The sequence below is a fragment of the Mytilus californianus genome, unplaced genomic scaffold, assembly GCF_021869535.1.
Source record: "Mytilus californianus isolate M0D057914Y unplaced genomic scaffold, xbMytCali1.0.p SCAF_23, whole genome shotgun sequence".
In the NCBI taxonomy this organism is placed as follows: domain Eukaryota; kingdom Metazoa; phylum Mollusca; class Bivalvia; order Mytilida; family Mytilidae; genus Mytilus; species Mytilus californianus.
In genome coordinates this window covers 6530304-6602392 of record NW_026262672.1, presented here as the reverse complement: position 1 = coordinate 6602392, position 72089 = coordinate 6530304, and the positions used below count along the sequence as shown (strand labels likewise).

Sequence of the window (72089 nt, the reverse complement as noted above, 5' to 3'; positions counted from 1 at the left end):
CATGTCAGGTATAATTCCAAGCAGTATAACATTTCTAATTTTAAAACGCTCCTCTCGTGGTAAATTCAAAATAACTGCATACATTACTCCAACTGAGTACTGGACATGTTCATATGGTTGGAACCAGTCTAAATTCAACATTATTCCATAATTTTGTTTGTTTTTCAAGAAATTGTTTTTCTCTGCACTCTGAAACTCCCTCCATATATTTCCATCAAATACATCAGCCAAAAATCCAGGTTCCTGTCTTCTTGATCGCCAAATCTCACATTTCTCTTCAAAATCTGGTCTTTGTACAAAACTAGACAAGGTCAAAGCAATTGATTTGTAACAATAAGTTTTAAATGGGTACAACTTTTTTGTTCCTTGTAATTGAACAACTTTAAGAAGAGGTTCACCACACGGCCTTCTTCTACCAACCTGTGTATGATTTGGAAAAATTACATTATTGCATTTTTTTGATTGTTGTTGACCCTCTACTATTATAATACAATCTTCATACTTGTATAATTTATAACATTTTTTACAAACAACAAATTTTGTAAAATTATCTTTTTGAAATCCAACATATTTGTACAACTTATAAGTTGTAGCTGGAAAAGCTGACGCAAGTCCAGCAAGGGCAATAACTTCTGCTGATAGAGCATTAAAAAAATCAGATAAAAACAATAACAAATTTTGGACTGCAATATCAGGAATAACATGAGAAGATTGCCAAGTACAGATAAAAATGCACAGACAAACAAATAAATAAAAAGTTGTTTTTTTCAAATTGTCATCATTTATAGCATCATGTGAAAAATTATTTAAATAATGAGTGTCATTAGCTGATTCATCCTGCCCATTGAAGTCTGCATCAATGTCAGCTAATGTTAGATTGTGCCAAAATTCTTCATCTTCATCTTCAGATTGTTCATCTCCAGGATTCAAACCAGAATTCAACTTTTGATGTATTTTTTTTTCTGATCACTGACACCAAGGGTGATTTATGTATTTCTGCAGTACTTGAATTTGTAGATAAAACTACATCCTCCTCAACCTCACATTCTTGAGGATCACTAGTTTTACATCTCCAATTTCCATGCCTAAAATATTTGGTTTTATGATTTTCGAAGTGCCTATTTCCAAACCACTGATTGCAGCCTGGGCATTCTTTTTTTCCTCTTTTTTGTTTGAAGGCGATATGCGCACTTGAAGTAGTGGGTTCTGCTCCTCTTTTAGACATTGATCCTAAACAGATAAAATTTAATTTAATAAAGCATACATTATATTTTGGCTAATATTAAAGGTCAGTTACAAAGAAAAAAAATGCAATTATTTCATTATTTGTCTTCATGATTTTTTTCTCATGTACGTTTTGGAGGTAGAATATGAAATTTAAAGAAATAGTAAATTCTTGTTTTATGCTTTAATACATTCATGTTTGAAAGCTGTAAGTGTAATGCACAATGGCTGTAAGGTTCCTGTCATATAAAAAATAAATCTATAGCAGAGTGTATAGCTAAATAAAACATTTTCATTCAATCTATAACAAATGCCCCTTAACAAATTATTCCTTTCTACCTTTTCATATATATATGGAATCTTTTGAAATTCAACATTATTATTATTCTTGTTTAATTATCATAGACATAAGGAGAATAAACTGCTTCACTGAGTGCAGCTGGATATGACCGCAGAGGTCCAATCCTGAACAGTTAGGGCAAAAATGGACACTGAATATTGATACAGGTCTGAATTTGGATTGTAAAATAAATATTTGACACATTATAGATTTCTGAATAAATGTAGTCAAAGAACTTGAAATTGCAGGTTACATATGATTTGAATTTATATTCAATTGAAGATTTCTTTTGCATTTGTGCAATACGCTGTGCTGTTGCGTAATACTTAGTAAATCTGTTTTCAGACTATATGTACAACGAATTAGCAAAATAAATAGTGACGCCCAATTTTTCTTTGAAATAATATAAGAAGAAATTTTCTTTTTAATTTCTTAAATTTTGAGGAAAATGTTTTTGGGGCAATTACCCCCAAAATGAATTCTAACCTTCTACTTGTGGTATTGGACCTTGTGGTACAATTTTAGAGCAATCAAAATACTTATACTACACAATTCATTGTCCTGAAAATAGAAAAATGCTTGTTTTGGGCCCCTCTTTGTCCCCTTATTCCTAAACAGTCGGAACCATAACCCCCATTTACATTCCCAACCTTCCTTTTCTGGTACTAGTATTGAACCTTTTGGTTAAATTTCAGAGAGATCCTTACACTTAAACTAACAATATTACTAACTAGCAATATACAACCAAAAATTTTGTTTGTGGTCGTATAAAAATGGGCTATTCCTAAAATAATAGGTATCATCTTCCAAGGCTAATTTTTTAAATATTTAAACAAAAAGGATGTATTCTCCATAAATGCTGTATTTAACTCTGATCTCATTTATAGTAATCAGTTAAAACTCATGATAGATAAATATTGCTTTATTAATTTTTCATTTATTCATAAACATATCTGCTGATCTGCAAAGTAAAGATTCATGAGACCCAATGAACATGCATTTTATTTGTCTGTTACCTAAATCAACAAATATTCATCTTATTCATGTTATTTCTAACTCCTGTGCACTGGTCAATGGATTTATAATCATGACAACAAATAAAAGTCTCAGAAGCAGTTAAAATAAGGTTGGAATTTATTGAATGGATTGATTAAGAACAAATAATTTTGTTGCAATCTGACATCTTTTAAAGTCTTGAAACAGAGCTTCCTGTGTATAAAGGTCAACAAATTATGTCATTAATTACTTTTCGGTTGGTATTCTTTGATAATGGTTATACAATATAATTAACCATGCAAATAAACTACAATTTGTATTTATTTTTAATTAAACTAAGGAATTTAGTAACCTTTAATCATATTCACCTTTTGTTTGAGGAGAATTTAACATAAATGTCAATAAATACTTTTCTGTTGGTATTCTTTGATAATGTAGTTGTTATTGAGGTTGTTGTTGCAAATTTGGGTTTGAAATAAATAAAAAAAAACAATTAGTTTCTAGTAAGTATAAAAAAGGTTGCTACCACTAAACAAAATTAAAAAATCGTTAATCCAGAAAAAAAACTCCCCCCTCCTACTCAAAAGTCGAGTGGCTGGTGACGGGTTGCCATCTTAATTAGAATGGCTGTATTAACCTGCAAAATAAAAAATAAAATGCTCTGCAGGGTCAGCTAGATACAACAGCAGAGGTTGAATCCAGTTGGGGACAGTATGGACACAACATTCAAGCTTGATACAGGCTACAGCTCTAAATTTGGACATTGATTGTGATAAAATATGACACAAAATGAATAAAAGAAGTTAAAATTTTGAAATTTGGCATTTACCTATTATGGTCCAATATCCAAAATCTAAATACATGCTTGGATTAATATTCTGATCAGCATTTCAAATTTTTGATGAAATCAAACAAAATTTAATATTGAACCTCTTGAAATCTTAATGTGAACCAACTCGATTAAACAGGCCCAAAATCTAAATACACAGTTAGATTCAGCATATCAAATTACCAAATACATTCATTTTTTTTTCTTAAAAAATTTTGACCCAAATTTTGACCAACTTAAAATATGGGACAAAAATAAAAAAATCTAAATGCATTTTTAGATTCAGCATATCAAAGAAAATCTTCTTTTTTTTTTAAATCAAACTTAGTTTAAATTATTCCCCATTGAAACTAATTAAAAGATTTGTTTTCATTTTCAATTTAAGATTTCCAAACACTAATACACAAGTTATTGTCCAAAAAATTGGTAAAAGTCTCAAAAGGCTGGGTTGTTTTAGTGAATATAAAAAAGAAGATGTGGTATGATTGACAATGAGACAACTCTTCACAAGAGACCAAATGACACAGAAATTAACAACTATATGTCACAGTATGGCCTTCAACAATGAGCAAAGCCCATACCGTCAGCTATAAAAGGTCCCGATATGACAAATGTAAAACAATTCAAACAAGAAAACTAACGGCCTAATTTATGAACAAAAAAATGAACAAAACAAGAATGTGTCCATAGTACACGGATGCCCCACTCGCACTATCATTTTCTATGTTCAGTGGACCAAGAAACTGGGGTCAAAACTCTAATTTGGCATTAAAATTAGAAAGATTATATCATAGGGAACATGTGAACTAAGTTTCAAGTTGATTGGACTTCAACTTCATTAAAAACTACCTTGACCAAAAGATTTAACCTGGAGCGGGACAGACGGATGGACAAACGAACGGTACAACCAACGGACGGATGGACAAACGAAAGGACACACAAACCAGAAAACATAATGCCCCTCTACTATCTTAGGTGGGGCATAAAAACAAATATGTAACACATCAACAAACGAAAACCACTTAATTACAGGCTCCTGACTTGGGACAGGCACATACATACAGAATGTTAGCGGGATCCCAACCCTCCCCTAACCTGGGACAGTGGTGTAACAGTACAACATAAGAACGAACTATAAAATTGAGTTGAAAAAGGCTTAACTCATCAGATGGATACAAATAGAAATACATCTTACAAAAACACAGAGTGGACGTGGCCGGGTACTTGAAAGCTAGTTCAAAGCCACTAACCAGGGGCGTTTCCAGGATATTTGAAAGAGGGGGTGTAGAATACAATCCATTTCCGAGCGGAGCGAGGTGAAAATTATTTTGGACCTTTTTTTGGCCAAAAAACATAAAATAATTGTGAAATGCATTAATGTAACGGTTCCTGACTTGGAGCATGTATATTTTATAGTTAAAGTGTCAGGGTTTGATATTTTTTATGCCGAATTCTCTCCATTAATTGTCTATGGTATATTAAAATGATTGGATGGATCTTAACAGCAGTAGACCAATAACAAGAAATTCCAAATTCTAGGGTATAGGGCATTACTTTACATTTCAATGGTCCTAGGCCAGGATTTTATGAACGGGAGGCGTAATTCCGGATGCCCTGGTATAGGGTCCATGGGGAAGGTCAGAAGCTCCTGGATTTCAACAATTCAGCATCATATTATGAAGTATTATAACAGACTCCATGATAGACAAATTGGTGAAAATAGTCTGCCTTCGGATCATTCAAATTATGTATTGATTAACATGTGGATATCAAATCTTTGGAAGAAGTTGTAAATTCAGTTAAAAGGTTATATGAAATGGGCATGAAAAATGAAAAATAAATCTTTAACGATAGCTTTTTCTGAACTTTTGATATATATATATATATAGCCATACCCGTTTTGTTAAAATATACCTTTTCACTGTTTTGGTCTTTTGGAAAATGTTGTTTGTGCTGTATTTAGACCCCTTTACCAAGAAATTTGTTTTGCATGCACACGTATAAAAATTGCGATTTTCATCCAACGCAATCATAGGTTTGAACGTTGTTTTCAATTTAGTAGATATAAAAAGATGTGGTATGAGTGCCAATGAGACAACTCTCCATCCAAGTCACAATGTATAAAAGTAAACCATTATAGGTCAAAGTACGGTCTTCAACACGGAGCCTTGGCTAACACCGAACAGCAAGCTATAAAAGGGCCCCAAAAATTACTAGTGTAAAACCATTCAAACATGAAAACCAACGGTCTAATCTATATAAGAAACGAGAAACACTTATGAACCACATCAACAAACGACAACTACTGAACATCAGATTCCTGACTTAGGACAGGTACAAACAGTTGCAGCGGGTTTAAACGTTTTAATGGTACCAAACATTCACCCTTATCTGAAACAATAGTGTAACATTGTATTTATAATACCCTGTTCTAGATAGTCAAATCTGACCCCTTCCAATGCAAGGCGAAAAAAACATAACCCCATTTCAGACAATTTAGCTGAAAGTGCAACCCCGTTTGTCGGAACATACCCGGTATCATATATATAGCGAGTATCCCCCGGGTAGATGTAGAATGACCGTTGGGGAAGTGTCACACAAAACAACCATTTCATGTATAGATTTACTTACCGCTTTGGTTGTTTAAAAAAGGTGTCCAAGTCCCCCATCGGATGGGGGAATCAGTATAAAAAGAAATCAGAGTATGTGTTTAATTAATGAATATGATAAATTGCCATATTCAATACAATATAAGCAGATAACGAGTTTTTTTTTTTTTTTTTTTTTTTTGAAAAGGGTACGCCCATTACGCCCTTACCTGGACCCGCCCCTGCTAACAACTAATAAAACTAGAGGCTCTTAAGAGCCTGTGTCGCTCACCTGTATTTACTGATGCTTTGGAAATCATGTAAAATAAGGTTAAAATCATAATTAATAGTATTAGATATTAGATATTATAATGATATCTAAGATAATAACAAAAAACTGCAAAATTTTTGTAAAATTACTAACTCAGGGGCAGCAACCCAACAACGGGTTGTCGGATTCGTCTGAAAATTTCAGGGCAGATAAATCTAAGTCTGATGACCATTTTTGCCACCTGTCAGATTTGCTCTAAATGCTTTAGTTTCAGAGATATAAACCAAAAACTGCATTTTACCCCTATGTTCTATTTTTAACCAAGTCAGCCATGATGGTTGGTTGGCTGGGTCATCGGACAAATTTTTTAAACTAGATACCCTTATAATGATTATGGCCAAGTATGGTTAAATTTGTCTCAGTAGTTTCAGAAAATGAAGATTTTTGTAAAAGATTACAAAAATTTACGAAAAATTGTTAAAAATTAACTATTAAGGGCAATAACTCCTAAAGGGGTCTGATTACTGACAATTTTGCTCATGACAACTTATTTGTAGATCTTACTTTGCTGAACATTATTGCTGTTTACAGTTTATCTCTATCTATGATAATATTCAAGATAATAACCAAAAACTGCAAAATTTCCTTAAATTTACCAATTCAGGGGCAGCAACCCAACAACAGGTTGTCAGATTTGTCTGAAAATTTTCGGGGCAGATAGATCTTGACCTGATAATCAGTTTTACCCTATGTCAGATTTACTCTAAATTCTTTGGTTTCAGAGATATAAGCCAAAATCTACATTTTACCCCTATGTTCTATTTTTAGCCATGGCGGCCATCTTGGTTGGTTGGCGGGGTCATCGGACACATTTTTTAAACTAGATACCCTAATGATGATTGTGGCCAAGTTTGGTTAAATTTGGCCCAGTGGTTTCAGAGGAGAAGATTTTTGTAAAAAGCTAACGATGACGGAGACGACGCCGACGGACGCCAAGTGATGAGAAAAGCTCACTTGGTCCTTCGGGCCAGGTGAGCGAAAAATCATGCAACTAAGACTAAATTATCAATCAGTACACATCCAACATCCAATGGATTTAGTGTAAAGACGTCATAAACAGTCAGAGAAAAACATGACCTTGTGCAATGCCAAGATACAGGTATCGACAGATTGTAGATCCGTGAATGTGTACATGTAAATTATATATGTTGTAATGTTTATGCCCTTTGGGCTCCATAATTGGAAAACAAATCTTGTACTTCTTCTATACTCGTTATTGTCTAGAAATGAAATGTCATTGGATGCATGACGGTGAAGATGCCAAGCCATTATATGAATTATATGAATGCAAATGATTTGTAGTCATATAAAAAAAAGTCAGGGTAGAGGTTGAAGATAGGTTTGGAGAATACTAAATTTACATTATTTACTTTATAAAACAGATTTTTTTTTAAATTGCACATGAGCTTCTATGGTTAAATGTTATATCATGGAAGTAATATTGTTCAATATTACTTCCATGGTTATATCAACTTGAAGGATAAAGCATTTCTCTCAAAATATAAAAATTATGTAACCAAAATGTGTGTGGGAAATGAATGCAGTTCTCATTGTTATATAGGACAAACACCTGTTTTCATCCAAAAATAATGATATCAGATTGCACCACTTTATTTATGTTAATTAATCCATTCAACATATTACAACTTCTTATCAGACCCCCTACTAGTTTGAAAGCTGGATGAGGATCTCTTATCTGTAACCAAGTTAATCAGTCACCATTGACCACAAGAAAAATTGATGTTTACATCTTAAGTTAAATACACATTAGGTGTGTGGGAAGGAAAGAAATGGCCCTGTTTCCAAAATCTAAGTCTGTAATTAAAAACAAAAATCAGCAGAGAAAAAAGAAATGTTAACTTGATCTGTAACTCATCTTCTTCTTTTGGATATCCACCCTATTTGCAGGGTCTCAGCATTTAAAATATGCTCCATTTTTTTAACTGTGTTTACCAAAACAAATTATTCATGTTAGGTAAAATTTTATTTGACAAGTTTAGACAAAACAAAAGTAAAAACAAGAACTTTACTCAGTCTGAGATGAACTTTGAATATTTGTATTTACTTTCCAATGGATAAAAATTAAGTTATTTATTTTATTAGCATTATGTCATTTATGATGTCAGGTTTAAGAACTTTCAGTCAGCATAGAGTTATAAGTAAAAAATATGATTTTGCATGGTTGCATATATAATAATGTTTAAAAATATCATGTGCAGGGGCGGATCCAGTCATTTTCAAAAAGGGGGGGGGGGGTTTCCAACCATATGTGCCCATTCAAATGCATTGATCGTCCCAAAAAAGGGGGGTTCCAACCCCCTCCCCCTGGATCTGCCACTGATGGTTAACTCACAAATCAAAAGCCAGCTCAATATCTGAAGGTGTGTAGAAAAAAATCTGTATAGCTGTTATTTTCAGGAATTTTCTAGAGATCAGGGGGGGGGGGGGGGGGGGGGGGGACAGAATAAAATGTAAACTTGATCTGTAACTCATTTGAGTAACTCAATTACCAAAAATTCGTAAGGATTCCCCAGAACCCAGTGTCTCACCTTCTTTTGCTGTTAGTTGCAGGCTAAACAAAAATGGGGAAAAACTTTTTTTTTCTCTAGATACTATCTTTTGATTGTAAGAAGCTTCTGTCCAAGTTTGTTTTTTTTTGGACATTTTGAAAGAGCAATTTTGTCCACAATTTTAATCAAAACAATTAATTTTACAATGGCTATAGGCTTGTAACAGTATGAATTCGAAGAAGCCAAAAAACAACATTAAAATATATTTGAAGGCCCCTTGAAGGTTTTGTAGGACTATAAGAGCCATCTTGCATGTAAAAACCCCATGGACATTTTGAAAAGTTGGCAGGTATGTAAAATATGGATAAACAGGATTTTTTTTTTACAAAATTTACTTCTGGATACTATCTTATTATCATAAACAAGCTTCTGTCCAAGTTTGGTAGAAATCCAGGATAGTTTAAGAAAGTTGTTTTAAATTTTAAAAGACCTCTAATATATAATAATAATAATAATAATAATAATAATCTGTCCATCCAGGATAGTTTAAGAAAGTTATTAAATTTTCAAAAATTTTAACCACAGAGTGAATATTTGTGGCTGTTGCCGCCGACAACAACACTGCTGCCGACGAAATGTTAAATAAAGGATCGCTATGTCTTGCTTTTGTGACAAAAGTCGCTGGCTCGACAAAAATCAGCCAAATCTCTGATTTTTTAAAGAAATAAGTATGTGCAATGGTTTGTTGTGGAATGACATACAGGGCCATACAAATAAAAAATTTGTAAGGGTTCCATGGAACCCAGTGTCATGCCTACTTTTGCTGTTAGTCGCAGGCTCAACAAAAATGGGGGAAAAATTTACTTCTGGGTACTATCTTATGATCATAAACAGGCTTCTGTTTAAATTTGGTAGAAATCAAGGATAGTTTTAAAGAAAGTTATTAAAATTTAAAAACTTTAACCACAGAGTGAATGTAATGTTATATATTAATTAACTGACAGAAAACTAAGTCCATTTAAAAGTAAAACAATCTTATAATCATAAACAAGCTTCTGTTCAAGTTTGGTAGAAATCCAGGATAGTTTAAGAAAGTTATCAAAATTTCAAAAACTTTAACCACAGATTGAATATTTGTGGACGCTGCTGCTGGCTGAGACCACAACAATAGACTATAGGATCGCTGTGTCTCGCTTTTACGACAAAAGTTGCAGGCTCGACAAAAATCACTAAGCCCCCTTTTTTTCTTTCTAAAAATATTAAAGATAAGTCAGCTCATTAAATAAGATGCATATTTGTTGATGCATTTGTCTGCTTGGCTCTTTTAAAAAATCTTACATGGAATAAATAGTAAAATGGAATACAAATATACAACAACATTTTCATGTATTGAAAGGACAAGGTTCACTTATGGCACAATTTTATCCCTTCGTAAACCTTCTCCTTTCATAACTCATAAATAAGTACACGTTTCTTAGTAGGTCCTATAATGAATGTATACTTACAGTGTTTTGATAAGCTATTCTATACTGCTACATTATACATGTACATGTATACTTTTATCACAATCAACTTTTAGTCATGTCTAAGTGAGTGACTGGAAAGAAAAATATACATAGGATCCTTTATTTTGATAAATAAAAAAAAAGTGATTTAATTCAATTCAATTAATTATAAGAACTATCATTATGGTGATAATTAAAAAAATATAGGAAACTGCATGCATAAGGGAGCTACCATTTGATTTTTATGGGAGGGGCTTAAGGATGAAAAATTTTGTCCTGCATCTTTTTAGTTGAAATCTCTGTCCTGCCTTTTTTTTTTTTCACTCTATTCCCCGTTATGCCCTTTTTTTATTAGTTTATCCTGACTTTTTTTTTTTTATCCTAGCCCCCCCCCCCCCTCTATAAATCCAATGGTACATTGTAGCTACCTTAAGTTGACTGACAAAAATCAGCTTTAGTATATATGTTGTGTACAAATTGTAATGTTGTACAGTAATTTGTACACAGCTAGTATATTTGTGAAAGTTCTCAGTATTTTGTGAATGTTTTTACATAATTAGATAAAATAAGCACACTCGATCACTGTGTCTTTGGTTAAGCTTTATATCACTTAACTACATGCTACAGTCTAGATAATAGATTGATTGATTGTTGGTTGCTTAACGTCCAGTGGCAAATATTTCATGCATATTCAGGACGAGAACAAGTTCACAATAAATACAATAGGTAGGTTCTGTAATAGATTAAGGGATTAAGGTCGGAGAAATTTAGACTGCCACGGGAAATGAGGGTATATTGGATAGGGACAGAAATTTAGCCTTGCAACAGGTCACCTACGGACCCTTCAAAGAGTTGTTGCAAGGGTTCTTAACGTGCAAAGAGCGTGGCACTCTCTTTACACGAGGCATCGGATTTAACGTCCCCATTCTGACCGGACGTGGCTGCAAATTTGTACATCCCGCACAGCCAAACGGACGCCCCACTTTAGCACGGGTTTTACTGCCGGTCGGAGGAAGACCAATGGTGACCATACTTCTATTCCCCAGTCACCCTTGGGGTTCTAGATAATAGACACAAAGCTTATATTAAAACACTAAAATATATTTTGTGGACAATACAATTTGGTATAAGTTAAAAAATAAATATATAATCTAAATTTATCAGATGTCCTTTATATGAATTTGGTAGTTTTATGACAGAGAACAGTGCTTAATGTTAGGTTGAAGAATATAAATTTTGTGAGTAAAACATCAAACTGGATAATTATTGAAGACAAATTTGTAACACCTGGTAAAAGAAGGTGTATAATTTTAATAGATAACTTGTAATAAAGTATTGTCTATTGTACAAAAACCCTGCACAATTTATAAATGGTAGAAGGTGTACAGTAAATAAATATAAATTTTACATTTAATGAGTTACCATGGCAACAAGCCTTGACGAAATCATTTTACTTTATAAAATGTCTTGATTTTCCATTGTGTAAGTCAATTTTCTAGTGTATTCTAGATTGGAAAAAAATGAGCAAACCCAAGAAACAACCTTATTTTTGATGAGATTACGTCAAAAGTTATATTAAAGCTTCTCATAAATTATTTTGTTAATTCTTGGCTGTGCACAGTGTTTCCACAATGGAATTTTTGATGGAAACTGCATAAATTCTGTATTTTCCAATGTTTTCATGAAAACAGTACATATTATGACATAATTGTGACCTCATCAGATAGAAAATAAATATATTCTTATAAGTGACAACTCTATGACAGTGGCCTAGTGTTGAGTTTCAAATTTTCACCATTGCTACTTTCAATTTATAGCTATAAATATAAGATGTTGCATCTTTAAATTATCCTAAAGAATAAACAATGAATCCCATTTCAAATCATGCATATTCAAGGGGCCTGATGGGTTATTTTCGTTCTTCGTGATCGGCGCATTTTCGCTATCGTGATCTGTTTTTCTACAGATTTTTTTTTTTTTTTTTATATATTTCGTGGTCCGTGATCATGGAAATTTATTTTCTGTGAATCGTGATTGACAAGAAATCAACTCGTGAATCGTGATGAGACCCCCCCCCCCCCCCCCCCCATCAGGCCCCTCATATTCCTGAGTCCAGATAAATGTTAATCTAAATTCCTGTAAAACCCAAGAGTGAACAAAGACCTGTGTGGTATCCAGTATTCTGAGAGTATATATATTGCATGGCAATTCAATAGTCCCGTAGTGATTGAAAAATTCATGGTTTCAGAACAAAATTTAAATTTGATTGGTAACTTGTCATGTACATGTTAAAACCATATACAGTCAAACCTTGTGTCAAAGTCAAGGGACCAGACAATAGTATTCCAATTATGCAGGTTCAACTCATCCAATGTTGAGTGTTGTCATAAATTTAGAATGAATGAAATATGGCATGACATTGCATAAACTAGATATTTTGAACAGTGTGCCTTTTTTAAATGAAACTTTATGGGTGTGTATTCTGAATCTTCATATGTTTTGGTTATTCGTTAAATTTTAACACTCAAGGACAGGTTACAATACAATTCACAAATAAAATCAATACACAAATATTTACAAAGGTCAGTCCTATAAAACAGGGACGAAAGATACCAGAGGGACAGTTAAACTCAAAGATCGAAAACAAACTGACAACGCCATGGCCAAAAATAAAAAGACAAATAGACAAATAATAGTACAGATGACACAACATAGAAAACTAAAGACTAAGCAACACGAACCCCACCAAAAACTGGGGGTGATCTCAGGTGTTCCAGAAGGGTAAGCAGATCCTGCTCCACAAGTGGCACCCGTCGTGTTGCTTATGTTATTACAAACCCGGTAAATAGTCTAATTCGGTAGGTCACATTCGTGAAAAGGGAAGGGTATTATAGTTACGACATAAGGAACATATCCGATAGCATCTGTGAAACGGTTATAAATTATGAAATCACTCGCAAGTTCAGAAAAATTACTGATGATTGAGAGTCATCCTCTTTGCATTCAATTATTATGTACCAATTATAAAAACAGTGTCTTCAAACATGACAAAAAATGTGAGGAAAACTGATTTCTTGCATAATTTTCCAAGGATTACAACGTTTTAACTCTTAACAAAAATTTCAGACTAATACAAAATTCTAACTTAATCTGTAACTTCTGTCATGGTTAAAAACTAATTACTATATATATATATACCAAATATCAAATCAATATACCAGTGGCTGATCCAGAAATTTTCATAAGTGGGGGGGCCCACTGACTGCCTAAGAGGGGGCCCGCTCCAGTCATGCTTCATTAATTCCCTATATAATCAACCAATTTTTTCCCACAAAAGGGGAGGGGGGCCCAATCCGCCTCTGTATACATTGTATCTTCAAGCAAGACAAAATAAATGGAGAATGTGTCCTTGGGACACAGATGATGCCCCTTCTTGCATATATATATAAGGCTATTATTAAAGGGGCAAAACTCAAGAATGGTAAAAGTGCAGACACCACTGAATTTGAACTTCCACAAAACACAGATCAAGTTCAAAGTTTCATAACATTAGGTTAAGACAAAATAAAGTTATAGAACAGAAACCTATTTTAGGATGTATTGGTTTACGAACGGACGGACAGGTGTAAAACTGAATGCCCATTTCCCTAGCCAAGAGGGGGGGGGGGGGGGGTGATGACAGAATGCAAACCTACAATCTGTTTGACTTTCCTGGTTGTGGGCCGGAATTATTTTTGAATAAGGGTTCAATTCTGACGTCTCCAAGAAGGCCCTTCAGCACTTCATATATATATATATACATGTATATGCATGTGTGAGCCAAAATTTGTTCCCGTGAAAAAAGTTCCAGTGGAACTTATATCACAGGAAATATGTTCTGGGAGAACTTTTTTCACAGGTAATTTCTATATAATTTGTTCCATCTCTATAAAATAAGTTCCACACTTTACCTGGTGAAATAAGTACCAGGTTGGTGAAATTTGTTCCTTACCTGGTGAAATAAGTTCTTAGTTTGTGAGATTTGTTCCTCACCTGTGAAATAAGTTCCTTGTCTGTGAAATATGTTCCACTGGTTGAACAAGTTATCCTATATACTGAGCATTTGTCATCAGTGAGTTTAAAGTTATCATTCAAGTGCATTATAAAAGTGTAAACCATCAAGTTTGGATCCTATGGAGTATAGCAAATGTTTAATTATATACTCTGTAAAAAATATCTTGATACTTTTGAACCAGATTAGATTAGAACAAGAAAAATCATTCAGAAAAAAGTATAGTTTAAGAGGAACATATGTACTAATTTGAAAAGGACAAAGTGACTTGATCATTTATAAATATCAAAAGACATGTAGAAAAAAAAGACACACTCTTTTGAAACTCACTCACAGTGCCATGTCCTAAGTATATGTATGACTAGAACACGGGGCCATGACAGTTAACAGGAACCAAGGAGGAATACCGCATAAAACATAAATACAAATTATGATACATTACCATCGCTTTTATTTCTTATCTTCATCCTATAGTTACAGTCATGCCTTCAATTGCAAATGTATCCCATGCAAGTACACTCAGTACAGCATTTAGCTTGCATTATAATTTAAGTTTAACAAGAAAATGTTTCGGTGTGCAATAATGATTAAGCGGAACTTATTCATTAGTTTCTATGAAATATTAATATGTTCGTTTAAAACTAATGTCACAGGAACTTTTTTAAAACTTTTGATATGAATTGAAACAAAATTCATGGAGCTATGATTTTTGTTCCGGAACTTATATCACATTTGGCCAAAAAATTAGTTCCGGAACAAATTTTACAGTGCTGGAACATAATTTCTGTGATATAAATTCCGGTGGAACATATTTCCTATGAAATTTGTTCCAGAGGAACAAATGTCACACCGGAACAAATTTTTTGTTACACATGTATATACAATTCAGTCAGGGGTAAAACTTATACAATTAAATTTTATTTCTTTAAAGAGGTAAGCATTTTAAAACACTTAAATAAGTCAATTTGTAAGATTTACATTTTTTATTTTAATATTCGCGATCTCCCCTTAATCTTCTGGAAAAAAATAAATCATTCAAGTAATTTTTGTTACAACCCCTAAAATTCTCAAGTTTTGGATTATAAAAACAAAACTTTTATTTTGCCTGGTTTGCTAACACTTTTTAAATAGAGTTCAACCTTTCATCTCATGATTTCAACAAAGAAACTATAATTGCACAAAGATGTTGAGTAACTGAGCAAGGCCTTCAAAATTACAACCTGGAGGCTTGTTAATAAGCAGTATTTGAAGAGAACAGACAAATCCATGAAAATATACTAATACATGTACATGTATGTTTTTGATTAATAAAGACAACGTACTGCAAAAGAAAAACAATTAAACACTCTATTAGATCAAAGCTTCATTAGCAGTCAAACGAATTTCAAGGAAAGAAAGAAGTATGCCTTTTTGACTTGTATAAGTCAAACAAATCTGAAAAAGTCTAACATTGTCTAAGGGATATTACTAAACCATTAAGATAATTTACCTCTACCAGTAAATAAAATACATTTAAATATTAGAAAAAAAACCTGACTGCAATTTGATTGATCTTTGCAAGTTATATTAATTTCATGAAGCTACATATATGTATTACAATGTAATTGCTCTTAATTCAAAATTTGTCTGAAAGAGCTTTTAGAGATTCACCTAATTTTTTACAAAATAAATCAAAAGGTTTTTGAAGGTACTGGTATACTCAACATGCTCAACATAACATTTGAAATTATGACTATTTTAATCTAATCTGTAGGGCTATTTATATAGGAAAAAGGGCTATTTAATGCAAAAATATAGGGATTGTAGCCAATAGGACATTTTTTTAAAATAAGGATTTTATTATAGCTTTAGAAGTCCTGCACTATTGACATGAATAACTGAGATTGAGCATCTGATTTTAAAACAAATTTTCTTTTTTTAAATTGTTTAAATGAAGTCAGTTTTCTAAAGTTGTTCTTCTACTGTTCAGTGCATGTGTGACTTAATATGCATGTGCTAGCAGATATTATATATTGTTGTTTGACTCCAATGATTGTAATTGTGAATGATTTTTACTAATCACACCAACGTTGCTGATTTGATCTATTCTACATTAATTTTGTGAAGGTGTTTGTCAATAATAGTGTGGCCATGAATGCAGCTGAACATTTTCTGGTTTGACAGTTCATAAGGAATCAAGGATACATGACTCCTCCCTCTGGGCATCAAAATTGCAGCTATAGCAAAAAAGTATAATTTACTAAGCTTTAAATTTGTAAATTAAATTTCACATTTAGCTTTCATTGGATACATATTTTGATTATATCTATACAGCCCTCCCTATTATTAAGATTAACTACATGTATCAGTGGACCATACATGATATTTAAGAGATTGAATTTTAGTTCCTATACCATAATTCGAGAATTTCTCTCTAAAACACAGTTGTAAAAAAAATTTGTACCTGAATATTATTTGCATCACTGTCTTGATATGTCGTCTGGAAGCTTCGCTAGTCTCTCAAGTTCTGAAGATGATGATATTCCTCAAAGTAAAATCATTAATACCAGTACTGCCAGTTTCCATCTCCAAATGGAGAACTCAGACTCCGGGTCTGATGAAGGTTCTAAAACAGTGGAAGATACATCTATACAGGAAAAAGGTCCTTCTGAAAGTCCTCTCCGTAAGAAGCAAAGGAATGCTCTGTTGGCGCCTCTGGATTTGTCGACCCCTTCAGTACAGTTTATGCCTGGAGCATGTGGTGGACCAGCAGATATCGACACACCAACTTCAGTTATTCGAAGAAGAACTTCAACACCTATCTCATTTAACACCAGCACTGCACACAATTATGTCAACATGGAGTCAGTAAATGAGGTAACATTATGTTAAATTAGTTGTCACTATCTTGGATAATTCTGACTTCTGTATACAATGTGTGTAACTCACTAACTGTTCATTATACTTCATAATGTATTGTATATATCAGTCACTGACACTAAGTTGAGTATAAGTTTTAACTTGCAATTTAGTCATTAATTTGAGAAAAATCTATCCAGGGGCATACTGATGTGTGAATGAGTCCAGGTAACTCGATCACCTTGATTTGTGTATGAAAGATAATTAGGTCTTTCCACCTTTCCGTGGAAAGACCTATTGGTTTTCTTCTGATTATTTTTTTTTTCTTCCGCCTAATTTTTTTCTTGCGGTGTATTTTTGTTTCAAAAGATGTCGCTTAGTTTTTTGGTATATGATATCATACAGTCTATACGCTTTTGAAACTGACCCTGCTTAACCGAACACTTTTCTTTGTAAGAGTTATCTCCCCAAACACTGTTTTTCTTGTTATGAGATCTCCTCCGCAACCGTAAAAGAAAGCGACAAATTTATTTTTCCAAATTGCTCGTTATATCCTCAGGATGTTAGGTTTTATTTAGACCGAAGCTTTACGAAGACTCCATATGAGAGTTATTTCCCCTTTTGTATTTGATATATGTGAAATGTATTTGTAACTGGAAAACCATAAGTGATAGAGGCCTAGGGTCTTTTGATTTGAGGTCCTTGGTCCATAAAAATGAAAATGAGGTCAAGGTCAAAGGTCAAGGTCATGTTAAAAATTTTGATTTTGGCTTGTTATCACTAATTTTCAGAAATCTTATAAGATATCGACAAATTTTTTTACAGAATTGTTAGTTGCGACATGTCGTAACACGTAAATTTGAGTTGAAAGGGTACAGAGACATTTAATGGGAGTTTTCTCCCATATAATATTCAAAATTACACGTATGGTGATATAACTCATTCATCATATATATTTGAGACCTAGGGTCTTTTTATTTGAAGCCCTTGTTTCATGACCTTGAAATTTGGGTCAGGTCAAAGGTTGATTCGACGTTCTATATTTTGACCTTTGCTTTTACCTCATATATATACATGATAAAGCCATGGGACTTTTTGCATTAGGTTGCAAGCCATTTGACCTTGAAAAAGCCAACCGGAAGTGACCTTTTGTAAACCGGAAGTAGCTATTTATTGTACTAAATTAATGTAAAAGTATATAGAACTATATATTTTTGGAATCAGTGTCAAGTAAACTTTCAAATAATACCGGAAGTGACATTTTTCAATCCGGAAGTAAAAAATTATCTCCCTTATTTATATTTTTTTTGTAAAGAAACCATATATTTTTGGAATCAGCGTACATTAAGCTATCATTTGACGCTTGAATTGACATTTAAAATCTAATTTTAATATTTTTCATATCAAAATAGATCCTTACTGGAGGAAAGACCTTCAATTGTTCTCTGAACAATTGGTTTTTAATTATTATAATATCTGTTTATATCTGGTCATGTACATGTCCCGCGGTTTTTTGTAATGTTGTTATAATAACAGTGTAAGTTAAGACCAAAAAGTAGACAAGGAAAACACTTTATTATATTTACTTGTCAATTTCTGAAGATACTATTTTCTGTCATTTATTTTATAATTCACACCCATTTAACAATTATAATAGTGTATAGTATATGCACCATCTCAATCTATCAAATAGGATACATTATCTTATTGGGCTGAATAATAATATTTTAATGGTATTTAGTTTGACTTCGCACCTTTTCGGTTGCCTCGAGGTTTTTCCATATAGCACTGTTCAAATCGTCATTGCGGGATTTTCAAATCCGCAAAGAAGAAATTTTCAACAACACTGTCAACACGACAACAGTCACTTCAAGTTCATCATGAGACTGATTTTCGATTTGGTGACCGTATTACTTATAATTCTCTAGACATAACACAATCATTTATCTTTTGAATCTCATTCTGACATTCATGCCCAATTTTCTTCCCAAAACCCAGTCCAAATAATATTATGACGTCTTGAAAGGCTATTATACTTTTTGCTTTGACGCCTTACAGCGGTCGTTGTAAGTCGTCAAAGAAAAAAAGTAAAATACACTTTCAAGAGGTCATAATAAGTTGGACTACCCAAAATCTATCAAAGGAGGCCGGCTAGGGGGCACTTAATTGTTTTGAAATACCTGGGAACACGTTACAGTATATTTTGTCAATAATGACAATATATATGTTCCTGGAAATACGGAAACAATGTCACTGACCACACTAACAATTGGTGTCTTTTTTATGTGATGGTGTAAAAGTGGGGAGGTCGTGCAAACCCACTCGTTTTCTGTGGGAAACAGGTCTGGAGCAAATACATGTTGGAGTAAGTCTGTAAACAACTATAGAAACAATCAGCTACAGTACATTGCATTAATGATTAAAGACTTTAAAGTCTGAAGATGTATGCGGATGCTGATATTGGAATATTAGCCACTTAGGCACTTGGTCAAATTGGCACCCAAAATAAATGCTCACAAACATCTTTTTAATTAAACCTGCCACATTCTTTATGAACGTGTCCCAAGTTAGAAACATGTAGTTCAGTAGTTGTACATGTATAGTTGGTTCATGACTGTTATATTTGTTTTCGTAAATTGTTTTGCTATTGACTATGCTGTTATTGTTCTCAATTGAATTGTTTCACATTTTTCAAGTTTGGGCCTTTTATAGTTACAGCCGACCATAGAGCATGTTTTTTGTCTCAACTTGACGGAGTCAAAAAGCGAGACATAGGTATGCTGTTTCAGGTGTCAGCGGCGTCAACAATGTATTAGTTTGTGATTAGGTGTAGTTTATGGTGAACCACAAGTGATACATTTGTAGGTCAATCATATTTGGTATACAGTTGTATCAGCATTAGCACATCTCATTTCCATGGAGATTATTTGGCCCTGCCCCCTCAGTCATGGTCTATTGACTTTGAAACTTTTGCTTTTTTTACATGTATTAGTTTGTGATAAGGTCAGTTTAGGGGGAACCATTAGTGGTAGGCCAATGTTAATTGGTATTCAGTTGTGTAAACATTAGCACATCTCATTTCCATGGAGAATATTTGGCCCCATCCACTCAGTCATGGTCTATTGACCTCGAAACTTTTGCTTAGTTTACATGTATTAGTTTGTGATTAGATCAGTTTAAGATGAACTGCTTATGTTAAGTCAATGATAATTCACAGGTATGCAAATTTATTGGCATTTGCAAGTATCGTTTCCATGGAGATTATTTAGCCCCATCCCCTCTTCATGGTTCATTGACTTTGAAACTTTAGCATACAATGTATATAGTTTACAAGTTAATGTTTGTGGTTAGGTTTAGGTTTAAAGGGAATGACTTACATGACTTATAATAAGTCAATGCTATTTGGTATGCAGTTGTGTTAGCATTGGCACATCTCATTTACATGGAGATTTTTTAGCCATGTACATGTACTTCAGTCATGGTTCATTGACTTTGAATATTTGCATAACTTATTCAATATGATAAAGATTGCTATTTTAATTTCCACATTTGCATAATCAAAATTACAAAAAGGTGCGACATATCTCTGTGATAACAGTTTATTTCTTGTTGAAGGCTTATGGTTGCCTATAATTGCTTACATCCACTTCATTTGAACTTTTGTGGATAGTTGTCTCATTGGCAATCATCATTATCATATCTCCTTATTTTTGTATTATGGTTTGCAAGTAAAGTATTGAAGACACCATTTTTTTGCCATAATTTTTTCAAAAATAATTCACTTTGTTAAAAAATATTTGGTAATATATTATATAAGTTCATAAGTTTTTAACAATGTTTAAAGTGATAACCAATCAAAAACATTTTTAATAGAGTAATGAGAAAACTTTAAACAGAAAGCCAATTATTGTGTATTTTGAATTCTTACTTTTAATTACAAGTGCTGAAATTTTAAAGATTATTGGATAATTGACTTTTTCTATAGGTACCTAATTGACCAGGTGACAATATGACTTGTACCCATGATATTGGTATACATTCTAATTCATAGTGATATTTATTTATAGATTAAGAAGGTTAAAATCAACAATGTGGTATTTTTACAAAAAACAAAGGTATCCACCAAAGACCAACTGATGTCTATGCAATTACACATGTACTAGCCATAGGTCACCATACTTCCTTCATTATAGAGTAATTTTTGAAAACAGTTCAAAGCTATATAGTACATGATATATATATATGTACCATACATGTATATTAACAGTAAATCAAAGTTAAAAAGGTATTGATATGACAGAATTTTAGACTATTATATATAATGTATATTTACAATCTCTCAAAAAGTTTCATTTTATTTAGCTAATGAAGAAGATGATGGATTCCCAAACAGAAATTTTGATGAAGACCTTGACTGATCAAGGTGAAAAAATTGAAGAATTACATCAATTGTTACGGAGAATCGATTTGCATGCAGGAACTCAGAGAAAAGGAAATAAAACAGCCATCCATGTTCCTGCACATATAAAGGTATATACCATGTATACATGTATATATTTATAAAAATGAAGACAATATATTTATAAAAATAAATATATTGTCTACATTTTCTGATTTAATTATTAATAAAAAAATCTATCAAATAATATACATGTACATGTAAGTCATGCAATTCACTTAGAGACATGCCATTGATAGAAGATTGAGGAACACATACATGTACATGTATGTCTTTTTAGTTTTCTCAGCTTATATACTTGCCTAACCTGCTTAAAATCTGTAAATATACCTTATACATGTTATATGTATGTTCAACTGTCTGGCAAAATATATACATGTAATCATAATGTTTCAAATAGCCAAACATTGCAAAGTATATATTTCAAGTATTGGAAATCCTGGATCCCCCTGTCCACCCTTCCCTTTGCATAGACCAAGTTTTACAAATATAATATGCAATGTTCCTGATATAGACCAGTTTGAAAACATATAAATTCCACATATGATCTCCTGTCGGTACACATTTGTTCAATCAAAATAGTTTAAGAATTTTTTATGTTTTATTTTGCAGCAAGCTGTTCGTGATGCTTATAGGCATAGCACTACAGAAAACAATTTAGTCTGGACATGTAAAACAGCAGCTGGTTCTATTTTGAAGTAAGTTATAGTAATTACATGAATTTGACATGACTAGGCTGATTCTTAGGATAATGGTACTCAATGTACTATCTTTTAATTGTTTTAAAATTTTATGGAAAATACTGTAAGTTAACCACTGCCAATATGAATTAAGGAGATGCAGTGTGATTGCCAATGAGAAAACTAACAAATAGAGTTCTAATGAAGTGAATTTTACCATCAATAGGTTACCATTTATCAATTCTTAAACCTTGAGCAAAACCCATACCATATAGTAAGCTACATCTTGACAAAATGTGAAGCAATTGTCCTGATTTATGAGAAAGTAATTAATGAAAACAAATTTGACAGACAGTAACCAAGGACAACAATTAAAATCTGGCTCTTGAAATTTGCTGGCAGATATAGTAAGTCAAGTTTTAAAAAAAAACAACATTAAAGCAAAATATTTTTGACGATTCAGTAGTCCATTTTAAAAATACAATATACATGTATTATAACACCTGAGTACATACATTTTTAAACAGCTTACATTCTTGAGTGAAAGCAAATTTGGTACTTATTTAAGATAAGAGCAACTCAATAAAGTAGAATCAAGCTTACAATTGGTGTAATTTGAGAATAAAATGTTAATGTTTTCTATACATGACAAAATCATCAGAAAATAAATCATGTTTCCCCAAATTGCACAAATTGTACTAAGCTTAAATTTTTTAGGGTTACTTGACAGAGGCTCAGAATTTCCTACCATAGAGTAGGTAACCTGTCCAAAAAATAAATAATTCTAACCCTAACAACACTTTTTAACATCCAAGCCTGATTACATTTATATAGTTTTTCAAATAAGCTTTAATATTAATAGTCCATTTTCATACTTGTTTACTCCTGTTCAAAAGTGTTGTTAGACTTAGGAGTAAAAAAAGTATGAAAATGAACTATTACTATTTGTCAAAAGCTGATTCATGGTAAAAATCATTTTATGATCCATGCATGATTGAAAAATTAACTACATTTGTACTTTTATCCGTATAAATACCATTTATTGGTTTAAACTGGTATTTCCTCAAACCATTAGTGTTTTCCTAATATGCAATTACTTGGCCAATATATATTAACCTTTAATCTTCTTCTAGGTATTCCTCAGGAGAAAACAAAGAGTTGTCTGAGGCTATATGTGTCTATGTCAAAGGACAATATCCCACAACAGAAGAAGGTGTTATTAAAAGTAAGTACATGTGTTTTACAATAATAATGCAAATTTACTATGATATTTATGGTATATTTAAAATAATGTATGCCCTTGCTGCTAGTCAAGGGGCATAAAAGTTTAACCCTGTCACTAAGCTACATTGGAATTTAGTTTTAATCAAATGGTATAAAAAATTTACACAAATTTTTTTACTACAAAACATAGTTCAGGTTCTAATTTAAATGGCATCCCTTTCACTTTTCTCCAGGTATTCCCCTCTATTACATATATGCAAGTGGGAAGTGGAGCATCTTTGTCCCATTCTTTTATTTTATATGGAATTCGAACATGTAAATCATTTAAACAGTTAAATTTTTATATGAAATCCATTCTTTGATATCTGGTAATTTTCCCGCATTTTAATCAAACGATTGAAACCTTCATTTATGTAATAGAGACGAAAAATAATTGCAGGAAAAAACAACAGAAAAATAATTCAAAACAATTTTTATATTTAAATGAATTAGCCAATCAAACAATGACTGACTTATTTTCTGTTTGAAATTTTGCATATTTATATTGATTTAATATTATTAATTAGATTAATTAGTAAATAGATAGATTAAGTTAGATTAAAAGGGCAGTAATTCAGTTTCTGATTATATTTTTGGGTTATATTGTATACAGCTGATTGTGCTATTTACAAATACTTCTTAAATGTCAAAAGAAAACAAAATGGGAGTACTTAATATTGAAATTGAAAAGGACAAAAAACTCAATGATGAGCTATTCCAATAACAATTCCCCTTGGCGGGAAAAGGAGGAATGCTATTTAATTTTTAGACCCCTCCTTTAGGAAAATTTTGAAAATATATGCCCCATCAAGTAAATGTCTTTTCTTCCAAGACTTGCCACCTATGGAAAAGATTCTGTAGTAATACCACTGTAATGACTGTCATTTAATCTAATTTACACCAGCATCAAACAGAAAATGAGTTGTGACTACCCCCACAACCTTTAATTTCACATTAAAATTTTACCAAACCCCCAACAGAAAAAAAAATTGTTAGTGTTCCACCCTTAGGTGGGAAATTTAAATTGAATAGTCCTATTACTGACTTGTACATTATATTCACATTTCAGCTGGTATTGAGACATATTTCAATACCATAAAACAGAGGAGACAAATGGAGGAGGATGGAAAAAAGGCCTCACACAACAGAAAAATGGTTTTGTATGGGAGAAAGAACAGGGTAAGTACAAAACATTATTGTCACACTTGAGGAAAAAACACATGTGCCTTATGTTATGATCTAAAATTTAATGCCAAATTAAGAGTTTTGACCCCAATTTCATGGTCCACTGAAAATAGAAAATCATAATGGGAGCAGAGTATAAATGTACTATGAACCCATTTCTTGTTTTCTAATGCAGCTTAATTTCATTCATAGTCACAGGGATAATCACACCTTTTAGTTATTCTTTTAATATTAATTATTCCACAGGATATTTTTTGGGTCATTCATTAGAATATATTTTAACATATGATTTTGATAAGTTAGAATTACTGCATGCAGAAAATTTTGCTTTTGTCTCATAGATATCACTAGTCAAGTTAAATCAAATTAAACAATTTTTTATTACAGAAGATTCAAAATAGAGTAAAGGCCCTTCAAGCCAAGAAACTGCCAGTGTCGGAAGAGGACAAATTAATGAAGGCCATGAAAATAGATTTCATGTCTAGTGAGGACAGCGATTCTGAAGATGAAACTCGCCTTATCACAAGACCTCTGACTTGGCTGTCTAAAGATTTTAAATCTTACATGGATAAACTAGACAGTAAATACCAGAGACAGCTCAATGCACAGGGCAAAAAGCTGAGGTCTAAGAGAGTTGTTGGCAGGCCATCAGAGAGGCCTTGTCCGAAGAAATCTCCAGACCTTGCATGGGTTTTTGCTTAAGGGCATTTGACAAAAAAATAATCTTTAAATTTTGAATAGGGCCAATTCAAATGTACACTTTTGGAATTTGCAAAGAAAAAAATACCTTCATGATTTACTTTAGAATTATAGTTTACATGTTTTATATAAAGATTACCGGTAGATCAGTTTAAGGGGAACCTCTGAAAATAAGTCAAACGGAATATTATGGTTTATTGAATTTGACTTTGATTATTTTTTTAAGTATACAAGATAAATTATTGCTATTTAATTTCAACATTTGCATTTTACTATCAAAATTATTTACAGGTGCAACAAATCTGTGTCATCAGATTATGTTATTGTGTTTGGTTAACCTACATATTTTTTTTTTTTAAATTAACTTTCTTTTACCTTTTCTAATTAATTAAATGCTGAATAATAATTTGGGTGTGGCTCATTTGAGTGTCTCTGGTATTTGCTGTCTAGATTTTCCATGTAAGATTTCACCACATTATTTATATCTCTTGGTCAATGGGAGATAACTTTTTATATTTAACAGTTTACCAAATGTTATTTCTATTTAAGAGTTAATGAACAATTCATATTAATAAACTTATTATTTTCGTCAATTGTCCTAGTACATTTAATATTTGATAATTTTGTGCTTGAAATCATATAATTTTGTCGATAAAAGTTTATTTGTGTGCTATTTTATTCAATTGAACATATTTGAAAAATTTACTTAATGTTTAATTATTTTTGACTTGCATACAGCATTTGGGATGAGATCCCATAAAATTTTAATTAATGTCTGAGCAGCCTGATTGGTTTTGAAATTAGCAATTATGTTTATGTTTGTTGTTTTTTGCTTTTTGATGTATTTTTTTTTTTTAGATTGACAAATAATGCTAGCAAGGGAGATTATTCATAAATAATTTTATGATGACAAACTTGAAAAAAAAAGCTGCTTATGTTTGCTATTTGTTATAACCTTATTGTAATGATTCTGAAACAAGCAAACTTAACTAGTAAGCATGTTGCTTTGCCACATACCATAATTTTATTAACTAGTTTGAATTTGATGTAGAACTGAACTTATTTTAAAAAAAGTGTATTTTTATATTTGTTTGCATAGTAAAATTGTAGTTCATTGATATAACAAACATTCTGACAGTTTTTTTTTATTGATAATCAAAACAACTCTGTTTTGTCAGTATCTGAATAAAATTAATTTGATAAAGACTTTGTTTCTTTTATTGAAGTATATACAAAGGGAGATAATTCAAAATTGTTTTTCATTATTCTAACTTGGTTAGAAGTGATAAAAATAACTATGCCCAAGACAGGATGACAATAAGAAAATGCAGGAAATTGTTGTGTATGATTATGCTTTGTCCAACAGTTTTTGTTATCTCCTGTATTATATATTGTAAAAATCCAAATCACACATAGAGATAGCCTTGTCCTGTAGTTTATATCTAGATTTTGTGTTATTTGTATGTCTTAAATTCTAAAACTTCAAGTTCTTATATAAAATCAGAGGCATTGGCATTATTTACATATAGGTAAAGACATACTTACAAACTGGTATTAAGCTTTGCAAATGAATGACTTATGTTCTTTGGATTATAGTTGTAGTTTCATCTTTACAGGCTTCAATGGTACTGACAAATCATACATTTGCACATTGCCATTTGAAACCACAAATATTATTCTACTGTTATTTAACAGAGGAACAATCCATGCCTTTCACATCTTATACTTTGTAAATATGGATAAGAAAAGTTGGAGGATCCATGATTTGTTTCAATATAAGATATTTCCAAACCAGATATTTGAGTTAAAGTAAAAAAAAAAAAAAACCCACACCCATCCTCCAGTAAAAAAAATCAAGCAGAGAGAAAAATTCTGCCTTTTCTTTATTTTTTATTTCCATGATTGTTTTGTAGGTACCTCAGATATACAGGATTTATGTTGACTTTAAATTGTATTAAATATGATGGAAGTTCTAATCTAAATAAGTCATAAACAAAACAAGAAATTTATTTGAATTTACATATAATTAAATTTTAAGAATATTTCATAAATAATCTTGAAATTTATTTGAATTTAATTTTTTTATTATACTGGAAATTTAATTCTTATTAAATTCTATATTTATTCAAATTTAATTTATATTAAAATTTCTTTAAAATTGAAATTTATTGAAATTTAATTTATATTAAAAATTCTTTAAATTTGAAATTTATTCAAATTTAATTTATATTAAAAATTCTTTAAATTTGAAATTTATTCTAATTTAATTCATATTAAAATTCTTTAAATTTGAAATTTATTCAGATTTAAAAATGTCTTTAAACTAGGTTGAAATTTGGGAATTTATTTGCTTTATTAAATTTAGGTTAAAATTATGTTAAATTAGAAATTTTCCAATGAAGTAAATGCATATAATTTTTTTCAATTTGAAATTTAATATGCATAAAATATGCATTTAATTTCCTATTAAATGCATCATTTCATGCAGTGATATATATATATATATATATATATACAATATATATTTATATATATATATATATATATATATATATATATATATATATAATATGTTTATAAACAATATTGCCGCCGCCGCCGCCCCCCCACCACCTTTTTATTCTTTTTATTTTTTCATTTCAGTACGTCTATTTTTTTTTTTTTTTTTTTTTTTTTAATTTTTAGTACTATCGTATTACTAACTCACCTAGAAATTCGTAAGCCGTCTTTTTAGGTGATTCGACATAACCATCCAATCTATAATTCGTGCCAGGTACTTTGTGTTCCCCGCGACCATTTAATGCGTGTTGTATTTGAAGTTTATTTTTCCCTGTCCGTCTGCTACGTTCCATCAACCATTCCAACCATTGAATCGATACCTTGCTGAAATTATCTCTGGAGACGTAACCCTCTGAAGGGACTACCGCAATTGGACTTTTGACAAATACAGTTCTCCCTATTCTGTACGTGGTTGAAGTATCTACCGTTTCCTTCGATGTCCATTGGCCGTCTGGTAATTGTACTCGAATTACATCGTTTACGAATTTCGTCGGACACTTGAGAGTTTCGTTATTTGTCAGATTCGTAACGTATGTTTCGTAATCCTCCTCCAGAAACAATTGTCTATAGATAGCCTGACACGCAGAGGCGATGGTAACGTAATCATAGGGATCTATTCCTTCCTTATGCGTTATTTCACCCTTTTCGTTTGTTCCGCTGACAGACGTCACCTGCATCATGATTTTACGAAATTTCATACACCCTCGTCGTTAAATGTCTACATCTGATACACAATAGTTGTACATTTCGGACTGAAAGTCAAAGATCGCGTTTTCCTTCGTTTTGTACCATTTCAGAAACGTCTTCATTTCTTCGTCTCCCATATATTCGACTCCGTAATAACGTTCGGAGGGATAGGGACCTATGTATTGCTGATTTTCTTTCGTGTTAAATAGATGTGGAAAGTAACCTTTTCTGAGTTCCTCTAAATCGAAACACTGAGGTATTTTTTGACAATTCCATTCCTATAAAATTAATGGAATCGAGAAACGTCAGGTCTAAATTCTTTGACACGTGCATGTAGACTATCTTAGAACCTTCGAAAATAATTTTATCCGGTTTTACGCTATGTTGTTCGATGAGAGCATTTAGTATGGGATAGTTATCGAAGCCTTTGGCGTTGTGTGCTATAAGTACTGTGTTTTTGTAATAAGGAGTCATGATGTGGGAACAGAATTCCTTAGATACGTCATTACCCTGGAACACCCTCTGTCTGTAACCGCAACTGTCTTCACACGGTTGGATATTGTCGTACTTCTTAGCGATTCTACACTTATCGCATCGACTTCCACAGATCGAACATTTAGAATCGGGGGTCAATCCTACATTCTCACATTTGATGCACGTAGACTGTAAAACAGCAAAGTTAACTTTATGTTCTTCTAGTCCGCACCATGACTGACAACAATTTATACAAACTTTGCATCGATCACATCTTCTTTCGGTTGTACATATCTTGTTACATGACTGACTAGGTGCATAACCCTTTGAACATTGTTTTTTAGATTCGCATACACCATGCCTACAGTTTGTACAGATTTTACATTTATTACACTTCTTTGTGGTGGTACATTCCTGACCACAAGGGACATCGAGTAAGTTTCCCTCCTTGCAAGACATTCTTTCATTCTGAGTAGTTTCAAAGTCATAGAAAAAATATTTTCTAGGTTCTTTTTTAGGTGAATTATGAACAGGTTTACGCTGATAACATAGATGTTCACCTTGTTGATATTCGTAACAGTTTTTACACTTCCATTCGCCACATCTATGTTGTTGTGGTGTCCTTTTATCTCTGCTTATTATCTTTTTACATGCTTCGCATTGATAAAATCTTTCGCACATCGATTTACCGTTTAAACAGTTGGTTTTTTTTTGTGTTTTGTGTCTGTCGTAACACGCTTTACTACGACATGTTCGATGGCATTGAGAGCACATCATTCGATCGATACCGTCCATACATGTATGGCTACCACAAACGTCACATGTTGCAATACATGAATGTTTTCCTTTGTTCTTATAAGGTTTCAAACAGCTAGTGCAAAAATACCCATATCCGAAAAACCCGTTTATGCTACCTATCCCATCGAAATGACCTTTTCCTCCCTTCGAATCGTCTGTAAGGTACAGGTAAATGTTTTCACGTTTTACGTCATTACCTACACGACAAAACTTGTTGCCTAATTTTGCGGACAACACCATAATATTGACGTCCAATAAGTCTTCAAACTTATCTATATCTCTTATACTTAGAGGTTCATCTGTAGGTAAATTGACTTCTTTACACATGGTTAATGCCATCGTTTTACCATAAGATTTTTTATTCGCAGAAGAATCGTTTACGTGTTTACGATAACTATTTGTGGTCATACGATGTTTCATGACCTTTTGAAATGTGTTCATATTTTCATCATCGAGTCTGGTTACCTCTTGCCATTTATTGAGGGGTACAATTTTACAGAGCTTTAAAAAACATCTACCTATGGCTATTGACAGACACATATGGTCGTCATTGGATACCTGTAACATAGACCTTTTTAGAGCAATGGAATTGTTTGACCCCTGGAGTCGAGTGATTGGCAAAGTGCCGCTACCAGTTGGTACGGCTATGTTTCCTATCGTTACATGCATTGCTGTATCTAAGGGTAAATTTTCGTCTGAATTTAGAACGTTTTCCACTGCTTCCATGACCCTCTACGAGTTGATGTTGGACCACTTATCTAATGGTACGACAATCGAGTTGTTTAGTTGTGGATGAGTAATGATAACTCTTCCAAGGTCATTGTCGTCTCCTCTTGCTCTGTTCAAAACGTCATCAAACATACCACGAAGTTCCTTTTGAAGATCTCGTAATTTTTCATCCTTCCATGTATCTCCGAATTTAACTTTGAAAGTCGTCTCTTTCGCCAAATTTTTAGAGAACTTTTTCTGTCCTGACATCCGAAATAGATAAGATAATTCTTCAGTCTCCTTACCACCACCTTTTTGCTCTAGGTTATCCATGGTCAAGACGATATCTCGTCTGATACCGTTTTCATGAGACGTTTGTGAATCTTGAATATTGTTTTCTATGTAGGTGTTGTCAGTGATGCATTGTGGGTTTGAGAAACTTCTTGATGTTGTATCTATGTTGATAACGTTTGAAATATCTGTTGATTCATTTGATGTGTAAATGGATTCCTCTTCAGGTAACGAGAGACTTATGGTTAGTTTGTTTCGATTGATGTTTTCTCTGTTGTGATTATCAGTTTTGTTACAGTGAGCTATGTATTGTGAACTCGAGTGACTTGTGGAAGGTGTATCTATATCAATCACATTAGATTATCTATGTATTCATTCCCAATGGTGTCTGTTTGGGGTAAATTGAGACCCATAGTTGTTCATCTAGATTAACAATTGTGTCAATAACCCCTGTGATTTCATGGAATTCCAAATGTTCCTTTAATTGAGATGATAATTGAAATCTCATATTACACTTTGGACATGTCAATAAAACTGAAAGTCTATCTAAAACTTGTGTGTTACTCAAAATGAGGTTGTCTATGGCCCAACTTATTAAACTATCAGCATCTGTAAAACCATTTAAAACATCTGACAATCCCAATGACTGAAAATATCTTATCCTTTGTTGCACTATGGGATGAGCCATTAAATGATTTTCTAATACCCATTGTTGTAACTCATCCAAAGTTGTAAAGTTGTTGATGATATCACTCAACCTTGGAGGTTTACCCTTCATTATATATTTTTTTTTTATAAGAGTTGTTTTATCATTTACTGAAAAAAAAAAAAGTTTTTAATAAAATAAAGTTTGCTTCTAATATATCTATGAAATCTTGTTTTGCCTTTTTCTTTATTTGTTAAATATATGTATTATTTATATATAAAATATACTTACAGTTTAGAAAGCTGACATCCTTTGATCATGATTGACAAAATGAAACCCTTTAAATCTCCTTTACTTGTATTTTTGAAAGCTACCATACTATATCCTTTAACACTGATTGACAAATTGTAACTCATATGTTTCCATTTATATAGTTATTTTACTTACATTTTAGAAAGTTGTCACACTACATCCTTTGACCATAATTGACAAATTGTAACACATATATTGCCCTTTATATAGTCTTTTTTTTTGTTGTTGTTGTATAGGAATAAAATAAATGTTTATGGTCTAATAATTTAAGGATAGGGTCAAGTTTTTGTGTCGGTCATGTAAATAAATAGATCTCTAAGATCCTATAATTTAGAATACATTTTAATATGTAATACTGATAAAACCTTTTAGGGTAGAATATTTATTCTTTTACAAATTAAAAACATTTGAGGTTAATGGTCAGTCATGTCACATGTAGGGGGTGTTCAGGATTAACAATGTCAAGAGGTCAAATTCAATCTCATGTGGTTTTTCAATTGATCAATAAAATAACACATATAATTGTTATTTTTATTAAATCTAAAAACATGTGGGTTATAAGGTCATATCACATCATGAGTGATGTGTTTACGGATCAACAATGTAAGGAGGTCATATGTAACTTTATAGGGTTTTTCAATTGGACATTGAAATAACAAGTGTAATAAAAAATTTTTAATCATAACAAAAATCAAAATATACATCCAACATATAAAAAAACATATCAAACTTGAAAAAAATATACATTTTTTGGTCTTGGTATAAAAAAAAAAGGAATGGTTCTTAAATGTTTAACAAAATATCATTTAGTGTTAGAAAAAAATAAACAAATAGTTCAACTCCTTTTTTTTTTCTCTCTCACTCTCTCTCTGTCTCTGCTTATAAAGACAATAATTACAAAATTGTAATATTCATAATACCTTGTTCTAAAAAATATATAAAAAAGAGTATTTGTTAAATGTCTTGCACATGTTTATCTTTCATAAAAAACAACTGAATAAAAATGAGTATTTTCTTATAAAAAACAACAACAGAAATATTAAAACATGTACCATAATTTAAGTTATGTTATACTTGTTGATAAACTTAACATTAAAATATATTCAATGTTTACATGTTGTTGTTTTCAAATTATATGAAAGTATATATATATATATATATATATGTAAAAAGCACCAAATACATAAAGAATAACAATGACTAGGAAGACAACTCATTGGCCCAAATACTTATTCTCTGTTTTAACTATTTACATAATGTTTAAGTTTATGGAAAACAATACAAACATGTTATCTTAAAACTGAACTACATCTAAAACACCTGTAACAGTATTAAGAAAAAAAAATGATAAGTTTATATTTCTGTAGAGAGACAGTTTGTCCTTAATATAATAAAATATTTTAGAATGAGGTAGTTTAACATTGGTATCATTTGAAATTGACAACATTTTTTTAAAGATATGTATGCTGGTATAAACATGAATAATAATATTTCAAACAATTATAAAAGATGATAAGATATAACCTTACATTACATCAAAACATAATTATATTATCTATAACAAACTACTCTAAAAACACTAAAACTATTTAGAAAAATAAAAAGTCCTTCTCATAACTGAAATGGTTAAGTTTATGTTTGCTATTCTATAATGAGGTTATTTTACATTAATATCTAAATTTACTTTTACAATCTGATAGTTTACCATTAAGGAAACAAAAACAATTGAATGAAATAGATCAATATAAAAAATAACAAAAACACTTTATTCCATTAAATTCAAACTGGTTATTTAACTTTAACAATATCACAAATTCAGTAATAAAAAATGACCTGACAAAATCTTTGTTTTACAACAACTATAAACATAACATTTCTTAAAAAACATCAATTATATCTAAACTAATAAAAAACTATTTCTAATTCTAAAACTACTAAAATTATTTAAAGTCTATGTTTGTATTTCTGTATGGTACTAGTATGTGTTACCCTTTCTTAAAAAACTCAATTATAACTAAACTAATAAAAAAACTAATTCTAATTCTAAAACTACTAAAATTATTTAAAGTCTATGTTTGGATTTCTGTATGGTACTAGTATGTGTTACCTATTGTTATAAAAATCTGAAAATTTATCCATGGTTTTGTAAATTACATTAAAAAACAAAGTAATTTTGTTTTAGTAAAACTATGTAGAAATGGTAATAAAACATGATTTTATTCTGTTAAACCCTTTAAGATGGCCAATTCATTGATGTTACTACAAAAGTGAAGTATTTTAAGTTTTACAATATTTCAAATAAAATACACCATTTTTATGAAGAAAAAAAATTATAACAATATGATCATAGATATAACAATTTCTTATTTACAGTTCATATTAACTAAAACAAAAGAACGAAAGCAATGGTCATGGCAAATTATATGTAATTTTACATTTGGATTTTATGTTATAGCACTATGAATAAAATGTTTTAATTACTTTATAAAAGGTGTTTTGTCAGTACTTTCATAATAGTGTTAATATAAAAATTGAAAATTAATTCTTATATAATAAAGTTCAACAAACTTAAATAAAAAAAAGGAAAAAAAATTTGGTTGGGCAAATGATATATAAATTTATGTTTGGATTTCTATGTTATAGCACTATGAATAAAACTTTATAAACTGTATTTTGTCAGAACTTTCACAAACAGTGCTAATAAAAAAATATTGGAAAATAATTCTTATATGTAAAAACAACAGTTTAATACAAAAACCATAAGTCTTGTTTTCTTTTAAAACATTATTCATAAATATACATACCCCTTACATTTCTTAAACTTAAATAAAATAAAATTTTAAACTTTTTAAAACTACAAAAATTATTTTACCAAGTCTGTTTATGGTTTTCTGTATGATAGTTTAATACTTTAAGATTAATATTATAAATTGATATAAAAATTTTAAATTTAAAATGAAACAATACAGAATAGTGTAGTATAAGGAGTATGTAAACAAAGATTAGTGTAAATCATGTTATTTTCAGAGACTGCTATCAGACAACATTGTTTTTCTTTTAATCATGTTACGTGTTCTGGCTGCAATCGGTGAGGTAGGTGTTGATTCTGACGATAATGATTCTAGATCTTCCAAGGGTGGTGCTGAAGGTTCTGGTGAAGGGTCTCGGAAAAACATAATAGGTACTAATGGTATTGATGAGGTAGTGCTGCCTGGTGAAGGTTCTCGGTATGATACAATTGAGTGGAATGATGGTGATGATCTAGATGAAGGTTTTAATGGAGTTGATGTTGATGGTGGTGTTAAAATTTGTTGTGGAATAACTGGCCTGGATGGAGTTGTGTTTAAATAAGACGGTGCATAGGTGGTTTCTGTATTATCACTTCTGTTCAAGGGTAGATATTGTGGTTGTTGTTTTCTTAGATGTAGGTATAATTTTAAAAATGCCAAAGATGTAAACAGTGTAAACACACCAGCCCAAATCCATAATCCTATAAAACATAAATTTAAAAATACCTTATAATTTGACAGTTGTTGTTTTATATATATTATTCATTCCAAAAAACACTTCATTCCTTTTCATTTTTTTATATTTCTGTTTTTTTATTATATATATTTTATAACTTATTAACATTATGATTATCAATATTGTAACAGCAAAAATAATTATACTTATATATATAATCTTATGATTCTTTTCCATATCATATTCAAAAGCTGTTGTACTAATCATGTATATTGTACCTGTAAATCCTGATGTTCCTGTATAGAAGGTCTTGTTGGGTGCTACATAAATAAAAAAAGAAAAACTATATAATTTGATTTACATTTTATAACAATCAAAGCTGAAAAAGAAATTTAAAACAACACATTTATATGACATGAAAAAAAAAAATTAAAAAAAAATCACTTTTATGTACACAGATATGATAACAATAGGACACTATATGGCAGTGTTGGTACTGATTTAGTAGCTAACCTGTCTACTTTCTTTTTGGGATGTCTGTACCTTAGGAAAGAATTGGAACAAATTCCAATCTTTCCAAAAATAGAATTATAAATTCTTTCCACTGTTCCTAACAACCACATTTATAATTTTTGTTTTTAGACACAGTTTACTTTAAAGACATAAATGTATGTATATTCAATGGTGTTAATATGTCCTTTGATTGAGTTAAGCTATTTCAGTTGATATTTTATAGTGTGTCTTTCTATGTTGTGATGTTACACTATTGTTTCAGAAAAAAGGGTGAAGGTTTGGTACCATTAAAACCTTTAAACCCGCTGCATTTGTTTGCACCTGTCCTAAGTCAGGAATCTGATGTTCAGTAGTTGTCATTTGTTGATGTGTTTCGTAAGAGTTTCTCGTTTTTTTATATAGATTAGACTGTTGGTTTTCCCATTTGAAGGGTTTTACACTAGTAATTTTTGGGGCCCTTTATAGCTTACTGTTCAGTGTGAGTCAAGGCTCTGTGTTGAAGACCATACTGTGACCTATAATGGTTTACTTTTATAAATTTTGACTTGGATGGAGAGTTGTCTCATTGGCACTCATACCACATCTTCTTATATCTATAAATGAATTAAAATATATTTAATAGAGCTTTATTTTCATACCTATGGTTGGTGTCATCTCTTGTGTAATGCCTTCCACTGTTATATCTTGATCTGTAACTAAAAATTATGTTTCTATTTTTATATATAATTTTTTTACCATGGTAACTGTCTTTTTAGGAAGTATGAGTTATAAAAGATCAATAAATTTACAGTGTTTTTTTAAATTAACTACTTTGATGTTGGATTTTTCTTTCTTTTTTTCCATTGATAAGAGTAAAAATCATTGTCAACAGTAATTCTGGACTAAGAATAGTTGAAAGGCTAAATAAAATACAGAGTTGAACAGCATTGAGGATAATAAATAGACAGAAAATTTAAGACATAGAAAAAAGGTAACAATTTCATACCTGTAGTTTTACTTTTTGTTGTTAACTTTCTCCATGTTATGTCCTTAACTGTAAAATAATATACAATATTTTAACAAACTTAGAAAGAATAATGATAATGACATATATAAGATTCTGTTCAGATTGAAATATTAAAGGACAACAAATAATGTTTGGCTATAGCTCTGTCTTTATCTATAGCAAGTTAGATCTATAACATTATTTTTTTTTATAACTATTCTAATGTTGAATGTTTCTTTCAATGAAAAAGGAATATCAGATATATTGACATAATCTAGTTTCATACCTGTTGTTGTTGTTTTACTGGTTTTGGCTGAATTCCTATTGTCTTTAGTCTGTATATCTTTAACTAAAAAGATAAATTATACCTTTACTAATAGTATAAATTTATCTACATGGAGTTAATAATATGACACCTAAGATTCCTCTTTTTGATTACTATTCTAATGCTATATATTTTTTCATTGAAAAGGAATAGAAGATATTTAAAAAATATTAAGACATATTTTCATACCTGTAGTTTGTGTTTTTATTATTTTAGTGGTTTTGGTTCTTTGTCTGTGGGTTGTCTGCTTTTGGTCTTTAACTGAAAAAAAATAAATATTTTTAACTGATAGTACAGATTGACCCTAACTAACTGTTGTTGTAATATCTGTTAAATAGTCATGATATTCAAATATCTTTGATCTTTTCTATTTAATTATTGATCATATATATATATGTACAAAATTGAAAACATTATTACATACCTGTACTAGATGTTGTTGAGATAGAAGTTGACTGTTCTTTGTTCCATACTGTAAAAAAAAACATAAAAGTATATTTTTTTCTCACAATAATTGAACATTAAATGTAAATTTTCATCACATGGTATAGATTAAAATTGTTAATAATGAATCTCATACTTAAATATAATACTACAGTTTACATTATTTTGTTGTTTGTCTGCTTTTATACTATGTAACCACATTTTGGTACAATGTAGTTTATCCTTTATTAACATGGTTAACCTGCATTTTTGTCATCAAACTTTTTTTTTTATTTCATTAATATATATATATGAAAATTATTTAAAGAAATTTCAACTCAAAGAATGTATACAAAATCTGTAGGATTTATATGGACTTTTAAAGGGTCGACCTTAAAAAGGGGCGATCTATTTTTTTCAAATGAACTCGACACTATACCATTTATTTTAAGACAGTCGTTGAAATCTTCTTACGATTTATAAATACATTTTCACATACAACGTAGTTATAAAAAAACTTACCACATGTAGTGTTTACACACTTCCAAGTGCATTCTCTGTCGTAAATGTTCGTGATTGTTGGTTTGGAACACGTGTGGCAAAGTTGAAATGTGCAATCGCACCCATCGCTCCCTTCTATTATCACCAATTGTACCTCCTGAGTTAACTTTGTTTCATTTGTGCAAGGGCAATACCCTATTGCAAGATCATACCTGCATCCTTCCTCCTGTGTTCTTACAGGTCCAATAAAACTTAGGAATAAACATGTGAATATAATTAAGGCTGCCTTCTTGTCTTCTTCATTTGAATAAAGAGACCAGTCGTGACGTGTAAATTGAATTTCGATATTAATAAAATAGTTAATAGTTTTTTAATTAGTATTATATTTAATTTTGTAAAATATATGTAATGTATCTTTTATGTATGATAAAGATTAATGTGATTGAATTCATATTTTACTTATTAAAAATGAATATTATCATATTTATGGTTAACGTAACACCATACGGTTCTCACTATTATTCTACAGCCATAACATTAATCGTCCTCAATATATCTGGTAACATACCTGCACTTCAGACGAAATATAGATACATTACATGTATACATGTTGAAAGGGTTTTTCTGGATTAACATGTATATCAGATCTCATTATTTATGGTTATATCTGTTAAGTGAAAATCATATTATGAGTGTTTTATAAATTATAAAATCAATTATGTTTGTTGTGTTTATAACATAAATGTTTTCTACTTTTGCTAGTCTATTATCATTTTGATATCTTTCCTAAATTACATTCACTATTATGTTACAATTGTCCATGCCTTGTAATTATACTCATTATACTTCTTACTAAATTTTTTTCTCCATTTGAGATCTTTTGTGAACTTTGACCCTTTACCCCTTCAGTTATAATAACCTTCAATGTAATCAATATATATTGATGTTAGGTGTTAAGAAAACAATTCCCCATGGTTTATAATTATGTCAGGATCATACACTGTATTCATAGTTTTGTAATAATGTCATATTTTATACCTATCTATGACCATTGACCTGTCACATGGGGTCATAATGATATATAATATATAATTATTTTAATTATATGAGACCTTTCTACTGTACTTTTTTTTTCAGTTTTGCTAATGATGTATTCATAGATAATTATTCGATTTATTTGTAACTCTTCAGAACATATATATTTTAACTTACAAATTGTATTTTGTTATATCATACATAGATATAAAATATTGGTCAAAACCCTAAAAATTGTATTCATTTACTATTGAGAACCAGCTATAGCTAGTACCTATAAATGTAAGTATAGTTTTTTTATTTTAGGTAGTATTTTTCTGGATATAAATGGTAAAATATATTTTAGTGATAAACCATGTATGCTTTATTGCAAAATAAAATTATTAAGTTTTTTAAATATATGAAAAAACTCATTGAAATTATCTTTTAACTTTATTCATTTTTTACATACATGTATGGATCACATGTATACTTTTGATATTTATGTTAAACTAAATCCATATGTTCTAAAAATATGTAATTTTGATATTATAGTTATAACTGTAATTCATACCTAATATATATATATATATATATTTATTTGTGATACTACTTTGTACTGTATATTTCATATTTAATCTTCAGATCTATTGACAACCTGAAGAAAAAGCTAAAATGGAAATTAAATCAAATATCCAAAATATGTAAGTTTCTTATTTTTATGTTTTTACAGTATTGTTTTAGATACTATAGTAATAAGAAATTGTGAGATGATTGTCTTTGTAATTCTTTGTTAAGATATTTAACCTTGGACAATAAATGTAATATAGATACATACATACAGACAAACACATAACCTACTCACACATACACAAATATATATATATATATATATTTTCATTGCTTATGATACTTTTTAGAATATAAATTTTATATTTATTCTTTTAGGTCTACTCCTCCTCAACTTGTTCTTTCTGGAATTAAAACAGAAACCAGGACACATATCCCTACTATGTAAGTTTATTTTTTTATTCTAAGTTTTATCCTATTGTTTGTTTATTTTTTTAAAAATAATGTGATATTGTATGATTACAATTGGATTTTAATGTATAACAGTTAAAAACAAATGAAAATATATATATACACCTACACAAACATGTAATTAGTTAATTATGGGTAATTTAAGTAATAACTTTTAAAAAATTAAGAAAACACTCATGTCTTAATATATATTGAAAAATTGATTGTTATGTATTAGATACTTTTTTAAATTGTAATTACAATATTTTTTCAGATCTGTAGAACAAGATGAAATAAATCATCTAGAACATGTAATTAAAATACTAGACCAGAAGATTACTAATATGAATGTTCTGATGAATTATCACGAGATGCTTTTCAAGAGGCACAAACGGAGATTAGTAAGAGAAGTAAAAGTAATTGATGCTTATACAAAACGTCTGTGTTACCTTCGGGTAAGAAATGGATTGGGATCATAAAGGAACTATCTACACTTTAAAGTGTATAAATTTTATTTTGTGACTTGAATCAGTGGTGATTTGTCTCATCTACATATTACGTGTACTACAAGTTATACAGAAAAAACTAAGATATTTTAATTGGATCTTTTTTTAATTAATAATCTATGTTTAATGAGAATAAAATATATATTAATTTTATTACATATCCTTGTTATTTTTTGTTGTTGTTGATACTATTGTATTTTTCATTTGAGATATAATATTATTACTTGGGGGTTATATTCATATAGGTTAGTTATAACCCCCATCTTATGACATCCGGTATTAGATAATATGATGGGTATAATTCATATAAGCTATTTATGACCCCCATCATCTATCTATGACCCTTATATTATATCATTTTATGTCATTTTATGTCATATTATATCATTTGAGATTATGTAAGATGATATAACTTGGGGGTCTTAATTTTTTTTGGGGGGTCCAAGAACCCCCTATAGTAGTAATGTTGTTCTTAAAATAGTGCAAGTAACATACATAAGATGAACCGCTTGGATACGGGTATAAAAGGTGAATTATGTGTAAATATCACTTACCTCGCATTTCTGTTGATGTTTTCTGTAAGTCCTGTAAGGAGGGATTTAAATCCCTCAGTCTTCAACATCCTGTACAATACATATCACCAGCAGAAGTTAAAACCAGACGATGAGTTTCGAAAATATACCAGATGTTGGACTGAACTGCAAATGGAAGAAGAAGTAGAAGACACTTGTTTAAGACGTGTCAGATGGAACTGTAATTACCATCACGGCATATTGTACAAGTGGACACTTGATTGTAAAATTGAGCTCACACAAATTTTTGCAAGAACCTGTTAGTAAGTAACACTTTTTGTAGGGTAAACAGCCTCTCATCACAGTTTGCAGAATTTTCAGCTTGAATTATTTCTCACATATACAATAAAATTTAAAGGCAATGTTTAATGCCTGTTATTGAACACACGTGGACATTATTACAAGAAGTGGAGTTGGAAAAAAATTAAAACCAATATCGCTAGTAACGGTTAGCAGAAAGTAAAATAACAAAAATACCAAACTCCGAGGAAATTCAAAAACGAAAAGTCCGTAATCAAATGGCAAAATCAAAAGCCCAAACACATCAAACGAATGGTGAAGTGATTCATTAGTCTTGAGTTCGAAAGATTGCACCTATTCATTCTTTGATATTGAAACCCAACGCATTGTTATATTTGTTGTGACTAAGGTAACTGAAACTGTCATCTTTTAAAGTAACGAATATTGCGGGATCCCGAAAATGCACGACTCGTCTTTTTCGACATTAGGGTTAAGGATTGAAGAAATTGTTAACCACAGATCGGCATGTTCATATACGATGCATTATGAAGATGGAATTTCCAGAAGTGTCACATGAGTTCGATGTTTGGAATTTGTGAACAATAATAAAAATCATGTGATACAGAAGTGGATAAAAATCTGAACCGAGGGCTTACATAGGCTTGGCCTATTAACAAATGCAATTCTTTTTTTTTCTAATCAAGTATTGTCCAAATTAAACATGAACAACAGTGCTATTGGACCTAAAATTTAAAGAACACACAGATGCAGAGCAAATTTCATCCAAAATAGTTCAAAGGGTTAAGAGTTAAAAACATTCGATCATTGATGGAATCATTGACATAAATCGTTCAGACATACCATATGAAACAGGACTAGGACGTATATCAAGGCAATCCATATGTTGATGATACATGTATTTAACTGTATAAAGTTTTGGAACAATCTTTAATCAGGATTGATTGTTGGTTGCTTAACGTCCAGTGGCAAATGTTTCATGCATGTTCAAAACTAAAATTGATTGATTGATTGTTGATTGCTTAACGTCCAGTGGCAAATATTTCATGCATATTCAGGACGAGAGCAAGTTCACAATAAATACAATAGGTAGGTTCTGTAATAGATTAAGGGATTAAGGTCGGAGAAATTTAGACTGCCACGGGAAATGAGGGTATATTGGATAGGGACAGAAATTTAGCCTTGCAACAGGTCTCCTACGGACCCTCAAAACTAAAAGAAATCAAGAATAAATACAATAGGTAGGTCCGGTAAGAGGTCAAATGGGTTGCAGGTCGGGAAATTGTGGACTGCCACGGGAAAATGAGGGCATATCGGATAAGGACATGAATTTAGCCTTGCAACAGGCCACCTGCGGATTCTTCAAAGAGTTGTTGCAAGGGTTCTGAAGTCACAGATGCGTATCAACATCAACTTAATCACAAGTTCCTGACAAAGGTTTAGTTATCAAATTTCATTTAAAAAGCCTAGTGTTAATTATCAGCATGGTATAATGTTATTTTTTTTAACCAGTTCTTCTTTAGAAAACTGTTGAATAATTTGCATTTACATTGTATAGCTACAGTTTATTTATATTTTAGGTAGAAGAAATATCTATGCTAATTGATAAAAGAATAGTTGCCAAAGTTGAGGATTATGTAACTGAGGGATACCTATCAGCTTCATGTATCCTCATTATATTGGACACATCCGTTGGAAAACAACTTTTTGCAGGACATAGATCACAATCTTGGACAACAGACGATTTTTTGCCCAGCCAGAAAGACGTGTCAAATTTAATATATTCAACTGGGCTAAGGACAGTCAAGTCAAAATATTATCAAGAAAATTTAGTTGCATGTGTTGAGGAATGGAGACGGGAAAACCCAGATGATTTGATTAACTTTTATTTAGTCCATCAGACGATACATCAAGACTGTTGTTTATCTACCAATAAAGACAACAGAGGAGACTGCTTCAACGATATTGCAATGATATCTACTTTGTGTATGCTACTTATAGGACCTCAAAGTACTCTGTTCCTTCTTTTCATTGTGTCAAAACAAACATGGACTATGCTGTTGTTGCTGTTTTTTCCAGCCAATATGAAGACATCAAAACCATAGCCGCAGCTTAAGGAAGATTAAAGGAATGAAATTCTGAGCAAAACTTTACAAAACCCGATTTTCACAACAAAAATAAAAGTTTAAACCAGGCAGAACTACTTATTATAGTGACAATAGAAATAAGTAGACTACAGTATTATCTTCTCATTCCGGAAATCAAGAAAATTGCCTTATTCTAAAATGTATGTGAAGTATTGAAATGTTACTAGTATCATTTGTTATATTTATTTATTGGAAAACTAGAATGAAAAATAGGATATGGAAAAGTTAAATCAGGACGAAGCAGTTCTCATTACCATAGAATCTGCAGGAATAAGTCTGAGGATATCTGCAACATCCACGCTTACTATTTCCATAGCCTTTGGAGCCTATTTTTTTCGGAAATGACTGCCAAAAAAGCCATCTTAGACCAGTTTTGGGAAGGTACATTTTACTGGACAATAAGCCATTGCTATATTCTGTTTCACAATAGCAACATCCTTCAAGAAATTATTTTTGAAGAAAAGTTATTCAGAGGCTGTCAGTGGAATATCGGAAGAAAAAAAAAAGAAAGGTAACTTAATTTTTTTTATATGGTTTAATTATGATATTGGTTTGTCATTGTCTTCCATATTGAGAGATTTCATAGTTGCAGTTACGCTAGTTTTACAACAGATTGGGAGTGCACAATTAAACCTGGTAACAAATTGTTCAAATAAGGACTTTGAAAATAATGGAATTAATTACTCTTGGAGTGTCTTTAGTCTGATGGCTTGACTGTTTTAAGGAATGCTCCTGGAACAGTGTTTCGGTGACTTTTCGGAGAGAGAAACTAATTTATCAAGTATTTTTTGTGTGAAGATCAGTTGTCATGACCCCGATTTTTACAAATGTGGTAGTGTCGAGAAAAGCAATTTTCTCGATTGATTTAGAGATATTGCGTGAATGTATTAAATATAACAACTATTTTTCTAACACTCATTTTAAAATGTGTTAGAGTTGCATTCTAAGGCACTTATATAATTTAATTAAGTAACTGCATCAGTTCATTTTCAAACTGATCCACGCCTAGAGAGATTTAATTTTGCTTGTTGCTATTTTTAGACATATATGTTGATAAGACAAAGAGAAATAATTTTGTTGTTCCTTGTACTTTTTTAGATATAAGGACAAGCGACCAAAAAGCTATTTTGTCGTTCCTTGTCTGTTGGGGAGAAAATGTTCAATGTTCATCAGGCAAGACATACATGTACCATAACAGTCCGCTTCTCTTCGACAAATTACTAGTATACGGTCCACTTACTCGTCAAAGAAAAGATATCTCTCAAAGTTTGCAACCACAAACGCAAAATCATGCAGTGTATTTTGAAATTAAGCTCTTAATTAAGCTCACTTGCAGCATTTGGTGGGTTTATTTCACCTCTAGGTTGCGCCATAAGAGGAGTAATTTGCTAGTACTATTTAAAAAAAAACATTTCAAATTCGTCAGTGATCGTTCTCAACGTTTGAAACCACAAACGCGAAATTATGGAGTGTATTTTAAAATTATATTGGCTTGAAACAAATTCTGACAAAATATTCAGTACAAATGTCAACATACATGAATACGCAGATTATACGCTTCTTAATTGGTTTATTTCTGGTGTTGATTCTATAGATCTGACTTTTTTTGTTTTATTTCCCCTTTTTCAAAAAGTCTGTTTAGTTCATTATATTGAATGGTGAAGAACGTCTCAATATTCTGATTTCGTATTTCGTCACCAAGGTAGTATCGTATACTTCCTGTGGTGTTCTTTATCAAACAACCTTCAGCAAGAAATTTTGGCAACATCGAGTCCAAACTGTGAAAACGTTTTTGATATGACAGTTTATAAGTTTTACTTTTTTAAAGGATGATTTTGTTGCTTTCTTGGTAGTTTAACAGAAATTTGTCGAACAGCTTCAAAACTCAATTGTTCAAATTTAATTTTAGCTGTAGCATACAACCTTTAAACTAGTTCTAAGTTCATCTCATTAAATGCCGCAGACATTGGTTGCCTTGAACATGGATCATTGATGAATGCAATCAATTTTCTATAGCTTCTGGTGTTTCAAGGATTGCAGATATCTTGTGGAAAATTCCTTGAAATTTTGAAGAAAATAATTTCCTCCAATGCAAAAGTTCAATCACTAGTGTTAACATACTGTCGTCCAAATCGTGCTTCTAGAATCTCTAGGATAGGATGGTAGCGAAACAGTTCAGTTCTAATTTTTGTTTTTGAAGAAAAGCACACTTTTCTGAATGAACCGTCACACGTCTTGTACGGAGCATGCAAAGAAATGAATAATAAGGCTGTCCACACCTGCTGATGTTACAATGCTGACAACTCTTCATTTTCTTTCATATCAGACAACTAATCAATCTGTGCCATTTCTGCTTCTCCTTTTCTTGGTTTGACATATGTCTGATGAAGCTTGATTTAGAAATGTATGCTCAGAGGAGTTGTATGTACACGAGCATTGATCTAGCTTGTGACTAGTAAAATTTTGTAGGAACAATTCACTATCTATGTCCAAAACAACGTATCTTGTAATGTTCAGGTTTTTAACATTTCGGGAAAGAAAGTTACTTCTGCTCACTGAAAAAGTAAGTCTTATTATCCACTAATATGTCTGGTTCCCATGATGGTTCCGAACTGTCGGTTAAAAAAAAAACGTTTATATATATATATATTACCATCTGAATCTATGTTCCTGGATAAAGAAATGTCAAAACCAAAAAAATCTACTTTATCATTTGATGATAAATACAGTAGTACTTTGTTTGTAACATCAGCAAGTAAAATATTCTCGAACTACCATAAATACAATAACAGGAAATCCATATATTGGTCTGCCACCTGCTGATGACTTCAATGTTTTTTTTTTATTTCCTACAATTTTTTTTGAAAATATTCCATTAGAGATGAAGAATATTAAATAGGAAAATAAAATCATCCGAATAACTTTAGATATAGATACGTTAAAACTTAGAATAGAGAAAAGTCTGGGTATTCAAACAAAAGATCTATTGCAAATGCCGAATCATGATTTGGATAGGTCAGACTTTGTGAAAATTGGCCACATTGGTATTCAAATTCAAAATGAAGACGGTTTAGATGAACAGGAGCTCTAAGGAAGAAGGAAAAGAAGCGATGTAAAAAACCAAATGTATCTTCGGTCAGCTTGTTATTATATATTAGTCTTTCTGCTTGGCCTTTAATATGTAGAAAGTCAAGAATGGATATGTTCGTAATTTTTAAAACCTACACAAACTAAAAATTACTGTTGCAGCCTTCACACATTTTTTATTCCTTACCTTTCTAAAAGTAGTGCTTAAGTAAATGAACTTTAAAATCATTAAAAGTGTTATTTTAGAGTGTCACTTACTATTCAACAAATAACATAAATGTTAATGAATATTTATGTGGATGTAGTCATTAGGACAATTAAACTGATGATACTTAGAAAATATTCCTTAGACCAGTGTAGATAGAATGTGTAATGTTTTGAACTAAGATAAAAGAAGTTGAGTTAGCAGAATTTTTTCTTCAAGATACCCTTTCATAACAATGATACAGCATGAACTGTGAATACATAAGTACAATGTACATGATATAAGAAAAGTATGAGGGTTCATGATGTATCCGTATTCTCTGTATGCATTAAACGAAACCATAAAGGACAGAAAGAGTATCAGCTACACATTGTTTTTGAAATGTTTATATTTTAAGATACCTGATAATGTTCATTGTTGACTTCATATTATTATTAGTCCCCTACTGACATACATGTAGTGGAAGGGGAGTATAGATTTACACTCAGTCTGTCTGTCTGTCCATCCATCAGTCTGGCAAATCAGTTTTACACACCTTTTTTAGTGCTTGAAGATATTTATTTGATTTTTGGTATATAGTTTGATCATGACCAGTTACAGATCAAGTTAGAATTTTGTTCCGGTCTGACAATTTTTTACAGAGTTATGGTCCTTGGACTTAGAAAATTCCTGCAAATAATAAGTTTTCCACACATATTTTTGTTATGCTTGATTGATTGTTGGTTGCTTAACGTCCAGTGGCAAATATTTCATGCATATTCAGGACGAGAACAAGTTAACAATAAATACAATAGGTAGGTTCTGTAATAGGGGCTTCCGGGATTAAGGTCGGAGAAATTTAGACTGCCACGGGAAATGAGGGTATATTGGATAGGGACAGAAATTTAGCCTTGCAACAGGTCACCTACGGACCCCTCAAAGAGCTGTTGCAAGGGTTCTTAACGTGCAAAGAGCGTGGCACTCTCTTTACACGAGGCATCAGATTTAACGTCCCCAGTCTGACCGGACGTGGCTGCAAATTTGTACATCCCGCACAGCCAAACGGACGCCCCACTTTAGCAAGGGTTTTACTTCCGGTCGGAGGAAGACCAATGGTGACCATACTTCTATTCTCCAGTCACCCTTGGGGGTTTGTTATGCTTGAAGATATTGATTTGATATTGGGTATATAGTTTTACCATGACAAGTAACAGATCAAGTTTGAATTTTGTTTTGTTCATGTGATGATATTGCAGAATTGTAGTCTTCAGACTTATAAAATTCATACAAATAATCAGTTTTCCACACTCTTTTCGTCATGCTTGAAGATATTAATTTGATATTTCTTGAATAGTTTACACCATGACAAGTTATAAATATAAGATAATTGAAACGATTTAAATACTATAACTTAATCCAACTGGCAACTACAAAAAGCAGAGACATATGCTGCATATTTTCATTAGCTGCTTTCTGTCTGTTGAAAAGTTGCACAGCTCACAAGAATACATGTGTTCAGCAACACCAAAATGCTTGCTGGTATAGTGTTTAATGGCTGCCCTCTTTTCGCCGGTAAAGCAGCATCTGGTACACTGATACACACTTACTCTGTCGTAATCCATGGTGCTGAAAGATATGAGAGAGAATGATAAGACAAATGTCAAATAAAATTTGCAGTTCTGCTTGAACACTGGCAGTAACTGGATTATTAACAAGAGAACGGTGGTTGGCCAAGGGATATGAGAGGTGAAGAACAACTAATATCGAGATCTAAAACTTGGAAGACTTGCTTAGTAGATAGGTAATTGTGTTCACTGTGCAACAATTAGCTGGATACATATATTTAATGTTAAAACTTGGTTACAATCAATATTCAGAGCATCAGAATGATACTTATTTATTCTGGCGTTTGTAAATTCTGACAGCACTGATGCCCCATTCTGGATACTGTGGTTCCCCTGGTATGGTTTCAACTTATAATGGTTAACCACTTTGACTGGTCTGTTCTTCTTTGTCTTTGTCAAGCTAAATACAGTAATTTAAAACTGATCGCCAGATTTATAACAGTTGAGGGACAATCTATCATCATAATGGTCTGTTCTTCTTTTGGCAGTTTTCAACTTGAAACGTCTACTAATTACATGCGCTAAATGGATTATGTGCTTTAATTTGGAAACATAGTCTTCAAAAGAGTCACCTACCTCCTCAGGTTGGTTATATCCAAAAATTAGATTTTAGGGGGTCTTGACTTCACGTCCAAACATCAAATATAGCAAATATAGTTTTACGTTTTGTCCAACTATTTCGATACAATTATATTACATTCATTTTCTAGACAGCAAAAGGCTTTTTCCAGATTATTACCTCCAGTCTCCTGTCTAATTGGCCTAGCTTGATAAACTTTATCCTATAATAGATTTCAGAAAATTGTCTTCTTGATATTTAACAGATAATTATACAATATATATGTACATTAAAAAATATAGTTCATTGAAGGGACTATAGCATCTGGACGAATATCTGTTCTAAACCTTGTACAAGTTATTTTAGTTTGGCTTATTATGGAAATGCCTTCTATTCTGCAGTGAGTCTGGTAGTAATTACTCTATCTGTCAATTGGTCAGCACTTTCTATGTTGAATAAATATTGTCCTGATTTTAATAATTATTCTTCCAATTCCTGCATTTTCATGTCGAGTTCTTTGGACACTTCCAAAATATTGCGAGTAACCATCTCGGAGAGTTAACATAATGTTATCTTGCGTAATTCCGTGTTCATTACATTACTGTGTGTCAATTAATTCTCTGTTCTCCTGAGTTATCAATGTTCATATTTGTGTACATTGACGTTACATCAAAGGCAATAACAATGCAACATTTTTTAACATCGTGGCATTTTTTTCATTAAAGGATTCTATAATATCATTTGAAGTACTAACGACAAAATTATTTTGCATTCACCCGTGTGGCGTCGAAGTTCAACCTTTAACAAATAAAATGTATATATAATTTCTCAATGTTTTAAACATCTTTACATAATTAAGATACATCTGTAGAAATGTCTGTAATTAGGTTTACTTTTGAACAGCGGTATACTACTGCTGCCTTAAATTATTTTTAAACACCCGAAGGATATCGCAAGCTAGACTCTTCGTAATAACAACGACAAATTTATTTTTCGCTTAAATATTACTGAACCAGACGCCGCCTTTCCACTGCATTAACCAACAGCGATCAAAACCTGAGCATTAAAAGCCAGGGATGTTTACATACGTAGAACGTGGAGAATTTTTAGCACATAAAATTTGAAACAACAAAGGGATATCGCAAGGTTAATATAAACTCTTCGTAGTAAGAGCGACAACATTATTTTTCGATCACCCGTGTTTATTGGCAGTGCATACTCCACGTAGGCAGTTGGTTGAGGCTTTTTTCCACCGGCTAGGATGAGGTTTACATATGTGTAAATTATGTGCATGTATTTTTAATTACTAAACAAATGAACAATATCATAGAATTAATAGACATATCAGCGTGTATTTTAGAATAATTTTGCTGAGAACGCACGCACGGCTTCGAAATGAAAACACACACAAGTGAACTAAGCGCACACTATCAACAAGTAACGTTTTAGTTACTTATACAAATTAGCCGTTCGGCTGTCTCACGGTATAACTGGAGTTACTTAAAACCATTACATTGCTTGCATTTTTATACTCATATGATATTAATTTTGGAGATATTAATATACGGCGTTCGAAAATTACACGAATAGTTTTACAGGTGTTAGAATTTTACATCATGGTTAGGCTTCTGTGAACTTGGCACGATCTATTTGCATTTAAGTACTGAAGTAATCCTGAGTTGCATGTATGGTCTGTATTTGAATGAATTTAGCACAAAAATACACGTACGTTTTTGGAAAGACGAAAGAAGATATAAATCCATGGCTAAAACATAGCTAATGCAATGCATAAATGTAACTTATCAGTCACGCAACTAATGATAATTATAAGACTAACTGTACAAATGGCGATACCGGTTGATTTTTTGTTTTTTTTATTGTCAAAAACAATTCTTCAGCTTCAGCAGAGGTCTGCCCCGAAAATGTACCACAAGGTTCTCTGAATTTAGACGCCGGAGAGGGCATGCGACGATGCTTTATCAATTAAAGCTGGTTTTATCGATACAATGCCGGACGATTACTCACAAGGAATACAATTGGACGCTAACAATAGTAAGCAATATCAAGAATTAAATTGAACAGACATTTATTATGTAACGTTATAATTCTATCCATGAATAATCAGATGAAATACATTTTAACCTACACAGATTTAGTAAATTGTTAATTCCTCTCAACTCTCGTGTTTATGCAGCGTCTTATTTTCTCTCTAGTTTATACCTATCTGAAATAAACTAGACATACTACATTTATTTTTGAAAAATACTAAAGTTACAATATCATAAAAATGGACAAATGGAAGGGTGATTCCTGTATGATACAATGTTTATAAAATGTCGTGATTTTAATAAAAACATAATAATTTAAAACTGAAGCGACTTCTTTGAAATTTGGATCGACCACTCATTGCTAAAGTACTAAGCCTATCCTGTATATGTATGGTCTGTATATGATTTAAAAAATAGTTCCAACAGGCCAGAAATAAAAACAAAATAAGTGAACTTTCACTTTAACAAAATATACGGGTACTTATTTAAAATGATTTTTTTGTTGGTAGCTAAATGCAATATTCAACACACCAAGGATTAGCTGGTGGAGTGTACTTGTATCATCGGCCAAATTGAGGTGAGAAATGAACCTTGTACCTCTATAAAGACTGTACCGACTTGTGTCTCTCTACCTACAATGAGGTCATATATACACTTGTTTTTTACATTTGAAAACTGAACTGCTGTATGTCTAGCTGGCTAAAGTGGGGTCAGATATATAGGTTAGATATAAACCATGTTATATACTTCTTGAGACTGTCCTGACATATGTCTCACCGGCTACAATGAGGTCAGATATAGACTATGTTATATACCTCTTAAGACTGTACTGAAATTTGTCTCACCAGCTACAATGAGGTCAGACATAGACCTTGTTATATACTTCTAAAGACTGTACTGACATATGTCTCACCGGCTACAATGAAGTCAGACACAGACCTTATTATATACTTCTAAAGACTGTACTGACATATGTCTCACCGGCTACAATGAGTCCAGAAACAGACCTTGTTATATACTTCTGTAGAGTGAAATAACAAATTTCTCATTTGCTCCACAGCCCCCAAGGGTGACTGGGGAATAGAAGTATGGTCATCATTGGTCTTCCTCCGACCGGCAGTAAAACCCTTGCTTAAGTGGGGCGTCCGTTTGGCTGTGCGGGATGTACAAATTTGCAGCCACGTCCGGTCAGAATGGGGACGTTAAATCCGATGCCTTGTGTAAAGAGAGTGCCACGCTCTTTGCACGTTAAGAACCCTTGCAACAACTCTTTGAGGGGTCCGTAGGTGACCTGTTGCAAGGCTAAATTTCTGTCCCTATCCAATATACCCTCATTTCCCGTGGCAGTCTAAATTTCTCCGACCTTAATCCCGGAAGCCCATATTACAGAACCTACCTATTGTATTTATTGTGAATTTGTTCTCGTCCTGAATATGCATGAAATATTTGCCACTGGACGTTAAGCAACCAACAATCAATCAATCAATCATTCGCTCCACACATTATACACCATACTCCTTAAACTATCCACCCTACTCTACACCCCATACAGCACAAACTTTTCATCAAACTCCATAAATTATTCATAATACTCAACTTCCCATACACCATACTCCATAAACTATTTATCATACTCCACACCCCATACATCATAATTTATTTATCATATTCCAAACTCCATAAACTATTCATCATACTCCACACCCCACACATCTTCAATTATTCATCATACTCCATAAACAATTCATTATACTCTGCATCCCATACACCATAAACAATATATAAAACTCCACACCCCATACACCAAATCCATAAACTATTCATCATAATCCAAACCAAATAAACCATACTCCTTTCTATTGGTATTACTGTAAATGCTATTCACTATAATCCATACACTTTACATCATTATCCATTGAACAGGAAGCTTAATCTATACAAATACCTTTGTTCGAAAGATCACATCCAAATTTGAGTAATGTAAAATGTCAGTTTAAAATTTCTGTTCACTTAAAAGTTGTTTTTTCTATTTTTTCCAGCTTCCTACATTCTGTTGTGATATTCGTTTCAGTTGCTTGGCACAATTCATTTGTCATGTCATAGCTTGAATTATGTGTGGCAATATAAAGCATCACTATCATTTCCTTGACCAGTACATGGAGAAGATATTGAGGAGCCAATCTAGAAAGAAAGTTCTTTCATTATTTTTTTACCTATAAATTCCTTTTTGAAGAATAATCATTCAATACTTTTGAAGTTAAAAATTAGAGAATAAAGTTCAATACTTCCTTTTAGTTATGATAGGCATGTTGACAATCATAATAAGCTATACACAATATGGTGAAGGTACTTTTTTTAATATCCCCATTTGAAAAGCAATATAAGCAATTTCTCAAATATTTTTCAATTCTGTATGAACTATATTTGTGCAAGGTATTCAGGCATGCAGGAATTGATAACACAAAATTTGTTTTAAAGAAACAAAATCCAAATGGAGGAACTATTGAATAATTAACATCTGTGAATTTAAGTAATCCTTAAAACAAACAAAAAAGTAACAAAAACTGGATTTATAAAATACTTCTATTAGGTTAGTATGTTATGTTTTACACCCCCAAGGGTGACTGGGGAATAGAAGTATGGTCACCATTGGTCTTCCTCCGACCGGCAGTAAAACCCTTGCTAAAGTGGGGCGTCCGTTTGGCTGTGCGGGATGTACAAATTTGCAGCCTTAGGTCAGAATGGGGACGTTAAATCCGATGCCTCGTGAAAAGAGAGTGCCACGCTCTTTGCACGTTAAGAACCCTTGCAACAACTCTTTGAGGGGTCCGTAGGTGACCTGTTGCAAGGCTAAATTTCTGTCCCTATCCAATATACCCTCATTTCCCGTGGCAGTCTAAATTTCTCCGACCTTAATCCCTTAATCTATTACAGAACCTACCTATTGTATTTATTGTGAACTTGTTCTCGTCCTGAATATGCATGAAATATTTGCCACTGGACGTTAAGCAACCATCAATCAATCATTAGTATAACATTAAATACTTATTTGTTTTATGTGTAGAGCAATAAATCAAACGTTAATACTAAGCAAAAGAAAGTCAAGGAGCAAAATGAAGACTTCTCATGATGAAATTGTAAACCTAAGAGTATTTAGATAAGACTTTAAGTTTCTCTTGCAGTCAGTTTGTATGCTTTATTTGATAATTTTTACTCATAATGGTTCTATACATGTATATCATAACATCCTGCCATTTATATCTATTTCTGTAGTAAGTGTACAATCAAAATGTATAAAAATAATGTACAGAATACCATAGTTCATAACGTAAAATTTCATAAACCTTAAGCTTTATCACACTCATTCCAAATCCAACTGTCACTCTTTCCCTGTTGTGCACTTTCAGTGGATTGGCAATAAACTCGTGGTGTCTTACATGGTCTGCAAGGTCACTAAAAGAAAAGAAATAGTGCATGTATTGAAAGATTTCACTACCATAAATCCCAAGACTGTTCCATGAAGCACAGCTTGCTACAAATGCAACATGTATAACCTAAAAGAAAAGGACAATTGATTACTCTTAAAGAAAAATATTGGTATGTACGTTCTCCTGGCTGTTGACAATTGATGTTAATTTTATACATAAAGAATAATGTCATTTTTGTTTTTGATACTGACTACATCAGAAAGAATATCAATTGGGACTGCCATTGTCATCTCAAATGACGAAAACAAAACTGATAAATAAGGTTCATGAAGTAAACATATATATTGGGATATTGGAAACACAGAAGACTTGAAATAAACCTACATGTCATTTGAGAAAATGATTCCAATAATGATCTTGAAAAAGTATATATATATTTTGAATACTTTTAATTGTGGTTGAAACTGAATGAAATTATGTAACAAATTCCATGGATTTTTTCATCATGCATCAACCCTGGCTAAATTGGTTTATATACATATAATTGTAGTCATGAAATAAAAGTTTTAACTTACCAAGTGGTTTCTTGACAGTTAACTATTTCATACAGTTTTTCTTTACAAGCCAAGTACTGAAAACAAACATTATATCCAATATGAATTATCTTTAAAAACATTCTTTAAAATACAACGAGAGCCTTCTAAGGTGCCCAAATTCCTCACCTGGTATCGAGACTGCATTTTCTTTGTCTTATAATTTTCACCCCCAAGGGTGACTGGGGAATAGAAGTATGGTCACCATTGGTCTTCCTCCGACCGGCAGTAAAACCCTTGCTAAAGTGGGGCGTCCGTTTGGCTGTGCGGGATGTACAAATTTGCAGCCACGTCCGGTCAGAATGGGGACGTTAAATCCGATGCCTCGTGTAAAGAGAGTGCCACGCTCTTTGCACGTTAAGAACCCTTGCAACAACTCTTTGAGGGGTCCGTAGGTGACCTGTTGCAAGGCTAAATTTCTGTCCCTATCCAATATACCCTCTTTTTCCGTGGCAGTCTAAATTTCTCCGACCTTAATCCCGGAAGCCCTATTACAGAACCTACCTATTGTATTTATTGTTAACTTGTTCTCGTCCTGAATATGCATGAAATATTTGCCACTGGACGTTAAGCAACCAACAATCAATCAATCAATCAATCTTATAATTTTCAAAATATATGTTAAAGATGCCCTTTTAGTGACATTAAATCCGATAAGAGGCCATAGATAGATGAAAGTCCACTTGTAGAACTTGTTTCTGCTGATCATTATTGCAATTGAAAGTTTTACTCTATCTCTTTTGATTAAAGACAATGATAAGCACCATGTGACGACAGTTGCGCACTTGAGCCTTAGGTCAGGTGTGCTGGAAAGTTTCATTTTATCATCTTTTAAAAAGCTAATGTCATATACTAGTAAACTGGGTCAATCCGTATAAAACATAGTATTATATACTATGTACCAAGGGCTGGTCATTTGATATTTTTCTTCACAAGGAACATCTGCAATATTGTCAATTGTACATAATTTGTTGACAAAAACTACATACATGAACCTGACATGACTCCACTGACATCTTTCTATCATCTAGTATGTCATCTACATATTGACCATCTAACACATCATCGTTATCATTATGTTGAGATGGACCTACTTCTTGTGTTATTGCCACCTCTTGCATGTTATCTACAGTAAAATAATACAGATACTAAATTCAAACACTCAAAACACGTTATTAATCAAAGAATGATAAATATATGTCATTAACCCACTACATTTGTTGTTTTAATTGAATTAAATTAATTTCCATATACAGCCATGGACAGTACAAAAACTGATGTTTCAAAAGAGGTTTCTTTGAAAATGAGTTTAGAGTTACTTAGCTTCAATAAACTAAAATAAGAAATTAACCTTTCGAGATTAATGCAGGTTTGAAAATTAATCTACTGCAGACAACACTAATTTATCTGATCCTTACCACTGCATTCAACTAGGTATTGGCCTATATCTATCCGCAAAGTCTTTAGTTGTTTCTTTGTTTAGTTGAAGCGGAAGTCCTCTACCCCTTTCAGTGTCAGCTCTGCAAACTGATAATTGCTTTTTTCATATAGTGATGGTTAATGGACAATAATTTTGCCTGCTCATACTATTTTGCAATGTAAATAACATAGTCATAGCTATTACAATCATAATGCAGAACATATAACTGAACAATACAGAATGATATGAAAAAGGATTTGACATTAAACTTTAATACATCATACTATATTTCCACAATTTGTCATATCATATATGGTAACCATGCTTTCGTAAAAGAATCCTGCAAATTGTCTTTGATTGGCATTTACTTTCATACTGGTTAACATTTATTTTGTAATTGATATAAACATTTTTGAAGTAAGGGCCAGATTGGGTAAAAAGGAAAAATTCGACAACAGTAATTTATACCTTTAATACAAAAACTCCACAAGAGTTCGAGTCCATCTGTTTGTGATGTCGTTTTGATGTGATGGTCCATTCTTCACTGATAGAGGTGCCGATTCCTTTGATGTATCTGTCACTCAAAAATTGTCTATATAACATGAAATAAAAAAATGCAATTTTGACTGGAATTCTTTTTATACTTTTCTCATTTGTCAATAGAAAGGATTATGGAAATATTGTGATTATTTATAGTTTTATTTATGATTATTTTTGATTTTTCAGTGTATATTCGATGAACAGTAATACTTACAACCACTTTTGCAAGTAAATGTCTACTATTTCTCTGCATTCACCCATAGGATTGAGGTAAATCAGTTCTAATTTGTTTGGAAAGATGACCATTAGAGACCAATGACATCCTGCCTCGTGTAAAGGTCCAATTATGATGTCATATTCCTCAATATCAACCTGCAATACACAGAAGTAATTTAAGGGAATACATTAGCTCAGGATAAAATAAGCATGTGTGGGGACAATGCTCAAAATATAAAATTCCTCTTAATAATCATACATGTCTAATTAATTATTGAATGTGACTGAGGACAATTTACAGCTTCTTTCTTTAAACCAAGAACCAAACTAGGCTGTATCCTATGAAGTCGAAGTCAAATAGTTTTAAAAATTGTTTTACCCACCAATGTAATCCTGTATTAGTTGTTTACATGGCATAGCCAGTGATGTAAGAAAATCAAACTTCCTGGCAATAGTTCCACAGAAAAATCCACAATTAGTAACAATTCATTTTATGTTTGGTTTGTGTATTGGTTGAAGAAGACAGAACAACCCAGAGAATTTGATTAGAAATTATCCATTACTAAGAATTAAGATCATTATTGGCTTACACTAAATGCAAGTATGTGCATGACTCATGCATTTGAGAAATAATTGACAATATACCACATATTGGTAATATGCTTACCCCTTGGAGAAAACAGTGCAACGGAAAAGGGTCATCTAGATTTAAACCACAAAATATTGATGTCATTACTTCACAAGACAGGAAATGTACAGGTCTACTCTAAAAATAAAAAATAAAAAACTATTTAAACCATAAACAAAGATGAAATTTATAAAACATTAAGTAAACCCAAATTTTGTAGACAGGAGAAACCAAGATAAATGATTATATGATATCTTGATGGATTTATGAATTTTATTCTATATTTCAAGGAAATCATTTTAGAATCAGGGTTTCAAACAGTAGACAAAAGTGTTAATTGTAAATTTTCAATCGTCTAAAAACACGTCAAATAAATAGCTGAAAATAATTGATTTAAAATAAAACATAGAAAAAAAATACCTGATATTCTTTGCATTTCAAGGAAATGTAAGCATTTATTACCTCCAATAGAAATAGACATATCAATTGAGTTCAAGAGCATTTGATACAAATTTGTCATTCTATTAATTTGTTATGCACAAAAGTAACAGTGTGTTTTAGCAAACATGAAAAATGATGTTTTTGATTGATCTGAAACCTAATGCCATTATGATGCATCTTTAAACATTCTAACACATCTAACAGAACTAATACTATGAGGGAACTATACATTATGCAGCAAATAATCAACAGTGATTGCAATATGTTAAGAGATGGAATCCAAATATCTGAGTATAACTGCGATTTTCATACATAAAACATCTTTGCATAGTTTATAGCAGCCCTTCAACTCAACTTACTTCATCTGGAAGCATGTTATCCAAATCGGTGAAACTCCGTCTGTTTATTTTATAGTATTTATTTTATTTACCAAGTACACTGATAGACATATTTCTTTGAATAACAGTAAAATGATAAAACAAAGAAAAATATCAGATGATTCGTTACAATTATTTTACATGAGAATGACTGTAATAGTATTGGATTCATTAAACACAATATGATACTTTTGTTGTTTGAGCTAAATGGTTGACCTTTTCCTATAATAATTTTAGTCGTTTTCAATAAGTGGAACAGAATCGAGTTAATTTGTTGTCATTATAGGTAACTATTAGTAAAGATATGGTCATTTAATCGGAAACAGTTAAAACAACTATGTACCCTTAGAACTCAAATGCTACCACCTTTGTATTTTGACAGAAAAAGTCGAGCCCCATACCTTCATTCATATTGTTTAATTTGATATCATATATTGCTTTTTTTCTGATGTAACAAACATTTGATTGAAATCTTATCTCATGTTGATTACTTCATCTACCTGTGTTTTCAAGTTGTTCCACTTGCACAACTGGATCTGCAAGTACTGATTCTTTATTACAACATCCCCAAGGGTGACTGGGGAATAGAAATATGGTCACTACAGGTCTTCTTCCGACCGGCAGTAGAACCCTTGCCAAAGTGGGGCGTCCTTTTGGCTGTGCGGGATGTACAAATACGCAGCCACGTCCGGTCAGAATGGGGACGTTAAATCCGATGCCTCGTGTAGAGAGAGTGCCACGCTCTCTGCACGTTAAGAACCCTTGCAACAACTCTTTGAGGGGTCCGTAGGTGACCTGTTGCAAGGCAAAATTGCTGTCCCTATCCAACATACCCTCATTTTCCAGTGGCAGTCTAAATTTCCCCGACCTTCTTCCCGGACGGCCTACATTACAGGACCTACCTATTGTATTTATTGTTAATTTGTTCTCGTCCTGAATATGCATGAAATATTTGCCACTGGACGTTAAGCAACCAACAATCAATCAATTTATTACAACAAACTAAAAGAATATATAAAAGCATCATCTTTACACTATATATGATGTAACTATAATCCTTTGAAGATATAAGCTTTGATGAACTTAAATACCCATAAATTCACAATGGTTGATTACATATGATAATAATCTGAAATTCATAAAAATGACATTCAACCATACAGCCCTTCGATGGTGTAAACGTCCCAAAAAAAACGTGTATGGTGTAATGGTGTATGGTATATGGTGCAGTAGTAGAAGGTGTATGGTGCTATGGTGTAAGGGGAATGGTGTATGAGGAATGGTGTAGTGATTGTGTAACGTGTGATCGGGAATGGTGTGAATGAATGGTGTACGACATTTCATTGGTTGAAACCGAAGTTCATTTTATTTTAATTTTTCGGATTGTAAACATAAACAATAATAATAATCTTATTGTTCTTTATTCCCAGTAAGACACTATGTTATAGATATTATACACATATCAAAAAATCTTTTTTTTTTTCATATTCTTATTTACATTAAACAATGGCTATAAACTTACACACTTGTGATCACATGCAGTTATCATAAAAGAAAGGATTTATTTTAAACTAGAAGGCGGATAGAAAGGTTATCCACGCATCGGAACAATATTTTTATATCATGGGTTATCAACATTATTTTTAACGTTGCTTCGTTCCCCATTTTTGACAGTCTCCTTATAAATATTTCATCGTAATTCACCTTTGTTTGTCTTGGATTCCAAAAAATGTTCAAAGGAAAATTGTACAGTGTTATTGCACATAAGGTGTTGTATAATTATGAACAATCTCGTCTATTTCGTTAGATTTGTTTTTACGGATTATAAATGATATCTTGCACGTCCGAAACAAATATACTTAATATGTGAACAGGAATGCAATATTTGCCACTTGATATTTAGCCACCAACAAAATCAACCAACCGACATAATATACTAACAGTATACTTTTCCTAGAAGAGAACTTCTCATACTTTTCATTATAAAGTACAAATGAAATCTGTCATGTCAGTCACAGTGTTGGATGATGTGGTGGAATAGTTTTATTATACAAACCATCCTGAACTACTGAGTTTAAATCATCACACCTCAGCAAGCACGAATAATTTATGCGCAGACCAACCCATCACACAATAGCCCAACAGGAATCTGTGACGTACCCATCCATATTCAGAAGTGGGAAATATAGGTACTGATACTGACTTTAGTGACAGTTTTATATTACGAATAGGGAGATGAAATGCTGGCACTCTAAATTAAAGCGGAATAGATTTTGTAGTCATTGTTGTCCAATATTTCTGTCATATGTCAGTATGTATTTAAATATAAGCCATCCTAACATCAAAATATTATTGCATTATAATGCGGCTATATATATTTACATAATAAAGTGCAAATATGGTCAGTTTTGTTTGATTCTGTTGAATAATTTTGTTATACGAGTCAGCCTGAGGTATTAAAATATTGAAATTTTGTTACAACCAGCCCTTTCGAGGTGAAAACAGAAAACCCTCCCTATCTAGTAACAATAGACGACACCTCTTTCCCAAGGACAAAAAAAATGTCCCCACCAGAAAATGATGTTAACTATAATTCTAATGGCAATACACCATTGATTGATTGATTGTTGGTTGCTTAACGTCCAGTGGCAAATATTTCATGCATATTCAGGACGAGAACAAATTTAACAATAAATACAATAGGTAGGTTCTGTAAAAGAGACGTCCGGGATTAAGGTTGGAGAAATTTAGAATGCTACGGGAAATGAGGGTATATTGGATAGGGACAGAAATTTAGCCTTGCATCAGGTCACGTCCTACGGACCCCTTAATGAATTGTTGCAAGGGTTCTTAACGTGAAAAGAGCGTGGCACTTTTTACACGAGGCATCAGATTTAACGTCCCCATTCTGACCGGACGTGGCTGCAAATTTGTACATCCCGCACAGCCAAACGGACGCCCCACTTTGGCGAGGGTTTTACTGCCGGTCGGAGGAAGACCACTGGTGACCATACTTCTCTTTCCCAGTCATCCTTGGTGGTGGCAATACACCAGTTAAGGTTGACAGGCTTGCATATTGGTTAAAAGGATATAATATTAAAATGTACAATTACTTAGTTAAGGGGTTCGACGTGGGATTCAGAGGTTCTGTTCATCATAATACAGTTGATAACTTATTATCAGCAAAGACTAAACCCGATATTAAAATGAAATTAGTGCAAATAGATTTGTTGGCCCTTTTGATTCAAAACTTTTACAGAAATGCAAGTATCCCCTCTTGGCATAGCAGAAAAGAAACTGCCTGGGACATATAAAATGATCCACCAGTTGTCTTTCCCTGAAGGGTCATCGATCAATGACAACATACCACCTCAAAGAAACTTTCCCTCCTCAAAGCACATTTCTACGACACCATGCCACCCAAAAGACAAAGTGTAGCCGCTATACCAGTAGGGAAAGGCGCTCCAGCAGTAGGGAAAGATCCACCAGAAAAGAGAGTGAAACGTGTAAGTCGAATGAATTTTCAGTTTTCCATGTTCTGTGAGCCTATGTAGAAGGTACTTTTACGTGGCGAAAATATTTTCTTCATCCTACCGGGAAACTAATTTTCAACATTATACCCGTCTCAAAATACGATTTTCTTAAATAAAGAGACAGAAAAGTCGTAAAATTCGGTTTAAACAGAAAAAAAAACTGAAATTATCTAAACTGAAAGTAAAAAGAACATATTGGCCATACTTAACAGAAGAACGTTGCAATATTATATTCGGAATTATATCTGACATCGTTTTACCCTTTGTTCTAAATTTAGTTCATTGTATATAAATAAGAGGTGGTATGAGTGCCAATTACTGAAATAAAACCGTGAATCAGCATGAAATTCCCGTTCTCAACATTTTCGATCGGACTATAAAAGAAAATGTTTCTCTTCAAAGCACATTTCTACGACACCATACAACCCAAAAGACAAAGTGTAGCCGCTATACCAGTAGTGAAAGGCGCTCCAGCAGTAGGGAAAGATCCACCAGAAAAGAGAGTGAAACGTGTAAGTCTTTTATACAATTTTTTCAGTGTAAAATGTAAAATTAATTCAAAAGAATGTAATAACTGTTCTAAAATGTTTCTTTTAAACTTGCAACACTTTAAATATCGCCACTGAATTTTGTAAAAATATTCGATAGATCATGAATATTCGGGCAGAGTATATAATGAATTTTATCTCCTTCTTAATTTTTGTAAGTTTCGGTCGTATGTCGAATGAAATTTCAGTTTTCCATGTTCTGTGAGCCTATGTAGAAGGTACTCATACGTGGCGAAAATATTTTCTTTATCCTACCGGGAAACTAATTTTCAACATTATACCCGTCTCAAAATACGACTTTCTTAAATAAAGAGACATAAAAGTCGTAAAATCCGGTTTAAACAGAAAAAAAACAGTGACATTATCTAAACTGAAATTAAAAAGAACATATTGGCCATACTTAACAGAAGAACGTTGCAATATTATATTCCCCCCGGTGGATCGCTATCCTTGCCGTGGTCGGGGGGGGGGGGGCTTGCGTGTCTCAGTGACCCCAAGAGCTATGCCAGCTGGAGCTTCGTCTCCTGGTAGGGTTACCCATGCTGGACAGGTCGAAGGGTAGAGACCAGACTAAAGTGATCCGAACATCGTACGAGTTGCCCGATGTTTTGAATAAAATAGGCTCTCCAACCCGTTGGCCGTAGGTTGCTACCCGTGTCGTTGGTTGAAGAGATCCTTGCGGATGAGGGCTGTAGCCAGACTCCTTACGGTCAGAAAATACCCGGACGGACGAGACTATTGTTCAATAAGCTGCTTTGGTTCCAATATCATCTAAACGGGAGGTCGGATAGACCCGGTTCGATCAATCGGCTGGTCATGTCGAGCCCTTCAGTTAATCCTCAACAATAAGCTTTCTTGTAACAATTTTTATTTTATACACATGTGTTTTAAATTAAGCTATTTATATTTCGGAAAACTGAAGAAGGCGATGGCTCATGGGTCAATCAAGTGGTACGCTTTCTATTTCGCTTGATGGATACGCTCTGTTTGAGTATACTATTCTTGGAACATCTGGTGCTTTCCGCAGTGGATCTTGGGTGCTAATTTTGGGGACCAGCTACGTTATACATGTTATACTTGGAGCTCGTTTTCAGCATTAGCACTTGACCCCGGCTCGCCACGGAAACACAGCATCGCCCTTGTAGGCACTCCGAGGTGGGTGGATGACAAGAATGGTGAATCTTTCTCATTTCCTATGGCACAACAAAACCAACCCTCTAAATCAGCTTTAATACATAAAAAAAGAAAATGTGATGATTCAGTGCCCTGTCAGGAAGATGACAGTTGGCCCAGATTTATTGTAATAAAAGGAACAGATGAAAAACCAATTTCCAAAATATCTCCCTTTGTGATTCACAAACAAATTCAAAGCGTTGCTGGTACTGTAAAAAAAAGTTTCAAAAATGAGATCAGGCAATTTGTTGGTTGAATGTTCCAACAAAAGTCAATCAACAAATTTGCTTACAATGACAACAATTAAAAACTTTCCTGTTTCGGCCTCTCCTCACAACAGTTTGAACAGCTGTAAGGGGATCATTCGAGACAAAAGTCAATACCTTGGTGACCTTACCGTGGAAGAAATCTGTGAGGAACTTTCAAGCCAAGGTGTAACTGATGTTGTTAGATTTCAAATAAAAAAGAATGGAAATAAAATCAAATTTTGACCTTTAGAACTCCAACTCCTCCTCCATCTATTACTTTAGGTTGCTTCGGAATCAGAGTTGACAGGTTTATCCCTAACCCAATTCGATGCTTCACTTGTCAAAAGTTTGGTCATGGAAGCAAACAATGTCGTGGTACGCAGAGATGCTTCAAGTGTTCTGACGAAGGACACGAGGGAACAACCTGTCACTCTGAATCTTCTAAATGCGTAAACTGTGGTGAATCCCATTTTTCATCATTAAGGGACTGCCCCGTTTACCTTAAAGAAAAAAATATTATCAAAATTAAAACAGAAAGAAACATCAGTTACCCAGAAGCTAAACAGATAGCTTCTGTTTCGAAGGATCTCCTCGTTTCGAACAGACCATCGTACGCCAGCAAAGTTGTCCGTTCATTCAGTCACGAGCATACACAAACTCGCATGACCTGGCCAATTGATGCTTAGACATTTACAATGCTGCCTGTTGAAACAGAACCTAACGATAAAATATTAATTAAAAAAAAACCAACACCTTCTAAAACCAGTACTCAGTCAACTCAATCTTCCTTACAAAGCTCAATGTCATCATCTAAAAAAAATGAAAAAAAGAAATCAAATAAAAAAGATGCAGTTAAATCAGACAGTTGGGGCGGTGAATCTGTCTGGGATCTTCCCAGTGACATAGATGATTCTTCCATCTCCAATAGTCTTCCTTCATCTGCATCTAAAAAGTTATCTTCTACATCCAGTACAAAGTCTACTAGAGCCCCGTCTCCTCTTCGTTCTCCAGAAAAGAAGGATGTCCAAAAGAAGCCAGTAAATACATCCTCTCAGAAGTCTTCTGATTCGAGGTCGCGGGGTAGGGGTCGAGGCGGAGTAAAAGCAGCCGCGTGTGGTCCTGGAGATCGACGACTCTCCTCACACAACAGATTTTCAACACTTATCGACGAAACTGAAATGGAAATTGAAAGTGTTCCGCCACCTGAAAGATCACAATCTCAGGGTGAGCGAAATAAGAATGCTGGCAAACTCGACAGCATTCGCCTGACTAATATCATCCAATGGAATTGCCGAGGTCTTAAAATAAATCTTCTCGAGTTAACGCTTCTAGTTCAGTCATTTTTACCTACTGCATTTTGTCTTCAAGAAAATCATTTAAAAGAAAGTGACAATGTATCTTTAAAAGGATACAACATGTATAGCGCATTTTCTAAGGTAGATGAACGTGCTGCAGGCGGATCATCCATTTTTGTGAAGGACAACGTCATTCATAGCACAGTCCAACTCACCACGGATCTGCAGGCAGTTGCAATTCGTTTATCATTAGATAAAACAATTACATTATGTTCTATATATATTCCACCCAATTCAATTATAGATAAAAGCTAAACTCAAAAACCTCACTGATCAATTACCCTCACCATTTATACTTATGGGCGACTTCAATGCCCACAACCCATTGTGGGGAAGCAAGTCTCATAATATCAAAGGTAAGATCATTGAGGACTTTGTCTCTCAAGAAGGATTATGCATTTTTAATGATGGATCTTATACTTATCTTCATCCTGGAAATGGGTCTTATTTTGCTATTGATATCACTATTTGCGATCCCTCTCTTCTTCTGGATTATTCATGGCGTGTTCATGATGATCTATGTGGAAGTGATCACTTTCCAATAGTACTTGAACATCTTTTTACTTCGCCCAACAGAGAGTACCACGTTGGAAACTTGACAAGGCGGACTGGTCCTTGTTTGAGAATCTCTGTCAAGCGGAACTTCAGTCAGAGATGTTTGAGACTGTACAAGATCCAATTTTAACTTTTAATACAGTTTTAACGTCAATTGCTGTCAGAACTATTCCTAAGACCTCGGCGAATCCGAAACATCCCAGCAAACCATGGTTTGATGATGCTTGTGATCAAGCAATAGGTGACCGTAAAAAATCTGAAAGACGGTTCAATCAACAACCAACGACGGAAAACTTGAGTAATGCCACAGTTAAACATTTAACAAATGGCAATGATTTATTAACATCTGAAAAGGATATTGCCAACAGGCTTGGTGAAACTTTTGCGAAATCTTCTTCTTCTAACAACTACAGGGAAGATTTTAAAAAAGTTAAAAAACAAAAAGAAAAAAATAAATTAAACTTTAAATCAAAAAATGGTGAAAATTATAATAAACTCTTTTCTCTTGAAGAACTTAAAACATCTCTGTCAAAAGCCCATGATACAGCTTGTGGGTCTGATAATATTCACTACCAACTGTTAAAACACTTGCCAGATTCCTCGCTGGAAGCTCTTTTGCAGCTTATGAATAACATCTGGTAATCTGGTGATTTACCATCAATCTGGAAGCTTGCAACCGTCGTGCCTATTCCAAAACCAAGTAAAGATCACACGGATCCTATTAATTATCGGCCAATTGCTCTTACCAGTTGTGTCTGTAAAACACTAGAACGGATGGTTAATGATCGCCTTGTTTGGTTCCTGGAATCCAATGGGCTTTTAGCCAATATCCAGTGTGGATTCCGCCAAGGTCGCAGTACTCTTGACTATCTTGTTCGATTCGAATCATTTGTCCGTAATGGTTTTGCGAAAAATGAACATGTAGTGTCGGTCTTTTTCGATCTATCAAAAGGCTATGATACTGCATGGAAGTATGGTATTTTAAAAGATCTCTTTGATATGGGGTTGAAAGGCAATATGCCAAATTTTATTTCGAATTTTCTATCTAACAGACAATTTAATGTTAGAGTAAATTCAACCATGTCTGATCTGTATGATCAAGAGATGGGTGTCCCTCAGGATAGTATTTTATCTGTTACATTATTTAGTCTTAAAATCAACAGCCTTGTTGAAGTTTTAAAAAGTAATATTGAAGGTTCATTGTATGTTGATGACTTTTTAATATGTTATAGAGGCAAAAACATGAATAACATAGAAAGACAATTACAGTTATGTCTTGGAAGAATTGAAAAATGGGCCTCGGAAAATGGGTTTAAATTTTCCACTTCAAAAACGGTCGGGATGCATTTTTGTAACAAAAGGAAATTGCATCTTGATCCAGAACTCACTTTGTACGGCAACCCAATTAAAATGGTTGATGAAACCAAATTTCTTGGGTTAATTTTCGATAAAAAGTTGACCTTTCTACCCCATATCAAAATGTTAAAATCGAAATGTTTAAAAGCATTAGATATTTTAAAAGTTGTCGGCAGCACCGACTGGGGTGCTGATCGCAACATTTTACTTAATTTATATAGAGCTCTAGTTAGATCTAAACTAGATTTTGGCTCTATAGTGTATGGCTCTGCAAGGAAGTCCTACATACAGATTCTCGATGCTGTGCATCATCAGGGTTTGCGTCTCTGTCTTGGCGCATTTAAAACCTCACCAGTTGAGAGTCTGTATGTAGAGGCTAATGAGCACTCACTCTCTAACAGACGTTTGAAGCTTGGACTTCAATATGCTGTCAAACTAAAAGCCTACTCAGATAATCCTGCCTACAGCTGTGTTTTTAATCCAATTTATGAAGATATTTTTGCAAAACATGAAAATAAAATTCCTCCGTTAGGTATACGTTTAAAACCACATTTAGCTTCTTTTGATTTAAAATCTGTTGCTCAAGTTGAAACTTGCAAATGTCCTCCATGGGAACTTCCCAAACCAAAAATGATATTTGATCTCCGTGAACACAATAAAAATAAAACAAATACTCTTTTAATTCAGCAACACTATGCTGAAATCAAGGCCAATTATTCAGATTTTTCAACTGTCTATACTGATGGATCAAAAGATGGTGACCGAGTTGCATCTGCTGCTGTCTTCAGGGACAGAGCTGCAACTCTCCGTTTGCCATCTGATGCATCGATCTTTACTGCTGAAGCAGAAGCAATAATTTTGGCTTTGAAATTTATTGCTTCTTCAGATAAATCCAAATTTATTATATGTTCTGATTCACTTTCATGTTTACAAGCTATACAAAATACTAAAATTAAAAACCCAACAATTCTCAAAATTTTATATCTAATGAGGAATTTAAAAATTCTTCTTAAAGAAATATTATTTCTATGGGAGCCGAGTCATGTTGGAATCCTTGGAAACACAGCTGTAGACCTTGAGGCAAAGAATGCCCTGGGTGACCCTTTATCTAACTGTGATATACCATATACCGATTTTAAATCTAATATTAGAGACATATGTTTTTAATATATTGAAAAATGAATGGAGTAAAAAAGATGATAATAAATTACATGAAAGTAAACCTTTCAATAATTTTATGTGCAGAAAAGATCAGTGTGTTATTTCTAGATGTCGTATTGGTCATACTAGAATAACACACGAATATCTTTTAAAAAATGAAGTAGAACCACAATGTATACCTTGTAACTGCAAGTATACTATTAAACATGTTTTAATCAATTGTATTGACTTTGCTGATATTCGTAAGAAGCATTTCAATGTCAATAATATGTATGATTTATTTAATAATGTTCCATTTACAAATATTGTTTCATTATTAAAAGAAGTTGGAATATATTCTAAAATATAAAAATGTTATTATATTTAAAACGATTTTAAATATTATCACGTTATCTTAATGTTAATTTTTATTTGTAAATAATCAATTTGCTTTAATCTAGAATTTTAGTTTATTGAAGGGCCTTTTTTTTGTCTGATTTTAAGAATCTGCTTTAAGTTGTAAAAAATATTCGAATAAGCTCTCGCCGCGATATAGCCTTGTTGTGCTAATGCGGCGTAAACCAACCAACAATCAATCAATCAATCAATCATATTATATTCGGAATTATATCTGACCTCGTTTTACCCTTTGTTCTAAATTTAGTTCATAGTATATAAATAAGAGGTGGTATGAGTGCCAAATACTGAAATAAAACCCTGAATCAGTATGAAATTCCCGTTCTCAACATTTTCGATCGGACTATAAAAGAAAATGTCCCTCCTCAAAGCACATTTCTACGACACCATGCCACCCAAAATACAAAGTGTAGCCGCTATACCAGTAGGGAAAGGCGCTCAAGCAGTAGGAAAGCTCCATCAGAAAAGAGAGTGAAAAGTGTAAGTCTTACAATTTTTTCAGTGTAAAATGTAAAATTAATTCAAAAGAATGTACATTTTTTGTAATTACGTTGCAAAACTTTAAATATCGCCACTGCATTTTGTAAAAATATTCGATAGATCATGAATATTCGGGCAGAGTACAATGAATTTTATCTCCTTAATTTTTGTAAGTTTCGGTCGTATGTCGAATTAATTTTCAGTTTTCCATGTTCTGTGAGCCTATGTAGAAGGTACTTTTACGTGGCGAAAATATTTTCTTTATCCTACCGGGAAACTAATTTTCAACATTATACCCGTCTCAAAATACGATTTTCTTAAATAAAGAGACAGAAAAGTCGTAAAATGTGCGATATGAACTGGTACAATTCTATAATTTCAAAGATGATGACAGTTAAGATATTACAACATTGATTGCGTGGAAATACATTCCCAATAAACAGCACTGACCGATCTCAGCTGGTATAATAATCAAAATTTGACAACGGTAGAGTAATAACAACAGAGGCTGCGTATTTAAACATCCCAAATAAATAGCAGTTTGATATTTATTAAAAAAAAATAATGATAAATTTTTACTAAGGTTAAATAATTGAACGTGACTGCGTACTTGTACATCCCTCCCAAATATATAGAACCCTGCAATTTAAACTGGTATAATTCAAAAATTTAAGAGTAGACAAAGGTAAAGAAATAGCAAGAGACTGTAGTAATAAGTAATATAACTCAAATAAAAAGTACTGCGCGAATTCGAACTACACCTATATATCTTTAAAAACTAACCGTGATGAGTGTTGTTGATGTTGAATTTGCCTCTAGATTCCCTCTGAACTCTCTCATTTCTAAACCATTGAAGGTGATATTATTTTTGTTCGGCATTTGCAAGTTGCTGTTATCCCCCTATAACTTACCAGCAATTGTTTACACATTACCAGAAATGTTCTACTTGGAGTAATCATTCACATACACCTGTAACGTCTAAAACGTGTAAAAGAACAACAAATTTTAAAATAGTCTCGCATAGGTTGCAGCTTATTTTTTTTTATAATTCTTAGACTTACCCTGGTGTATAAGGTTGCGTTTTATTGCTCTACCATATCCTCTACCTTTTCATGTGTTTCATCTATTTTTTCTGAAACTGCATATGTGGAGCTGGTCCCTCTCTTGATTGAAATTATTTTGTTCATCTGGATTAATACACAGTGGATTATTATCATCTTGTTTTGACATGTGCTTTTTGTTGTAATCATCCGAAATCAGCTTTCTTTAACCAACTATCAATCAATTTAAAAATGTTAATTTACAGCTTGGATTCATCGACTGGACTATACTTTTAAAGTTGTCTTTCATATCCTCCACTACTTCCACAAGATTGTTTCTTAAACGAATAAAAGGACGGGTATGTTGCAAAATAAAATGATGTTGGGACATATTGATGGACGTATGTCATATATGTACAGATGGACAAGGGTAAAACTTTATGGCCCCATCGCCATACAGCAGGGCTTTGGGCAAAAAACCTTCCTTTGCATGAATAACAAAAACATTGGAACAAAATAACTTATCTTCTTAAATAAATATAAACGTGATACATAAAATCTGTTTTTTGAGGTAATCATAAAATGTACACAACATTGCAGAATGAATAAAAGTTTCAATTTTCATGTCATAAACAAAGGACACAAGCAAATTTTTTTTCTACTTTTTTCATGCTCAATACTTTAGTCACAACATTAATCTCCAAATATGAATTTCTTGTTTAAGGATGTCTGCTGGTCATATTTTGGAATTCTTACCAGATTTCAGGAACTCCTTGGGTGTTGCCCAAAGATCATTTTAATTTTCCAGTTTAAACCAAAAACATTTCCAATGATACAGGACATAAGGTAAAACCTAGAGAAAACTTTTTTTCGCAATTTTTAAATGTCTTATATTTTGAAAGCTGCAATCATGAGAATATTAATTTTGTTAGTTTATTCGTTTCGTTCTTTTAATTTTAAACAACTATATAAAACTCTTGCTATTTTAAATTTGACCAGCAGACATCCTTACTGTAAAATCAGAAATTATTGCGAGGTTTATATTATTTCGAATAATGCGACTGGATGAGTATTGCAATAATATAATCTCACATTCTGAATTTTAAAATTTGTTTGTTTTCCTGTTATCACAATAATTTTTATTTCATTTCGGAATGAAATCACAATAATAAATGCACGCAATAATTTCTGAATTTACAGCAAGTTACTCTCAAACAAATATTTTAAGTCACAAGTTATTCTAGTGCTTCTGCTTGATTGACAATTGCTATGGTACTGTCAATAGCGTCCTCAACTACATTGGTTGCTGGAGCTCTGGACAGCTCTGGACAGCACTGCTAGTCTTGAAAAAAAATGAAATAATTTGACTGGGTTGTAAGTAATCCTTTGGTGCAAA

General features: G+C 32.4%; 2 protein-coding genes across 2 annotated transcripts; one reads left to right on the top strand and one right to left on the bottom strand.

The window, feature by feature from the left end:
• The first annotated feature begins 16541 nt into the window (after positions 1-16541).
• On the top strand, positions 16542-25501 carry LOC127732282 (uncharacterized). Its single transcript, XM_052241358.1, has 6 exons — positions 16542-17230; positions 21575-21742; positions 22284-22369; positions 23485-23576; positions 24684-24793; positions 25187-25501. Exons 1-6 carry the CDS (start codon positions 16847-16849, stop codon positions 25499-25501), a joined length of 1155 nt encoding a protein of 384 aa, XP_052097318.1. The 5' UTR covers positions 16542-16846.
• A 9495-nt stretch (positions 25502-34996) lies between these two features.
• LOC127732281 (uncharacterized) lies at positions 34997-56347 on the bottom strand. Its single transcript, XM_052241357.1, has 10 exons — positions 56216-56347; positions 55209-55264; positions 38207-38436; positions 37686-37733; positions 37451-37522; positions 37223-37285; positions 36937-36984; positions 36590-36646; positions 35717-35758; positions 34997-35463 (listed from the first exon to the last, which is right to left on the bottom strand). The coding sequence occupies exons 1-10, from the start codon at positions 56345-56347 to the stop codon at positions 34997-34999; spliced, it is 1215 nt and encodes a 404-aa protein (XP_052097317.1).
• Between the last annotated feature and the right edge of the window lie 15742 nt (positions 56348-72089).

Excerpts from the sequence above, each read along its gene's own strand:
- LOC127732282 (XM_052241358.1), top strand. The coding sequence starts at position 16,847 with ATGTCGTCTGGAAGCTTCGCTAGTCTCTCAAGTTCTGAAGATGATGAT. Across the intron at positions 22,370-23,484 it reads GCAGCTGGTTCTATTTTGAA|GTATTCCTCAGGAGAAAACA; the intron begins GTAAGTTATAGT and ends ATCTTCTTCTAG. Across the intron at positions 23,577-24,683 it reads AGAAGAAGGTGTTATTAAAA|CTGGTATTGAGACATATTTC; the intron begins GTAAGTACATGT and ends TTCACATTTCAG.
- LOC127732281 (XM_052241357.1), bottom strand. The coding sequence starts at position 56,347 with ATGCAAGAGGTGGCAATAACACAAGAAGTAGGTCCATCTCAACATAAT. Across the intron at positions 35,759-36,589 it reads AGAGATGACACCAACCATAG|CACCCAACAAGACCTTCTAT; the intron begins GTATGAAAATAA and ends TTATTTATGTAG. Across the intron at positions 35,464-35,716 it reads AGGAACATCAGGATTTACAG|GATTATGGATTTGGGCTGGT; the intron begins GTACAATATACA and ends TATGTTTTATAG.